The 72089-nt window shown below is 32.9% G+C and overlaps 6 protein-coding genes and 1 long non-coding RNA gene across 7 annotated transcripts; 4 read left to right on the top strand and 3 right to left on the bottom strand.

The window, feature by feature from the left end:
- Positions 1–6314: 6314 nt before the first annotated feature.
- On the bottom strand, positions 6315–25780 carry LOC124529676 (myophilin). The gene is made up of 4 exons (XM_047103522.1): positions 25535–25780; positions 11590–11726; positions 8177–8381; positions 6315–7413 (listed from the first exon to the last, which is right to left on the bottom strand). The coding sequence occupies exons 1-4, from the start codon at positions 25586–25588 to the stop codon at positions 7243–7245; spliced, it is 567 nt and encodes a 188-aa protein (XP_046959478.1). The 5' UTR covers positions 25589–25780; the 3' UTR covers positions 6315–7242.
- A 1918-nt stretch (positions 25781–27698) lies between these two features.
- On the top strand, positions 27699–28656 carry LOC124530093. The gene is made up of 2 exons (XM_047104090.1): positions 27699–28017; positions 28295–28656. Exons 1-2 carry the CDS (start codon positions 27793–27795, stop codon positions 28574–28576), a joined length of 507 nt encoding a protein of 168 aa, XP_046960046.1. The 5' UTR covers positions 27699–27792; the 3' UTR covers positions 28577–28656.
- Positions 28657–32396: 3740 nt separating this feature from the next.
- On the bottom strand, positions 32397–34742 carry LOC124529571. The gene is made up of 4 exons (XR_006966430.1): positions 34521–34742; positions 33717–33806; positions 33373–33465; positions 32397–32532 (listed from the first exon to the last, which is right to left on the bottom strand). It is a non-coding gene; the product is annotated as an uncharacterized LOC124529571 (long non-coding RNA).
- A 2024-nt stretch (positions 34743–36766) lies between these two features.
- Positions 36767–40078, bottom strand: LOC124530059. Its single transcript, XM_047104046.1, has 6 exons — positions 39935–40078; positions 39481–39709; positions 38647–38888; positions 37629–37675; positions 37487–37557; positions 36767–36921 (listed from the first exon to the last, which is right to left on the bottom strand). The coding sequence occupies exons 2-6, from the start codon at positions 39665–39667 to the stop codon at positions 36827–36829; spliced, it is 642 nt and encodes a 213-aa protein (XP_046960002.1). The 5' UTR covers positions 39668–39709; positions 39935–40078; the 3' UTR covers positions 36767–36826.
- A 16618-nt stretch (positions 40079–56696) lies between these two features.
- LOC124530017 (alpha-(1,3)-fucosyltransferase C-like) lies at positions 56697–60091 on the top strand. Its single transcript, XM_047103990.1, has 2 exons — positions 56697–57982; positions 59375–60091. The coding sequence occupies exons 1-2, from the start codon at positions 57003–57005 to the stop codon at positions 59640–59642; spliced, it is 1248 nt and encodes a 415-aa protein (XP_046959946.1). The 5' UTR covers positions 56697–57002; the 3' UTR covers positions 59643–60091.
- Positions 60092–60170: 79 nt separating this feature from the next.
- LOC124529765 (alpha-(1,3)-fucosyltransferase C-like) lies at positions 60171–62293 on the top strand. The gene is made up of 2 exons (XM_047103669.1): positions 60171–61355; positions 61734–62293. The coding sequence occupies exons 1-2, from the start codon at positions 60400–60402 to the stop codon at positions 61999–62001; spliced, it is 1224 nt and encodes a 407-aa protein (XP_046959625.1). The 5' UTR covers positions 60171–60399; the 3' UTR covers positions 62002–62293.
- A 2708-nt stretch (positions 62294–65001) lies between these two features.
- On the top strand, positions 65002–67893 carry LOC124530069 (alpha-(1,3)-fucosyltransferase C-like). Its single transcript, XM_047104057.1, has 2 exons — positions 65002–67004; positions 67356–67893. The coding sequence occupies exons 1-2, from the start codon at positions 66061–66063 to the stop codon at positions 67621–67623; spliced, it is 1212 nt and encodes a 403-aa protein (XP_046960013.1). The 5' UTR covers positions 65002–66060; the 3' UTR covers positions 67624–67893.
- The last annotated feature ends 4196 nt before the right edge of the window (positions 67894–72089 follow it).

A 72089-nucleotide genomic window follows, 5' to 3' on the forward strand; every position in this document is an offset into this window, starting at 1 on the left:
TATAGCTCTTAGTTAGGGGGTACATCAAAACAATTAGAAACTTAAAAATTTAAAAAAGAGCCTGCAATTGATTTCCTTAATGTCATAATTAGTATATAAATACTAATTATGATATTAAGGAAATCTAAATCTAAGGAAATAAAAATTTTAGGGTATAAACCCTAAAATCCACAAATCCACCAGAACCTTTGAAACAAATCATTATTTATTAAAACTACAGTATTTATGCGCAATATCTACAAGTACATTAGAAGTCGCAGATACCAGACGAAATGTTCCAGATTGTTTTCAAGGAATGTTATGGAATGATAGGAATGTTGTCTTCGTGGAATATCTTTTCATAAAAATCAATGGTAATGCCCTTTTTGTAAAAGATTTTTTTTTTTTCGCCAAATAAAGTTAACATTAATATTCGTCGAAATATAAATAAAACCTCTAAAAGAATATACAAAGTATAAAAGATATAAAGAAAGGTTTGAAATTATTTAAGTACAATAAATAATTAAATACTTCTTGAATTATTTTCATGCATTGGTCAGACAAAAAAAAATTAATTATTAAGAAAAATAGATTAATTATGACTCAAAATATACTATATTGAATCATAAACTAAATTATAACTGAATTTCATTATTAAATTTAAGTATAAATTACACATCAATATAGTAGGTATTTAGATCAGACTTACTTAATTCGTTTTCATTTGTTGATAATACCTTGTTAATTATTTCCATTACATTATTTTGAAGTTGCTTAAAGAATGATTTTGCTAAGAAAGCCTAACTATTAAATAAATTATGACAATCTTAAAAATTTCACAGATTTACGTTGTCGTCGTCTCGTCGGCTCTCTACAATTTACGATCGATCAATAAATTATTATAGTCATATTTATAGGGTGATTCTTCTTCTTGCTTCTAAAATATTAGAGAAATCAAAGTTGTTCTATTTATAGGACTGAGGTTATCTCATTATGTATACCTACTTATCTCCAACGAATTTAATGACGACGCCGGAGTTACACTTGATTGTTGGGTTTTATAACTCAAAATATATGAGTAATAAACTATTCCTACCGAAAAATGTTATGTACTTTAAGTAATAGACTCATAAATTTTATGTCTTGAGGAAGATTAATTTCAATTCTAAGATATATTCTTAACACACATAGGTATAGAGCTTTCACGATTTATAAAAGAAAGTAACTTTTCCAGAACCTATATTATATTAAATATTGTAACACATATTACAAACAATGGGTCAGTTTTTCTTCTCATATAATAACCAAATAATATTATGTCATAGCATCATATGTGACAGTAACATGATCATTTAAACATATTTCGGAGATTTCTTTATTCATACTACTGGTTAGTAAAAAAAACTTATGAAAAAAAATTCAAAATCGCGGGAAATTGAATTAAACCGCCATGATTCTTTTAGGCACACTGTAAAGAATTTTAATAATAATAACAATTTTTATTAACATAAGAATTAATAAAATTAAATGCTTAAATATATATATATGTGAACTAAAACTAGTTACTGTATAAATCTTGACCGGGGAATGGTGGCAAGAATGCTAGCAGCATTTCCCCGTTGAATCGCAATTCCGATCCTCTGGGCAAAAAACGAACCAGCCCTCCTGTCACCAGTGGAGGCAATGAGGCGAGGTGTTATTCTTTTGATGAAGCTTTTTGCACCACTACTCTAAGGGCCAAGCGTTTCGACAGCAAATGGAACAAAAAAGTAATTAGATATAATACACGAATATTTAGTTCTTTTTTCCTTCAGCTTTTTCCGCTGCGGCTCTTAACATTGTTTCTCGGATATGAGATGGGGCCAGGGGCCAAAGTGTCAACGCATATAGCGTCCCACACAAGGGCCCTACCTCGTTCCCAGGGAACCAATGTTAATCCATCAGGTCTCGTACCATCATCACGACTAATACCAATGTGGCAAGAACCCTTTTTATTATGTCAAGTAATTAAAAGTAAAATTATAATTACTGTAAAGTATTTATAATTAGTGCGATTTGTGATTTGTTAAAAAATGTTCGTTTGGTTTTATTATGGTCTTCTAAGCTTAACTGAGTAAACTACTTATACTTTACTTCAATATGTATGGTTTGGTGGTTTATTCATGTTAAGATAAGTGTAAATATGCTATGTTAGTCGTCTCCTCGTGGCGCACCCTGGGCAACGGGGCCGGCTTGAGCTTGCTCGCCGGCCGCGGCTAAGACTGACCCGGAGGAAGGCCGCGGGGTCGCAACTAGTACTTCTCCGAGGACGGCGGAGTGGACTATGTGAGCGGCCTCGTTGGCAAATAGCGGAGGTGTGTACATATGTATGTATGTAAATAATGTAAATATTTTGTACAAATTGTGTATATATGTATATATAGAGCGGAGGGCTCGTTACGAGCACTGAAGGAGTCGTAGTCCACCATCTGATGCGTGGTGGTCCACCGTTTTAGGTGTGGAGATACACCGATGGTCGGCGGCGGAACCTCGGGGGAGTCCGTCACTTAAATTTACGGGACGGAGGCAACGGAGGAAAGCGCGCGCTTTAAGATTTGACCGCCTTACGGTCGCCGCGGGGGTCCGCGGAAGTATGCTGCTTTAGCGTTCCCGTAGCCCCTCCATCACGCGGTACGGTGGAAACCCGAGGAGGTATTAGTGGGTAGGACAGGGCCTTCTGCCCTGGCACGGGGCCCTTATGGCCCCGGTCGAGTCCCGCATACCGTCCCGATCCCCCGGCCGGGCGGGAGGCGTAAATTTATTTCTTTTATTTATTCCTTTCCTCCTCGTAAAACAAAAAAAAAGAAGTGTAAGAATGTTAAGATAATTTTTGGTTTGTTGGTATTTTAAATTGTCTTTGTTTTTTTTTTCTTTAATCTAGTTTACTTCTGTACGCTAAATATATAATATTGATACATTGACTTATATACAAAGTGTTCAAAATGAAAATTGTCACAGTGTCGAAAAAGGGAAAGAAAACAGGAAGTGTTAGGAGTTATCTCCAGCTGAGATGGCCCAGTGGTTAGAACGTGTGCATCTTAACCGATGATTGCGGGTTCAAACCCAAGCAAGCCCCACTATATATATGTCCTTAATTTGTGTTTAGAATTCATCTCACGCTCGGCGATGAAGGAAAACATCGTGAAGAAACCTGCATGTGTCTAATTTCATCGAAATTCTGCCACATGTGCATTTCACCAACCCGCGTTGGAACAGCGTGGGGGAATATGTTCCAAACCCTCTTCTTAATGGAAGAGGAGGCCTTATCCCAGCAGTGGGTAATTTACGGGCTGTTACTTTATTTTTTTACTTTTTAGGAGTTAGCTCAATAGTTTTTATCTTTTTCAGTATGTCTTTGACAATATTATAGTGAGACGTTAGAGAGAGAGAGAGAGAGAGTTATGACGTTGAGAGAGTTATTCTACCGCCAACTAACAATACTCAGTATTGTTGTGTTCCGGTCTGACGGGTGAGTGAGCCAGTGTAACTACAAGCACAAGGGACATAACATCTTTGTTCCCAAGGTTGGCGGCACATTGACGATGTAAGGAATAGTTAATATTCCGTACAGCGTCATTGTCTATGGGCGATGGTGACCACTTACCATCATGTGGCCCTTATGTTCGTCCGCCAACCTATACCATAAAAAAGACTGATTGTTTTAATAATTGATAAGTAAACTAAACAATCAATATAATCATTTTAACATATAACAAAGGCGCTTACCGCTGCCTATCCCTATGTATGCTTAGATATTTCAAACTACGCAACGGAATTTGATGCAGGTTATTGTAATAGATACAGTGACCTTGAAGAAGAATTTAGATATGGAGAGTACGTCTATTAGTATTCATTTAAATCATTTTTTTACTTCAATTAAATTTCCCTATAATAAATCTTTATATACATTGCTTAAATTTATAGGGATATGGGTTATGAACATGATGTAGTAATGATGAGTCGAGATGGCCCGGTGGTTAGAACGCGTGCATCTTAACCGATGATTAAGGGTTCAAACCCAGGCAAGCACCTCTGTTTCATGTGCTCAATTTGTCTTTATAATTCATCTCGTGCTCTGCGGTGAAGGAAAACATCGTGAGGAAACCTGCATGTGACAAATTTCATAGAAATTCTGCCACATGTGTATTCCACCAACCCCATTGAAACAGCGTGGTGGAAAATGTTCCAAACCTTCTCCTCAAAGGGAGAGGAGGCCTTTAGCCCAGCAGTGGGAATTTACAGGCTGTTGTTGTTGTTGTTGTTGTAGTAATGATTATGTATAGCCGAAACCTGTCAAAGAACGAAAAAATATACACAAATCTTAAATTTACGTAATCGATGCCGTTTTTTAATAATTTTATTAACTATAATATGCACGATAAATTAAAAATATTGCTGAACTATTTAAACAATTTTCACTGCAACTAAGTTGCTTTAAAAAAAGGTTATTTGGAGGGCGTCATTTATTATTGAAGAAGCATATACCTACGCATTAGTATTAAAATTTCATTAGGCGCTCATAATTTTATTCATTACCCTTAATAAGATTTCAATTCATTACAACACAGATAATCCGATATAAGTGAAGTCAATGTTTCTTTTTTTAATTTAATAATGAATCAAATTACAAGGCTTATTAATATATACCAACCAATAACTTCAATAGTTACCTTACCTTCAATTAGTAAATTAGATTTATTCACTCCTTGTAATATTTTATTGTACTGCATTCATTGTATAGTCCGATTACGTCGGATTACACTTACCTAGAATCACCTACATCGGTTAAAAGGCTTAGATGGAAATAGCTGAATGTGTACGGATTCTTATTTATGCTGTGTTACTTATTATTTCAAATCATTGGTTTTACCTACTTTGTATTAGGCTTTGTGCAAGCCCATCTGGGTAGGTAACACCTATTCATGAGATATTCTACCTACTGCCAAACAGCAGTACTCAGTATTGTTGTGTCAGTTTGAAAGATGAGTGAGCCAGTGTAACTATAGGCATAAGGGATATGACATCTTAGTTCCCAAGCTTGATGGCGCATTCGCTATGAAAGGAATGGCTAATATTTATTACAGCGTCATTGTCTATGGGCGACGGTAACCACTTACTATCAGGTAAACAGTATCAAGCTCAATTGTTTGTCCGCCACCCAACATCATAAAAAAATCTAATGTTACTTTACATAATCTTCTTTCACTATTACAAACACGTAAGAATACTATATAAAAGTAAAAATTAAGGAAGTATTATATTATATTAGTTTTTGATATCGATGGTAACAAATCACAGAGCCGGGATGGCCCAGTGGTTAGAACGCGTGTATCTTAACCGATGATTGCGGATTCATGTGCTTAATTTGTCTTTATAATACATCTCGTGCTCAGCGGTGAAGGAAAACAACGTGAGGAAACCTGCATGTGACAAATTTCATAGAAATTCTGCCACTGATGGAATCTGTTCCAAACCTTCACCTCAAAGGGAGAGGAGGCCTTTAGCCCAGCAGTGGGAATTTACAGGCTGTTGTTGTTGTAAATCACAGAGCTAATATCTATATTATGTAGGTTATCTTAATTTGCCTTGACTCTAATATCATTACTATTTAGATTAGTAAAATAAAGGTAAGTAACCTTATGTATGTCGAATTTTTTTCTAAAGACTAGTTCACTTGGTGGTAGAGCTTTGTGCAAGCTTTGTGAGTAGGTACCACCCACTCATCAGATATTCTACCGCTAAACAACAGTACGCAGTATTTTTGTGTTCCGGTTTGAAGGGTGAGTGAGCCAGTGTAACTACAGGCACAAGGGACATAGCATCTTAGTTCCCAAGGTTGGTTGCGCATTGACGATGTAAGGAATATTAATATTTCTTACAGCGTCATTGTCTATGGGTGATGGTGACCCCTTATTATCAAATGGCCCATATGCTCGTCCGCCAACCTATTCCATAAAAAAAATTTCTCCTATGGATTAAAGTTCACCACCACCACGTAGGTTATTCATAGTTTATACGTTTGGTCATATAATATAATATATGTAGTACATTTTTATTCGGCAAATGTAGGCTTTCTCGCGATGTTCCTTTACCATGGAGCACGAGATCAATTAAAAACACAAATGAGCATAGACACTCAAACATAAGTTTTATTTGTATTTAAGTCGTTACTTGTTATAGATATTTAATATTTATTTTCAAAAGATAATTCATTTTTTTTTTAAATTATTAAGCCCTTCATCAAAACGATACCAGTAAAAAATGTAATGGATATAAAATAAAACACCAATATTTTATTAAGATTACTTATGTATTCTACGTACTTCCACAAAGTAACGAATTTCTTCATGAAACTTACACAAATTTACGTAAACTACGCATCATCAAATACAATAACTATAAGAATAGATGTTTTATATAAAATCGTTAATCACAATGTAATAAATATAATATGGAATGAATAGTTAATTTTTAATAAATTAAACAATCAAGGAACCCTTGATTTTTAAGTTAAAAGCTTATACTTTGTTAGTCACCTTCGAAGAAAAATATACCCTATGGGTTTGGAAGGCACAATATTTATCGAAATTTTATATATAACAATGAACTTTTTTTTTATTATACAGCGTTAAGATCCGTATTTAAGTCTCCATGTATTATTGGCACATAAATTAAATATACATAGCGATAATGAAATTTTTTATATAAAAAATAAGTAAATTAAATTATAACTAAGCTAAGTAAGAACAAAACGAACTTACATTTGTCAATATTTTAAAGAGTAAAAAAAATAAATTCCAAAAATATGGAATCAAATGGGAATGACGTCACACTAAATGCTAAGCAATTTGAACGTGTTCTTAAGATTCATTTTATATTATGGAGATTCAATAACTAACCTTGAACAGCTAGAAAATATGACTTTTCAGTATAATGAAGTATTTAAAAAAAGTTTTTTATGTTTATTTCTTTTTCTTCTCATATATTGTCTTGTAAGTACATAGCTTATTTCTATTAAATTTCCAAATACAATTTAAAAACTACCGGAATGCAATATAAAAATTTCATTGCCAATATTTGGCATAAATGTCTTATTGGGAGTGTACAATAAAGATCAATGATTTATTAAATTCTTAGATAAGGTGATCAAATATTTTTGTCTCTTTCTTACAGAAAGTATAACTTATTTGAAAGAATGGGACGACTTACGACCTCACAAGACATTTACATATGTCTTGTGTTGCCGAAGTTGATTCCGCTTTGATTAGCACCTTTGTTGGAGCCGTACTGAAGAGAAATTACTCCTTGTCCAGCCCTAAGTTGTTCTTCTGTGAAGTTTCGTACATTCTTTTCAGCTTCTTTCGGTCCTATTGAAGGCTTGCCATAATTGCCCGCCTGGAAAATAATATTGGTCATTTTTAATACAAAAAAAAAAACTTTATAATAGTCACAACTTGCAACGGACGATTAAAAACATATTATAGAGAAAGTTTTTATATTTTTAAGACAGTTTGCCTGCCGAAGGTTATTTTAGTTGTTTCTAATGAGAATTAATTTGTATGTTCCTTTTTATATATATAAAAATACAAATGACTAAACATGTTAAGTAATATAAAAAAATTGGAAACTAAAGTAGGTTAATATGTATAAATTAAACAGGTAGTTTTAGATATGTGAAACAATATTTTGATACAATAATATACTGAAGACGGTAATTAAGAAAACAAAAACAAATCCAAGCTTATTGTTAAATTTACGTACACTATCATAGTATTTGTTCGGGCTACAATTCATGGATTCACTATAACAACACTTTTACAAGAGCCAACTTATAATTGATTAAAAACTTGGTGGTAGGGCTTTGTGCAAGCCCGCCTGGGTGGGTACCACCCACTCATCAGATATTCTACCGCTAAACAACAGTACGCAGTATTGTTGTGTTCCGGTTTGAAGGGTAAGTGAGCCAGTGTAACTACAGGCACAAGGTACAGCAAGGTATAGCATCTTAGTTTCCAAGGTTGGTAGCGCATTGACGATGTAAGGAATAGTTAATATTTCTTACAGCGTCATTGTCTATGGGTGATGCTGACAACTTACCATTAGATGGCCCATATGCTCGTCCGGCAAGTTATTCCATAAAAATTTTTTTAAATCGTACCTTTCTTCCCAGGGACTGCAGACATATGACTACGGAGTTCAGGTTCTGTCTCTCCCATAAGTCAACTGTTTGGAATGTTTCCTGAGCAGGTACTCCGAATTGCTTTGCTGCCTCGAGGAAAGCGTTAATGTTCTCCATACATTTGAAAGCCATTTTGGATTCGTTAACTTTCTTTATCATGCCGGGTTGTAAATTGTTTGCGAGCCTGAAACAAATACGAACGATTATTATATAATTAAGAACATATTTACATGTATAAAAGCTAACAAAGTGAATACTATAGAAAAAGCTAATCTCAACAGCTGGTGTATCATCTCCCAGTGATTTATTTAATTGGTGTAAATTTATCTCAAGTTTTGGTTAAACATCGTATAAAGCCTATTCCAAAGAAAAATAAAGATAAGCAATCCTTACCTACATTTTTTTCTAGAACTTTGCTAATAATACGACTACATTTTACATTACTAATATTTGATGATGAATATAACTTTATTTATACATTACATCGAACTTCTTATCCGACTTTACTGCTTTCGAAAATCCGATAACATTTTTGTCGACGTTTAAAACTCCATTTATTCGCAAATCCATATGGAATTTCATAGATTAATCAAGCTCTCAACTAATGATACCGCGTCAATTTGCTATCAAATGCAATAAAGTTTTGCAATAAAATGTTATTTGGCTTTTTTCCTACGTAAAAATTACACGTACACACATTTCGTACTCGCAGTGGCGCTTTGTAAATAATGCTATAAACGTTATGAAGACGAGTTATTTCCCTCTCAATGGGTCTTGATATCAATTGACAAATATATTGGACGTAGTAATTGACATTGGATGCGCTTATATGATGATGATTCAAGATGACCTTCATATTTTTTCTTAAGACACTGTTGAAATTATTTATAACGATATGGTAAGACAGTTAATACCGTAGTTATTATAACGTACTAACAAACTAAATAACTTTGAAATTAAACAATTTTTTATTCATTATAGGTACAATATTAAAGTTCAATATGAATCCAAAAATATTTGTAACACAATATATCAAAACAATAGAATTTAAGTTTTTATTTAGACTTCTCTCGACAAATTATGAATAGGTACTGAGTTTGTAAACAAATTTAACCTACTTTTAATTGATGTTTATTGTAAGAGAAATAAATCTGAGCCTTTTAAATTATCAACTCATTCATTTATTACAAAATAATGTGACGAACATTACATTAGATAATCAATAAATACCATAGTAACAAATTCACGTGCATAGATGATGTATTAGTCATAGTATTTATTCTCTACATCTGTTTTGGTTGATGACAGTATCTACATGATTCAGACTATAGACGAGCGGCAATAACTAGTGAATCTTAAACCGAAAATTGTTGAAGGGAAACATGGGCTTGGATTTGTCGATCAGGTGAAATTCTGCCTCATGTGCATCAATCCATAATATAATATATATCAACCCTAGGATACTATGATGTTATGTTCCTTGTGCCTGTAAAACGTTGGTATACTCACCTGTAATCATACTGTAAAGTGGTAGTATTAGATATACTACTATTTATTATGAGTAGGAGGTATCTACCCAAAGGGGCTGCCTTAAAACTCTACCCCTGATAAATAAGAAGTAAAAAAAACAAGAAAATGAGTTCGGAACAAACGTTCGTACTCATTTTCTTGTCACCCTAAGAGGAGAAGAAAGAACTCTACTTGTATACTTAATTCCAATGGCAAAGAGTTACGATAACGACCTCACATTAACATATTACATGCGAAATGCTAATAGTTCTGCAAATATGCTGCACTAGAAACCTTTCTCGATTAATTAATTATAATTATTTATAACATAACACTATTCCACTTAGCTACTTACATATATACACTTTAATTTGACTCTCACAGAACTTTGCATGAATTTAAAACTCCTTTTTACGAATGCATAATTGGTACCTAACTGGGAAAAATGGGTTACTTATGAATTTTAAACAGAAGTGCACATCGGTAACTGGGAGAAGTGCAACCTCATTCTTAATTGTTAATATTCATTTAATACTAACAATTAAGAATTGTAGTATTCAACACAATAATTCGTCAATATAATTGAAGATTTTTTTTAAGAAATATCGTTATTTCGACAAGATAAATAGCTGTAATTGTTCCTGAATTAATCTAGTCGAGATCGAGAGATTTCGATTCACGACCTTAAATGGGAAACTCATTGATATCAAGCAGTCAACGTATTTGCCATGTAAATAGCACAGCTACATTATCCTTTCCTTATCTTGGACGTTGCTAAATAAACACATCAAATGTCGTCCAACAAAGCTATTCTGTAAAAATATATTTTCGCAGTCGATTTTATGACTCGACTATAATCGAGTCAGTGTGATACGATATTTCGAATAAATATCTTTTGAATGTTATAATTATTCTAATGTAGTATAAACAAAGGAACAGCCTGTAAATTTTAAAGGTTATTCTTCTGAATAATGTTACACTGCTTTCTGATATTCTACGTCAAATTAAGAATTTGTTTGTAAAGGAAAGCTCCACAGATTATAAAACAGTAAATGGAATCCAGTTGTCAAGTCAATAAAAGTTAGACAGAGAAAGCTACCTTACGGCAGTCTTGTTGTCTCTCACTCGAGAGGTCAATTTTGTGGGGCGATTGCTCAGTCGATTTTATATGTATTCAGATTGAGTGATGCTAATACGGACAGGATTTACGAGAGATCACGATCTTGCAAATTGTGCGAGATAACAAATTACCTACCGGTCGAGATATTCGAATACTATCGTAAACGGAATGCCGTTCTTGCGTTTAAATCTTACAACATTCATGTCAATCTTACTGGTAAAGTTATCCGTGAAAATATACTTAGCATAGTAAGTATACTTGTTTATGCAAATGCTCGTAAATATATGGTAAGTCTAAGCCCAATAGGAAAAGGCCTCATCTGCTATTAAAGATCTTTTAAGCTTAGCTTATATCATTAGAAAGGTGACTAAAGATACCGCAAAATGTAACTTTGCCTCTGGGCTCGATGTGAATATTGTCTTGATCGGTTTTGAACTGTCAATGAAATGTTCGTTAGGTCTCTCCCGAACTATCCCGGCTCCATTTTTATTAATAAATAATTGGTAACATTTATTTAAAAGTGGTCTGTTGATGGTTAAGCTTGATCTATGGATCTTGTCACATGGCAATCATACTTTTCAAACATGATACCGAAGTGCCGGTTGTGTAAATAAATCTGAAGATCATGTGTTTTTAACTTACTAACATGTAAACTAAAGGACTCGCATCCGGTTTTGCTTGTTTGGACATCGTAAAGTAAACAAATGGAACGTCGAGGTGACTTTTCATTTTCTTTTTGTATTGCTCTACTATGTTTACTTACTTGCAGAGTACTGTGCCGTCTTTGAGGACTTCGTAGAAGTTGTCCATGTCTCCTGAGGTGTTGTCAGGCTCGCCGATGATCTGCCGGATCCATTCTAAACATTCCTCCGCCAGTTCTTCACTGTATTTGCTGTTTATCTGTAATTTAAATTAAATAAATATTTATCATCTCGACCACGTCTCTATGTAAAGCTAGTAAATCTTCTTTAGTAGGTCTTAAGCGATTGTGATGGATTACAACCCTATCATATCGAGAAAAGCATTAAAATTCGAAAGCCGCGGGTAACAAACAGGTATAATATATAAATACAGAAGTTTTCATACAATGTTTTTACATTTCATATAATGTTTCGTCAACGACATATTGACGAAACATTATATGAAATGAACTCATTATTTTTTTTGTAATTAATAAATACTATGTGAAATATGACGACGATATGTATTTGTATTATATATATTTACAAAACATATTCTACTCTACGCTATTATATAAGCATAACATGTAGCAATTAAACCAAAGTAGGTAAGAACTTAATCTTCTCAGTAACATATATTATGGTATAGAGGATGAATGAACGTTATTACAACTTACAAGTATCAACTATTAATATACATCACAAAATGAACTTATGTATCTTGCAAAAGTAACATGACCAGATTAAACTACTAAGCCGTCACATGCCGTGCAGTTTTTATTATATTAACTAGCTATACCCGCGACTACGCACGCCTTTCAATATACCAGTGAGTTTAGTTTATGATGTAGTGTGAAAAACGGTCCAGCCGTTCCATAGATTAGCCAAGAACAAACAGGCTTACATATGCTAAGTGAGTTTCTTAACTTACATATAATTTTATAATATGTAAGTTAAGAAACTCACTTAGGTACAACTATGACATTTCTAATTAAGTATCAATGAGTTTGACTTCCACACTTGACTTGACCAGAGATGGCCCAGTGGTAAGAACGCGCGCATCTAAACCGATGATTGCGGGTTCAAACCCAGGCAAGCACCGATGATTCATGTGCTTAATTTGTCTTTATAATTCATCTCGTGCTCAGCGGTGAAGGAAAACATCGTGAGGAAACCTGCATGTATCAAATTTCATAGAAATTCTGCCACATGTGTATTCCACCAACCCGCATTGGAACAGCGTGGTGGAATATGTTCCAAACCTTCTCCTCAAAGGGAGAGCCTTTAGCCCAGCAGTGGGAATTTACAGGCTGTTGTTGTTTGTTGTGTTTGTTTGTTACTGAAAACTAAGCAGGGAATCAAACAAAACTATGACTCTATGTTTTATAATGAATTGATTGCGTTAACCGCTAATCGTTAATCTCTGTATGAGTTAGTATTAATGTGTATTTTATTACAATGACAACGCTTTGACGGTATCAGGTTTATATGTTAATGATATCCATGTACTCTGAGTTTCAGGTTTATTGAGCCTTCAACGAGCTATAGACTGAGGCTGTGCCTCTTGAAACACCTCATTAAAATAGACAAGTGTACTAAAATATTCATGTACGCTTATTCAGGCTTTGAGTGATAATTTGCTTTGCGAAAATGAACTCTTTGCGTTTGGTTTAAGAAAAAAGCATGTTTACTGATGTTATTATGGTTAAACATGTTCTTAGTCTCATGTAATCAAAGCATACAAAATATAAGGATTTAATTACAACAATTATGATAATTATATTAATATCAATAATTTTAAGTGAAGTTGTGCGTTTTCAATATTTGTATACTTATTTGTGCTACAATTAAACATACATTAATTAAACAGGAGTTTTTTATTAATATTTGCTTTGTCTAGTATCATCTTTTTACAATAAAAAAAGTTTTATGTCAGTTTCATTAAATTTCGTTAATACATATTTTGAAACGCCAGTGATGCTTGTTTAAGCCTACAAATTACAAAATACAGTCCCTTGTCACGTACATACGTCTGAACGCGAGAAACTAAACTAAATACCAAACAATTTTTCTTAGGGTTTTCAGTAATGTGAAAGATACAGGGAGGTTTCAGAGTATCATACATAAAAGTATTGTTACCGGCTGGGAGTTTTACTGGCATGTGACGCGTTAATCAATAGTCATAATAAGTGTGTCGACAAAAAAGTTTTTATGTAGAACCCTATTCTAGAAGCCCGTACAAAGCTGGGACGAGAAGACCTATATAAAAACAAATTATATATCTATATATAGATATGAGTAAAATGTTTTCATTTGCTTTCATTAAAATGATAACGTCATTAGAATCTAAGAAACCGCCGCAAATTTAACGATCCGTTATCATTACAGCTTGAATAATTATAATATTGTAAGTATTGAATAATTGTTTAGCCATGCTTGACATTAAGATACGTTCGATTGCAATTTGAGCCTTATGGTTGCTATATAAACATAATACGATAAACTACTGTAGGAAATTATGCAAGTTTTGCCAATGCTAAGCGCAAACTGAAGGTCACGCTGATAACGCAGGCCAATGAATATACGACTTGTAATAACAAAACTAATTTATATTTCAAAATAAATACTCATTTTATTTCCGTGAGTTACTTTGTATGTTTTCTGGAATTGTTATTTACTTGTACATTTTCAAAATTAAAACCAATGACTTCATTTAAAACACGTAATAAATTTTGACTGAAATTTGATAGCAATTTGTGTTTCTTAATGCTTCGTAGCTATTTATCGAAACTTTATAAAGAGTTTTTTCTTGGCTTTGTGCAAGCCCGTCCGGCTATGTATCACCCACTTATCAGTTATTCTACCGCCAAATAACAGTATTCAGTATTGTTGTGTTCCGGTTTGAAGGGTGAGTGAACCAGTGTAACTTCAGGTACAAGGGACATAACATCTTAGTTCCCAAGGTTGGTGGCACATTGACGATGTAAGGAATAGTTAAAATTTCTTACATCTTCATTGTCTATGGGTAATGATGACCATTTATCATCAGGTGGCCCAAATGCTCGTCCGCCAACCTATACCACAAAAAAAAAACAATAAACACAAAAACAATGATTTGACGCTGTTCAAAAATATTTTCTTATCATGTAGGTACATATGACGACGTTTATTCGATGCATTTGTATCTGACAGAATACGAGAGCTTAATGTATGTACGGGATTAAGTTCAGTAAAGCTGTTCTGATCTTTCGGACGCAATTACTGATTGTTGCATATTGATTAATGATTTGTAGCTGATAAGAATCGACTATTCCCAAACTAGATAAACTAATATTGATAGTTATGAATACGACAGCGACTCCGTTCGTTTGACTTGATTGTTATGGCGTTATAGTCCGATGGCCTCACTGGCTCTCAGTCTATTAGCCTGGGATCTGGTTCAAGACTGAAATATGACTGGAAAATAGATATATACAGGATTTACGAGTCGCGGGATATATTTGAGAATAATAATTTTGAGAAGCATAAGCGTATCTATTTAATTGACGAAGATTTTTTGTTAAGTACGTTATATAAAACAAAAAAAAACTATGTAAAGAAATTATCGAAGTATAACATTAGCTTGTTTTGGAACCTCAACAAAAACTCGTTGAAATTTTAATCTTTTATTTTCTGGTTTTTTATTTTATACGTGTAATCATTTAATTATTCATATTTAATTACTACGAGCAAAGCTTGCATTATCTATTTATGTCTGTTTAAATTTGTTTATAAGCAATTATCCGACACGATCCACGGTAGGTGGTGACGGTTGTCTATTGTATGTTGATGGTACTGTGCCAGAAACGGTCACGTAAATATTAATAACTAGATAAAAACCCGGCTTCATACAAACAAATAAATAAAACTTAACAAATAACTGTTGATCATTTACTTTGATTTATTTTGATTTTTTTTATTAAACATCTGTATTTTCTATAAAAGTGGTGAAATAATCATGCTTAACACATCTTTCTGAACGCACCCATAAACGTCAAACATGGCCGTTAAACTGTCATGTCAATAAATTTCATGGAATTATAACTTGGATTTCAATCTCCATCGTGTCTTCTTCATCGCACGTGACATTGGCGAAATAATTTGTGCCCTCTTGTCACAAATAGCCATTTTAAAAAAAAAGAAAAAATATAACTTGTATTTGTAATATCGAAATATCTCGATTATACGAATTTTGAGGATATGTTGTCGCCTAAAAATAATTATTTTTAACGATCCATACTTAAGGATAAACATTTGGAAGCGATATGCGTCACCCAAACTAATATTTCATACTTGACCCAGGACATAGGATTTCTCGTATAAATTAATCGTCTCGTCACATCTGGTGCAAATGTAGGTCAATGTTATCCGAGAATTTAAATAACGCTTCGGTAAAATAACATTATTGACACACTTACTGGTAAGGACTAAGTGCTTTTTGCCAAATATGAAAAAATAAACTTTTATGAAAAAACATTTATTTATTTATTTATTTTATGGAATAGGTTGGCGGACGAGCATATGGGCCACCTGATGGTAAGTGGTCACCATCACCCATAGACAATGACGCTGTAAAAAAATATCTTACATCGTCAATGTGCCAGCAACCTTGGGAACTAAGATGTTATGTACCTTGTGCCTATAGTTACACTGGCTCACTCGCCCTTCAAACCGGAACACAACAACACTGCGTACTGTTGTTTAGCGGTAGAATATTTGATGAGCGGGTGGTACCTACCCAGGCGGGCTTGCACAAAGCCCGACTACAATTTTTAATAACTAGGTACTGTAGGATATTTATATCCAACCATCATAATTTTATAAACCGACCATTTTACAGAGTACCTATATAATGAGAAATCAATGTTGACAAATGAGATGTTACTAGATTTCTAGAAGTGTAGCGAATGTCACATACTATATGCATAATGACGTCAGTATATCTGATAAAATATAAGCGATAGCGTTTATTATAGTCTCTTAACTGTATAGACGTGTATGCAGGTTTCCTCATGATGTTTTCCTTCTCTCCATCACCGCCGAGCACGAGATGAATTATAAAACCTTGGCAACTCAATGGCGCCTGCCTGTTTTCAAACTAGCAATCTCAGTTCTGAATAAGAATCACCAAGTTTGTCTTAAGAAGTAAAACATGAAGGGATTATTTTAAAATTTTAATATACAAGCAAGTTTAGACGATTTCAATAAAACAAATTATCATTTAGATTTATTCCAGAGGCATGTAGCGCTGGAACGTCGATTGGCGTAGCTTCGGTGCATATTTAGTACGTCATTTTCGATTTTCTCTAAAGAATATGAGTGTGAAGCAACGATTTTACTAATGAAGTCGTAACATAATTAAAAATACCATAATTTTGTGGAAAATTATTACATAATATTTTTTGAAGCTTAAGTAAGGTAACGATGTAAGAGACGCTGAAAAATATTGTACCTGCTATAAAAATCGTGAAATCGATTAATGCTGATAAATAATCGAATAAATACTACATAAACATCGAGATAACATATTTGTATGTATCGAATATGGGTCAAAACTGCAATAAACACTTCCTTTTTCGGAAAACCGGCTGAATCACGTTTGTTCCGTAACTCTCGGATGCTTAAGGTGAAAACAGGCTAACGCATTCCGAGTACTTTATATTACAATATAAATAAACAACCATTATTTATTTACGCAAATTGAGCAATTGCTGAATATCTTGAATTTGTTTTATTTTTGTTTTATTAAACATTTGCGAATATATGTACCTTACTTTAGCTGGTAATCCCGACTTTGTATAGATGTAATAAGAATTGTATATCGTCTTATTGTTGTTTCATTAATGACATAAAATTTCACAATAAATAATAACCAATCAGAACATAACAACTAGGTACTTATGTCCTTTTAGAAATATACGAATTGATTACGAATGGAAGACGAACCATGTCGAATAAACTAAGCTTTGATAATACTGTTTACCAAATTAGCAGGCACTTAATGATAATAAGTATCAATAATAATTTTTATATTAAAAAGTACTTCGAAGGTTTTATCTAACTGACCTAAATGAACCTTATTTAATTATTATTTGTTAGACATCCATTACAAACACAAATATAGATTATTATAATATTAATTAATTAAGATATAACAACATTTATCGCTAAAACAGGTTATGTTAGTTCCTTTTACGACCTTTTAATGCAGTTTTACGTAAAAGTAATTATAAAAAAAAATGGGAAATATTCTTAAACCAATCATGTTTTCCTGTTTCTAATGTCAAATTAATGATGAAAATCGAGATAAATATTTGTGCAATGACGATGTTTAAACGAGTTTTCATAGTAATATACATAAGTATCTATACTTATGTTTGTCGAGCTGATAATTGATGTTTTGTTCCTTTAAATTATTTTAAAATAGTCGAAAAATGTTAATCATCAAATAATTTCGTATAATTTACTTAACAAAAACCGTAATGTTTAAAATGTATACAAATATTGCGTACCCATATGAATTATATAGCACGGTTCATTAAAATTTTTTCAATGCTCGTCATCGTTTGCGTTATGAATTATGATTTTAAATTCCCCGGTTACTGGTTAGTGGGGACGGTGCCTTTTAAAAATAATTATATTTGACGAGTTAACATATAAAATTTAAACTTCGAGCATAAAAGTGGTGTTTGGGACCCCTGGTTGAAATGAAATGAAGTCACTTCCGCTATATATACCTAAATATGTATCAAATAATAGAACATGAAATAAATCAAAAACGTTTCATAATAAATAAATGTCAAAATATCGAATGTTATTAATATCCCGTGTAAAAAAAATGAAACAAAAAGTTACAATAATAATATGTGCCAAAGAGAGTAAAACTTCGTCTTTCCTGCCAGGACACTCCAAGTAAAAGACCTTCGTTCCAAAAATGATTCTCTGATATAAGTAGTAACAAGACAAATTAGGGCAATAGTAGGAAGAATGATACAAAATGACATTGAGCGTATTAGGAAATCATAATTATCAATAATAAAATTATTACAAAACGTGCGTTTTAAATAAAAACAGTACTCGGAATTTAATAACTCATTGATTAGTAAAATATTTATAAGTAATTCATTGTGTAATTGCTCAACCGTCAACCATGGTACCAAAAATCAACTCACGCGCACGATGACGCAACTGACCAAGGATTCAAACGTGACTCAGAATTTTTCAGACAAATCGCTGGCAAAAAATCAAGTGGTCTCAACGTAAATCCTCATTCGTTTCGTCTGTTCATTGGTCGTCTAATAAGAATATCAAACAGGTTCCTTCTATGGTATAATGTTGTAGGTCAATGTTATTCGTGTAATGAAATCAGAATAGTTAGAATTTGCAGCTATTTTTAGTTAATCCGTCATTTTAGGTCATATTATTCATTTCAGTTGTCCTGTTTCATGCGACATAATTCATCTCGTGCTCAGCGGTGAAGGAAAACATCGTGAGGAAATCTGCATGTGTCTAATTTCATCGAAATGATGTCACATGTGGATTCCAACAACCCCCATTGGAACAGCTTGATCGAATGTGTTCCAAAACATTCTCCTCAAAGGGAGAGTAGGCCTTAGCCCAGCTGTGGAAATTTATAGGCTTTTAATGTAAAATGTAATGCGACCGAAACTATTTTAAGTTATATAGAGACGCTTTGTTATTCACAACAAAAAGAATGATCAGAAATTTCTCAAACATAACTTTCATTTAAATTTGAATATAATATTTAAGTATGCCGAATACCTCTTTGACAACGACCGTATATTTTAACGCAACACGTTGATAGGACTGACCGATAAGAAGATCGTTAAATAGCTCCTTTCATTAATATTCCGTAGCCTTATCTAATTTGTGTTTGGAGACAGAGGAAGTAGTTTCTTGTTGGCTATGTCCCCTTTGAACATTTTTGTAACACTTGCCTAGCAAATTTATTCATTTATTTATTTATTTTATAAAACATATACATATACGTATAAATTTGAATCTAATTATTTGTTGATACGAAAATAATGATAATAAAATTCTATAAAGAAATGATGACCAAAAAGTTACAATACAGAAACGAGACAGTACATAGTACTGACACTAATTTAATCTAACTATTGATAATTATACGTACGTATTAAATCACATTATTGGCGCCCCAGCTGCTAACGAAGGTCATATGTAGGGATTACTAAAGCCATTGAGAGCGCTCTTTCATACTCAAGCTATACATGGTCAAGATGCAGGCCTTACTCGTTCAGTGACATAACGTCCGAAGACGCAAATAGCTATGACTCAACATTAACGGATTTCATCGGAACGTTGGCTGTATACGATTTCAAACAGATTTGAAGAGAACGAGCTAGAATCCTTACTCATATAATAAATCAGATAGTAAGTTTGTTACGAATTCTTGTCGTAACTACTCTACAGATAATCACGAAATGTTTCATGTACAGAACTAATAAAAAAGTTGTAGAGAACAAGTAAGCAAATAGTTTAATATTAATTAAATTTATATGACGTGTGGAAAATGGACGATGCAGTGGTCTTCGCCTACAATGGTTTAACATTGATCGAAAAGGAAGCAGGAATGGGGTCAATACGAGCGAGCATGAGGCCTCTCGTCCGACACATTCAATACAATGTTACTTAGATTCTTAATATGTAATAAAATAACACATAAACTTTAAGCATTAAATAAGATAGTAAATGAACAGGGATATATTATATTTCAAATATGGTTAACTCATTTTATTGTTCCGTAATATATGTTCATGGGTGGATCATCATTATGTTAATGGGAATGAAACATACGAGTGTATTACTCTAGCAGACCCGCCCACACGTCGCTGTGGCAACGTTATTCATTTAGTTATATTGGATGATAATGTTTAGGCAAAAGCCTCGAAACACGCCGAATATAATGCTACAAATTTTATGTTAAAATATTATAATAATGCACGTATAAGAATAGCTATATTTTTAATAGATATTAATTTTAATGAAAAGAGGACCTTGATGACTTTATCAAATATTTTAAGGATGACCGGCCTGAGAACTAAACACACTTTCGAATGCTTGTGTTTTAAGCATAATATCAATGAAAATCCCTTGATCTAACTAAATCTTTGGAGTTCTACCATTGGAACTATTTTGGTGGAAACCATCCGATTACGATGTTTATGATAAATAATGTTATATTCATTTTTTGATATCTATAATGTTATCCGGTACTATGAAAAAACAATTTCTAAAATTCGATATCACTTATTGACAGAACTTTTGGCAAGCACACTCATCATATTCATATCATATTACACAATCAAGCGATACATAGTGATGATGTGTTTCAGTATACAGGACGAGTGAGCCAGGGACTACACGCACGAGGGAAATCATTTCTCAATTCCCATAGCTGGTGGCGCTTTTAATAGTAAATTTTATAACACGTATTAACACCTACTGAAATTGTATAACACGTATATTTTAAAAGGTACACAAGAACCGAATTCAACAGGTACAAATAATAAGGTAATTATAGTAAAGAGGAACAGCTATCGTAATCTCGTCGTGTAATATCTCTCACGCTTAGTCTGACCAGTTTAATCGTCTCCTAAATGACAATAGTTTAATCAACGTTGCGAAAGAGAAATTTCGTAGTGTCAATCTCGAACATATGGTGGAGTTTTGAAAGTAACCTATATTTAAACCTTATAAATACGTCCAGCGTAAAGGCCATACCTTATAAGGTGCGGTTTGGTGTTGTAACTGAACCGTGCCTTTTATGATTCATCGTCTTGTTGAATTAGTATAGAATAAATTCTCTGACACTAATTGAACATCTGTTTCTGTATTATGTGTCTAAACGTTTAATATGTAAACATCACTTAATGACGACTAAGACATTTTTTCTCATGTGTGCCTTCGTGTAATACAATATATACTAATATTATAAATGCGAAAGTACATCTGTCTGTCTGTTGATCTTCAACAGCCAAACTATTCAACCGAATTTGATGAAATTCACTACGAACCAAGTTTGAACTCTAAGGAAAAACATAGTTCAACACCTGACAATCAACTCTGGACATAACATGCGGCCAACTCAAAAAGCGCAAGAAGCCGGGGGCGATAACTACTACATATATTTTTAAATTTAACAAGAATTTTTTTATGTTCAATGTTCACGCGTCGGCTAATCAAACAACATTTCGTTTTAATTAATTAACATTGTGATAATGTTATGAGTAATGCTTATGATGTAATAGCTTATTTTTAATATTTAAAAAATATGTTTGTGCTCTATTCGTTACTAAGATTTATTTGACAGTAATAGTATAAAGTAAGGTGTTCTGTCAGTGCGAACCGTGGCCTAAAATAATAAACTAGTTTTTTTTCTTTGTATCTTTGTCCTTCAATTTAACGTTTTATGTAGACCCTTGTAATTATTATGCCCTTGCGAAGCCGAGACGGGAGTTAAACTTTAACAAAATTATACATTAATAACTATACTAAAACTTATTATGTATGAATTTTAAAATTCATAAAAACCTCCATTTTTTATTAAAAGACCGTAACATAAGTATATGAAGTTTTCAAAATTAGAATTAAATTACCGCCTAAATATAACGTTAATTTACCGTACTTTTTTAAAATTTCATATAGCAAAGGAATGATTTTTTTTCCTACAAGTTTATAAAGAAAGTATTACATATACGTACTAAGAAGTTTGCATATTATGCAAAACTGATAATTCAATTACATTTAATCTTTTTATTTTATTATTATAACTGAGATATTGTTTCTTTTTTAATAACTTGACTAAGTAAGCTTCGTTCCTGCTGCACAGTTACGATCATCGATGCATAACGAGTATTATTTGGTAAATAAAAACCGGTCGGAATTGTTGAACGCTTCTCCTTGACCCAGAACGGCAGCAACAGGAAGAGATGCGTTGACTTTAAAAACACCTTTTACCAATTATAATTATAATATTAAACTACGAAGTCTTTCGAAAAAAAATTAAATACGAAAACTAATAAGTGGTTACTAACACAGTTCGCTTAAATATAAATATAATATTTATGTTGAGACGAGAGTGAGGCCGATGACCGTATTCGGTAATGCTTAAGTCTGCGCAATTTACATGTAACGCAAAATTTTTGTGAACGCTAAATTAATACAATTTTCATATTATAATGGATATTTTAACTTGATAATTAGAAGGACCGTTATTTTATAACTTGTCTTATTTCATTTTTTTAAATATGGACGGTACATGTACGAGTAGATTATCTTGATCGTATTTAGACAAAACCGATTAATTTCGGTTACATTTAAACAATCCAGTTTAACCGAATGCTTTTAATTGTAAATTAATAACTCGTTCATAATTTTTAAAAGTCAGCCAGTCTAGATTTATAAAATAACGGTATTTACAAACTTAACATTAATTGCATTCACAGATTATAAAACAAAATGTCAGTTTGAGCTAGCGGTACATTATCATATACAAATTCCCGGTATTGCTAGTGTGATGAATGCCTAATTAAGTTTCAATAATCTTTATTTTACTGTGTATATACATTTTATAAAGTTATTTAGAATTCATGGACCCGATGATAACGAGTTACGACGTGCGTTATCAACTTACAATTTAAAAAATAACGATATTAACCCAATAATATATATTACGTCATTGTTAGAAGACGTTGAGCTGACTGATAACATGAATATTTCTCAGTTAGTTCCTGCTAAATCAATATTTAATATTTTATGTAATAAATGTTTGGAAGTCTACCTTTTGACATATCTTGGGTTTGATGCTTTAGACTCATTGTCAAAAATTTATTGAAAACGTATTTAAACTAACATTTCCAGAACATATTTCTTGTTCTCTCATTTTTTAATTTATTTATTGATATCAGATACTTACTGGTTAGCTCTGGAATCAATCCAAAGCTTACCAATAAGTATCAAACTGACAAGAAGTTTGGTCTTGGTGGTAGGTCTGGGTAGGAACCATTCCATTGATCAGATTATTTTGCATAACTGTAATAATTAGTATCAATGTGTTCTGGGTTCAAAGGTCAGAGAGCCAGTAATTACAGGCACAAGGGACATAACATCCAAGTTCCCAGTTCCAGGCGCATTAGCAATGGAAGGAACAGGTAATATTTCTTACATGACTATGAGCGGTGGTTACCAATTACTATCAGATGGCACATTTGCAAAAAATTGACAATCAGAAGAAGAAAAGGTTTTGAAGGTTTGATTATTAGCTACGATTTCAATTTCACAATTCCACCTTGCATCAGACGAGGCAGGCTTGAACACGAATGTAAATATGCGAGCTTCTTTAAAATGCAAAACCTCAGCATCGCAGTTACGTTACAATGGAATTTTCTTGGCAAGAACAAAAGTTTTACGCATGCATCAACATTAAATACAAAAAACCTTTTTAAGTAAGTACAGAAGCTAGAGACGGCGTAAAACTCTTCACTGTATGAGGAGAGAAAAAGTTCTTAATAATTTTAATGTAAATAATTATAAACATCATGCTCAACGCTAAATAATCTTTATTAATATTATAAATCTGAAAGTAGCTCAGTCTCTCTGTCTGTCGTTCTTTCACGACCAAACCGCTGAATCGAATTTGATGAAATTCGATATGAAATAAATATGAACTCCAAGCACACAGGCTACCTCGGTTTGCCTAATTCATGACAACCAACACCCTAAAACACAATTATTTGCCTAATACATGACAAGCTACACCCTAAAACACGACCAAAACTGCTCGGATATTACTAGTTTTACATATATTTAAGTGTATACATTGGTACATTTAAAATATTCTCTAGTTTTCGAGTTTATTTAACGATGCTCTAGGTTGGATACACTTATGGCAGAAATCCATCTGACACATTATGCAGTTTCCTCACGATGTTTTCCTTTAACTCCAATCACGGCGCGCATTACAAACACAAATTACTTTTTGTCATGGATAAAATTTTAACCCAACGCAACATACAAGCCTATTTCACTTGTCGAATGAATTATACTAATTACACTTTAAATTGTTACTCACGTTTGCATCTTACATCATAATTTATTATAGTTTGTTTGTTGTAAAAACAAATTGACTATTATAAACGACATATAGGTATTTGTTTTTAATTTCGCATTATTAGCAGTAATAATTATTCGACTAACGTGTTTATACAATTTCTATTAACGTTAATATAAAAAGTCGTAAAGGAACACACCCATTAAAATAAAAACCGGTAATTTTTATAATTAATTATAAATATTTGTCAGTTTTCGTAATTATAGTAATCAGTTTTTTAATAATCAATGTGATTGTTTGAATTCCCTAACAAGGAAGTATTGCAACGCTTTTATGAAAATAACGTTGACATAGTTCCATGTCGTGATTATAAACGTTAGAATTTAATTCATGTAAAATTCCATGATATGTCATCGATCCAAAGCCACGTTTATACCAGGTACCTGTGTGGTACCTGTTGAGGTTATACCTAGGTACTCGAATTTTTTATATTGAGCAAACCTCAAACCAGTTTTTCGGACATTTAGGATACCTCATGTTCTATGTGCGTGTAACGAACTTATGTTAGTGTGGGTAGAAAGATTGATTCGAATTTTAAATTATCCGGCTATACTTTAAAACATTTAGGTGTTTAGAGTTAAGCATTCAACGTTGATATTTTAATAGATTCCAATTAGAACTTAAGTCACTACAAGATAGTAATACGAATCTTTCTCTAGCAATATAGCTCTGAATATAGGTCACGGCCGGGTCCTTGTAACTGATCTGGACCACCCAGCATCCCAATCAATATGTTTGACACAATTCGCAAAACTATGCCGCGTTAAGCAAACTTAGGATATAAATTTCCACCAAGAGTCTCATCTAAAAATCGACGTAAAATTTCAACTCACCTTTCTCTGAGCTTCAGCTGCAAATCCAGACTTCGCGGCCCTGTTGTTGGCCATTTTATAACTTAACTATTTTGTACAATAAATTATTAAATATAAATCACAGACACGGGTTGTCGCCGTGAAGTCACCGCGTACAGAAGGTATATAGTCGTAATGTAAACAGGCGCGCGGTCGAGTGACCTGTTCGATGTGTGAGTGTGTGCTGATGAATGACATCATGCAGCGCGGCCGGCCGGTGCACGACTCGGGGAAGTGATGCGCGTTCGTGTTATCGAATATCGATATTAAACATTCTTATTATTTATCTGTATCATGCTATAATGTTCTAAGGCAAATAATTACGAACATAAAACACAATAACTAAGTTTATTAATTTATTAATCGATAGTTTTAAATATTTCTTTTCTAGTTACCTACTCTTTACTATTTTCAGTATCAATTAAAGTTTAATATTATCCATGACTAAACTAAGTTAATGATGTATGGTGAAAGCTCAACAAAAATATAATAAATTGAACACAAGTAAATCTATAGGAAATTGACATAATAATGTAATGGTAATAGAATAAATCACTGTCATTAATAATTATGTATGAAAAATACACATAAACATATTTACACATTGTTTTAGTTGTATAGGATTGTTATCGAAATGTATGTAAGTAAAGGAAAAGAGCGCACTTGTGCTTATGAGTTGTTTCCTATATTATCTTCTTAGCAGTTGGACAGTTATCGTTAAAAATATTTGGTTCGATTTTAATTTCGACGAAGATTTTTAACGATAACTTAAACAAAAACCATTAGAAAGTTATGAGCATATTATAAATCAAAATACAAAAGAGTTTTGTCGATAAATAAACATTGTTAACGCTCTTCACTATAAGTTCAAAATGTAAAATGAAAACCAAGTATGGAATACAATGAGAGCGAAAGAGATACATTTAGTCGTTACCTCTCTCTCTCTGACGTCTCGACGAAATGGCGGCGAGTCTAAAACCATGAGATTGTTGATTGAAGTTAAATGTAGAAACTTTTAATTCTAATAAGTGATTGAATTGCATTTCATTTATTTCGTCTTTTTGCTCTGAAATACTTATTAGTGAATAATAAAATATTATTTCATATTTGCATCTAACAAAAAAATACGAAAATGGTTTCGAATGTAGAAATAATAACTTTAAAAAGTAGTAACATATACAAAATATAAACACATGCAAAGACTAACATTGCCTAACAAATTATTTCAATGCATTGACATAAACAAATTTTAATTTGGTACAAGCGCCATCTATTGAAGTGATTACACATTACCTTGTAAAGTAGAACCTTTGAAAAGTTTTACTCCTATGTTCATTCATATTTGAAGGTTCCGAGATATTTTAAGAGATGGCAAAGAATCAATTCACATAAAAACTATAAACTAGAATAATATATTTTAAGCCAAAGAGGTTTTATATGTTTTTAATGGATAGCATTAACAATCTCAGTAAAAGTTGAAAATAAACTTTTGAGAGTGGATATCTGTTATATTTATATCTCTTACTACCTTGCTGATTGTATACATACTTATTACATACATTATTATTACATTATATACTATACCTTAATACTTTTTTCTTTACTAGGTATATTTACCCCTCAGATAGACCCTGAAAGCATGTGAATGCATGAAGGTCTGAATATTCAATTAACAAAAATCCTAATTTGGTTCTCAACAACCAAAACCTTGTTTATTTATGGTATACGTATTATGTAAAATTAGATTGGATGTAGAAGTTTTATATGTATAGGTACTTAGTTCTATACAAGGCTAAAATTGTCAAAAACATTTCCAAATGGCGAAATTTTCTCAATTAGCACGAGATGATCTTCCTATGAATCTATATCGATCCTTCAGCCTTCTCGATATATAGGTAATATTAGGTACGCATATTACATAAGTATGTAATATGCGTACCATATTACATAAGTATGTAATATATGCGTACCGGGCAAGTGCCCGATCAGACTTCGTACTAGTAAAACTCATGCTCATATAAAAACTTTTTTTAAAATGAACATGACATTAGTAGATATTTTTTCATAATTCACTCACTCATTTATCACTATTACAAGCCGACAGTCATGGAGCGCTAAATTTATTATTTTAAATATATAAAATTCCTACATAAAATTAAAGCGTTTGTCATCAAAACTACTATGTAAAAAAATTACATAATCAATATTAAAAATATAAAAAAAAAACGTGAAAGTAAAACATGGACTACCACAATCGAAGAAATCGTAGAGGAAGAGGGCGAGCTCGTGCACCTATGCCGTTCCCTGTGCATCGGCCAAAACAATCATTTCTCACCAGTTTCTCTAACTTCTTTATAATGACAAGTCTATTAGTGATCGTGTACTTGATGCTTGACTATCATTGCAACATATGTAGCAAGAAATGTGACATCTATAACTTAACAAGAGGAATCCATGATATCACGGTAAGAAATATATTTTATTTGGATAATTTTCCGGAACTCCTTTAATTTTACTTTTAATTAATTTTGTTAAATTGTATCATAAATAATCCAGAGATTTAGTGTTATGCCATAGGTATACTATATTACCAAAAAGAGGTCATGCTTTGAATTATATTGACCTTACATAAAACAGAATCACAAACTCTTTGAATTTGTTTTATAATCTATGAAATTATTTAAGCTATTAATACCAAAAGCGTTTTAGATTAAAAGAGGATTATTAAATTTAATTTTTCAGGATAACATTACCCACATCAAAAATTCTTATGCCGATTTGGAAAAAACATTACAAAAAATTTCATTCGAACTGCCAAAAATTGAAGGGCAAATTGAAGTTTTAGAAGTTTTAGCAAACACAATGGAAAGAGGTGATTACGCTTGGAATCCTAAAACGCATTTACCTTTACCTAATGTAGATGTATTTCTTAATACACCTGAAAAAACGTCTGTAAAAGGTTCAGAATCTGGTAACTCAACAAAAAAAGGTCCAACACGAAGAAAAAATAAACAGGAGGATTGACTAGAAAAGGTCTATATTGAATTACGAATTGCAAGTTTTGGTATATTTTAATTATTTGTGCAAATAGATATTATTTATGACCAAAATGAGTTTTAATCTAAATGTTAAAACATTGTATAATTATGATTACGCTTGTTTTCAACGAAACAATCAAAACCTATTTCTTGAATCTAATTTATGGAAAATAGCCGCATATATTTAGTAGCTTTCAATACTAAGGAACGTTTCATTTGTACCCAATTCGTAATGGCAAAAATTTTACATAAGAATTTTACCAGACGATGCAGCACATTTTGGAGAAGGTGGTGTAATGTACTAACTATACCAATATTATACACAAACAATGTAACTTTGTCTGTCTGTCTAACCAAACCATTAAATCGAATTTGATTATATTTGATATGAAGGAAGCTTGTATCTCAAGGCTAATACAACAAAGGCTACTTTTTATTTCCAACGCTTGACGACCAAACACCAAAACCTAAAACGCGAGAGAGAAACCGTAGCCGACAAATAATTTATATCAAAATAATAGTTGCTGTTTTTTCGAAAGTACGTACAAAAGTCGCTGGTTACTTTGAAATGAAGGGCTGGTTCGTGTTCCGCGGGCTTGGAGAAGTTTTGCCTAAACTACATTAAAGTAACGTAGCCACAGCAATACGTGTCAGCTATAACATTCAAGAAGTATCTGTGTTTTTCAATAAGCTCCTTCATTAACTTTAAATGTAGACTTTTTATGTTGTAGGTAGGAAGGTTGGTGGACTATGGAAAGTGGTCACCACCGACCATTCATAATGGCAAGAATCATTAACAATTCCTTACATCGCCAATGCGCTACCAACCTTGGGAACAAAGACGTTATGTCCATTATGGCTGTAGTTACACTAGCTCGCTTACCCTTCAAATCTACACACAACCATACTGAATACTATTGTTAGGTGGTAAAATATCTGTCAAAGAATTGTGCCAAAACTGACGGACTTGCAAACGTGAATTAAAAAGTGAAAAAAAAAATTATTACAAATATTTTTGACATAACAGGAGTAGTTCATAAAATTTGAAAGGAAATGTGTCATAGGTGTGAAGTTAATCAAATTTCGTGAAAAAAGTTCCACAAGTTTAGGGTAATTTAAATACGATAAGAACGTCATATGTATTCGATGTATATTCTATCAATCTTTTCCCATTATCTGATTTCTTCTTGTGATTATTAGGCAGAGTAACGGAAAGAGTAAAATTAGATAATTTATTACGTTGTTATTCAGGGTATTATTTATTAATATATTTTAAACTGTTAAATAAATAATAAATCGAATTTTTCATTCGTCACATTTATAACTACTTATTTCTATTTCATGCAATTTTTGTTTTATTAATCTAAACTGTTGCTGATTTCTTAGGAGACTTTTATTTAAGCTTGGTTTTCTTTTGCAAATGATTTCGTTGTTTTTATTGAAGATTTCTTCCGTCTCATTCATTACTGTTAAATCAAATAGCTCACTTTGTAATTTGTCATATGCAAATCCTATGTCGTTTATTGTTTCCTAAAACATATAGGAAGTTAAAGGTGTTTAATAAACATAATAATCTATTGAAAACATTATTTCATTATCATCACCTCTGCGTTCCTCTTACAATGGAATACATGGTCATTTAACGGATCTAACTGATAACATATTTTTATTCTGTGTTGTTTATAATGTTTATATCTTTTATATTAATTGTTCATTAAGTCATTTAAATTGAAAGCTTACCTTGAGACGATGTAAATTATTTTTCATGTTAGAAATTTCGTTGTGTATTGCATATCGCTTCCAAAAGTGTGCGGCTAGAACCCCTGTTAAAGTGACAATTGTAAAAAATAAAGCCGTCTCTAACGGCGAACTTTCAAGAGACTTTTGACGAACGACAGGCATTTTCGTTTTTAGATTCTATTTCATATTATTGTTTTAATTTTACTCTCATCCATTTATACCATTTTTAATTGTTAGCTATTTCAAAATTTACTATATTTCAATTCTTCTGCATTTCTATATTCTTCTGCTTCTATATTGTTAACGTGATTAGGCAAATTATCAAAGATATCTTCTTATTCAACGCATTTCTGCTATGTTAAGTGATATTGACAATGTGACATTCGAATAAGAAAACTAGAAAGAGATCGTTTGAGAACCATTAAGGATCTATATAATATGTCACATGGATAACAACGGTTATATAGATTAAACATCTAAAGCTCATTACACAATGAAAAAAATAAGAGATAAGGTAATGAGTAATGGGCTTTACAGTTGGACTATTTGTGTTTATCAATGACCAATATCATGTCAAAGAGAATTACTATTTAAATAAAACGAGTTTTTCTTTTTTAGATACATATTTATTTTTGATATTGAGCGTTTTTCGTACTTGAATTTTTCCACTTCGCAACATTTTCAAGAGTCGAAAAAGTCGGTGTATATAAGCGACGTTATAGGGATTTCCTGAAAAAATATATCGCAATATTTCTCTATTTATAATTTCAATTCCGAAATGCCTACATTTTGGCATTCGTATCGTATTAAGTTTTCGTGGAAAAAGCAAAATATGTCTAAAAATATAACAGTGAGTTTATGTCGATATTTAAATTTATTTAGTGTTTAAATAAAGTGTAAAAATTGAGTTGTACTTTACTGACATATTCTGTAATTAAAATGATGGAGTAACTCCTAAGTTTTTACTACTTTGCAAACATTTTTTTTTTTACATTTACATTTTTTTTTTACATTTAACTCAAGACCGCAACGTGACTGAGCTCTACTATGAGCCGACTTAAATAAAGAATATTTTGTTGTGTTTTTATGGAGCATTTAAACATATTTCATCTATAACCTACTCCAATCACAAGAGGAAAAACACGTACATAATCAACCACCGACATTGATATTGGGAATTAATTGACGTCATATCATTGGTCGAATTCGTAAATTATCTACGGTATACATTATTGATTCGTGAACAAATTACGGTCTGAATGTAGGCGAACTAGGCCAGTAGACTATGTCCAGCAGTTTGGCTTAAAAACATCCCATAGTTCCCGGTTCACACCTTCCGCATCCAGTCACCGGACTCCTTTCGGTCATCTGTCAACCTTTGGTTAGTTTTCTATTCTTCGTTTGCCATTCCGCGGGTATAGGTTTTGTTTGCTACCACCGCCACCAGTCCTCCGCCCTATATGACCAGTCCACTATTAGTCCAGTCTACATATCATTCAAGCTATGTTGCCTTAGGTAACTTCATATCTGATCTTGTCCTTAAAAATATATTCCAAAAATAGCTCGCTCGTGATATGGAATCACACTGAGCGTGACCTTATATTTTTGGACTAGTCCAGCCTGTTCCGCAGCTGGTGTAAGACGTATTAGTAAAAACTTTCTACGTCTATATCGCATTTTCTTACGATCGGTTCAGTGTCTTCATTATAATAAGGTTACATACAGAAGGATGTCGTTTACAACCTTTATAACGTGACATAAAGTCTAAATTTAGCTATCTCGTAAAAACAATTTATCTATCTATTTTGACTATACCTCAGACAAGATAAATGTATTTATTTGGTACCCATTCCCAAACTCCTTACATTTGTGGTTAGGGTGAAGCAAATACTTAAAAGCGATGAAAATGCCAAAGACTGTTCAAAGTCATAAGAAATATATTCCCGTCTGTTTGCTATTAATATTTATAGGTATAAAATTCACAAAAGAACTTCCATTAGCGTACATTATCATGTACGCGTGCACCATGTGTCAATCTAAGCGCCTTTTGTTATACATGTGCCTAACCTTTTTCGAGATGTTTCTTTGGAGGGAGAGGACATGGCGAAAGCAACTGATTTTCGTTTCAACTTGAACGGGCTCCGATCGATTCGAGAGTAATCCGGGGCTTGTAGAAATTGACAGGTCTCGTACCTCCTTTGTCTGCGAAATGACTGCGATTATGATTCAGTAAATGTTTTGAAATATGTAAATTATTTGGTAATCGTGCCTTGACTTTACATAGCGATTTACGGATAAAAGAGGTAATTTAGCTGTTAAATGAAAAATTAGGTCACGATCACATCGTTTTAAGCCTTATTTTTTTTAGTAATAATTGTCTGATTTGTGACGATTTTGATGTTTATATTTATATCGGTGATGGTGGTTGGACAACCTTAAGGACCATCAAAGTTTTCTCGTATATTTATATATTTAAAAAAAGAACGATTGTTTTTGTCTTGTTAAGTTTTTTTGGGACTGTAGTTCCCATACCGACATAAGAGTTACAAAGGTTATCTTGTTAAACATTATGAATGTTCTAGAACATTTCACATTTGTGGAACCAGCTTTCGTCAGCGGTTTTTCCGAACCGATACGACATGGGAACCTCCAAGAAAAGAGCGTACATCTTTCTAAAAAGGCCGGCAACGCACCTGCAAGCCCCCTCGTGTTGCAGATGTCCATGGGCGGTGGTAGTCACCATCAGGTGAGCCTCCTGCTCGTTTGCCACCTATGCCATAAAAAAAAACCACCGCACCACCTGGATGTCCGAAAATCCACAACAGCGCTATTTTTAAGACATTTTTTACCTCGCACAACAACTCTGTGAAACCAGCTTTCGCCGGCGGTTTTTACGAACCGGTACGACTCGAGAAAAGAGATCATATGTCCATGGGCGGTGGTTATCACTTTCCATCAGGTGAGCCTCCTGCTCGCTTGCCTCCTGCAACATTAAAAAAACTTGTATGATTACGGCACGATGATAATATATAAAATACTGACTGTTAGCGTTTGTTCGTCATGAATCGAGCTACGTAAGCTACAAAGGTCTTCCGCAGCAGCCAGACATGCTACTTCAGCACGCGTTACTTCCTCCTATTGATATTAGTACATTTTAAAAAGGGTAAGGAGAAAATGTAATACAAAAGCTTGCCAAAAAGCTGTCTATTAATGGATCGAATCTTATTCCAAAACGTTGCTTCAATGTGTGCTCGATATACGTAAGTACATGTGTCAGGATATTTTGCTATACAACCGATCTTATTTACTTTGGTTGCCTTCACCGCTGAGCATAAAACAAATGACTGTAAATCTTATATTAGAACAATTAAAACTCCGTGGATTACCTAGATTAGAATCTGTGATCTATGTTGAAGATCCACTAGTTTTTTCCACATAGGTACCTCGGCTGGTTTATCGCAGACATGACATGCACACTTTTACATGCGTAACAAAAAAATATATGTTTTATAATTGTATATTTCACTCGCACTTATCCACAGTCGGACGATTTCACAAAATAAATATTGAAATTTAATACGGATTAAAAACCCTGCTTAAATTCAATATACAATGCGGGCTCGAAATATAAAGGCCTACTTTTTATAAATAGTGTATATAATAAGTTCGATGTATATATTTTCACTTTTATTAATTACAAATCGTATGTATTGCATTACTCATTTCGTTCAAAGTAGTGAAACAATTTACAAGTAATTTATTTTTTAGTCTGACATATCAACTCTAACGAAATCGTCGATTTAAGTTTGATGATGAGCTTTAGAAGAGTTCGTTTTCCTTACGCTTACGGTTAGTAAGATTACTTCATTGATATTATCATACTATCCGTTATTTGCAGCCTTCTGTAGAAGTTAAGTAGCAAGAAAAAGTCGTCTGCGTAGATAATTTTGCTATATTTAAGTAAAACGAATCGTTTTTACAGTAAACGGGAATTAATATGATAACCTTGGAACGGTTGGTAGCGCTATGGCCAAGAAATGGCCAAAATTTATTAAGGTACCAATGTATACGGGTAGCAGTGACTGCATACCATCAGGTAGCCTATTTTTACCTACCTATGCTGTAAAAAATCATTTACCAAGCTACAACTACCAAGAATAAGTTATCGTCATAAAAAGAATAAAAATTACCGTCATTATTTGCAGAATTTTCTTCATTTCATACAATTCATTGGTTTTATATTCATTTGTTTTGTTATAAGTAGGAAGGAGGAAAAAAAAAGCGATAACGACGGCAAAAGTTACAACAGAAACACAATTGCATTGAAGATATTTTAGGCCATTTTGAATTAATGACGTTCGGTCGTGATCTTTGCCGCTTGGATTGGCTTTGCAACAAGGCGAGTTTACGTACACACCTAAAAAGTTCCAAGATGCAGTCTTCATAACTTACATAAATTGTTAAATTACTTTCACGAAAATACTGATGATTATATACTGTGTAAACTGTGTTAGTAATGATTTGGACGGGGATGTACATTTTTAGGTGAAGTTGATAGGTATATGTGGGATATATGTTATGTTATATACAACTGTTAGAGATTCAAATAAATATGTAAATAATAGTGCAATCAAGAGCTTACCCGAATATAAATCGTACGGTTTTAGTCTTACGTATATTGTAAAAAGTGTTTTGTAAATAACATGTGAATAACTTTAATTACTTTTAATATATTTAATTGTAATATATTTGATGGTAGGTAGACAACAGTACGCAGTATTGTTGTGTTCCAGTTTGAAGGGTGAGTGAGCCAGTGTAACTACAGGCACAAGGGACATAGCATCTTAGTTCCCAAGGTTGGTGGCGCATTGACGATGTAAGGAATAGGTAATATTTCTTACAGCGTCATTGTCTATAGGTGATAGTGACCACTTAGCCTCAGGTGGCCCACATGCTCGTCCGCCAACCTATTCCATAAAATAAATAAATAAATAACATTGGAAAATATTGTTTTGTATTCTCGATGGTTATATAAATGAATATTTCAGACTTACCGTTAAAAATGCGTCGTTTCGCCATTTTTAAATTAACATCTTATATTTAATCATAAAGTGTATATTGTATAAAATTTACCATTATAATTATTATACTATTGTATGTTTTATAAGTTAAATCATCCTGCTAATTTTGTGATTCTATGCCGACAATATTTATATTGTCTTTAGAAAGTTAAAATATTTTTGAAGTATAAGATTTATGACATCTTTCTTAGGCAGAATCTTTTGTGCTAGTTATACAGATAATTATAACTTAAATTGTGACAGATTGCAGAAACCGTTAAACCTGAAGTAAGGCAGCAAGTTATAGTTTAAGAAAACAAAAATTTTAAATTTCTAGTAACATAAAAATTGTATTAATTTAGCTTAGATTTATTTTAAGGTCTTTTGCTGTACCGTTGTCTTCTTCTACATTCTCGTTGTGTATTATCTACTGGTAAGTATTATTCTTGTTGGTTTCAGTAGGCTTTATAAAAGTGCATCTGGGTAAGCGTTAAAAGCATTTTTAATTTAATTTATTGAGCTATATAAGCACGATGACGTCAAAAGGCTAAAAATATATTAATTCAATAAAACATTTAATATCAACCTCATTTTAGTGGACTTCGGATAAAATGATATAATAGAAAAAAATATTTTTACAAAGCGGAGTACATTTCAACATATTTATGGACATCCATTTTGTCGGCTATTGTGTGGGGAACTGCATTGAAATGATGTGGAAAGCTGAAAAATATTTACTTTGGACCGGCGAACGGCCATTGACTAGATTGCAGAACTATTATGAGAAATAGCCCTGAAAACTACACCCAGAAAATGACGTTTACAGAATTCTCTCAGGGACCTTTACTTTGGTGACTAAGTGCCCACTTTTCTTAATGCCTCGTTTTGTTTCGAATTTCCAATTGTAACTATTATTTTTTATTAAGAAATAACATACTGAGTTAAAAAAGGTTTTATATGAACTACGAAGCTGTCTGACGTTGACAGAATAAATAAACAGAAAATATATAGGATCTACATTAAAAGAATAAACGTTTTTGTTTTTTAGATATGTAAAGAGAATAGTGAATGGGCCACATTATGGTGAGTTTAAGCGACCACTTTAAGATTTCTGGTTAGCAATCCTTTCCAAAGTTGTACCTGTTGTCATACTAGGTTATGTATAATTTATCGGAACACTGTACCTAAGTATTGTTATATGCCAGTAGAATATGAAAATTTTTACAATCGCTTTCTAAAAAGATTTCGATCATGTATCACTCTTTTTATGAAGTTGAAAACTGAATATATAAATATTATAATAAAATATAAAATAAAATTTCATATCCATTTTTAAACTTAGTATAATTTGCATACAACAATTTTAAAGCATCGAACATACAACACGTCACAACTTGAGGTCAAAACACATCATAACTTTTTTATTAAAGATTTTATCAACGAGATTGTGTATCACCATCGTTGTTGCTACAAATCGAACAGCTGGAACCTCGTTTAGTTTTTGAACACAACTGGGACGACGATATATTATCTGTGAACAAGATATTTAATGACTAGTCTAGAAACTAGGAAACTAATTAGACCCAGCAGTGTTATTCTCTACGTAGTGAACGTATCTCACTAGTGAATTGTTAACAACCGACTAAGGATGATACGCTATTTTGTTTGCGTGTAGCCTTTATACATACATACGTTTTAGTTATCATAGATAATAGAATTATATAGTCTGACATTTTGCGATCGTGTGCTGCTTTGACATCTGAATTTGTTCTAATGGAATTCTATTTTATATAATTTACCGAAGACAGTAAAAATACTTAATATTATTATTATTCTGAAATATGTTTTCTGAGTAAAAGGTGTGTACTTTGTGGCCTGTAAAAATTTTTAAGCACCTTTTTAGAATGTTGTAAATAATCATAAATGTTTTTAATCTCTTATGTAATGATTTTTTGTCATCAATTTAAAATGAGATAGTCGTTTTAACCGTCGGTCGGTCATCTTTTATAAATATTAAATTAATATTTCAAATTCGAAAAATCTATGTACATAAATTAAAAACTACATTACTAATATCAAAATGTATGTGTACTTACGTTTACTTAAAAGTATTGAGTGTATTGACTTGTACTTCGGAGGTGATGACGTCAAATTTGGTATCGGTACTCTGGAAGATTTTGATATGAATATATCTTATTGATATTCATGAGAAACGTACAATAAGACAAGATGACGTACCGTGAAGGGACATCGCTGTTATTACTAAGCCGTCTCTTGCAGCCAGACTGAAAAAAATAATTAGATTTCATTGCTCTTTCCATTTCATACCATTGGATGCATATACATCTTTTATCATCGTGTTTGAATATTGCTGATCCTGCTATTCAAATAAAATGTTTATTAATTACACAAAGACTAGAAAAAATAAAGACTTTTTGTTTTGAGTAAAATGTCCACCTGGTGTTAAGAGTTCACCACCGCTTATTCATATAGAAATATTAATAATTCCTTACATCGCTAATGTGTCACCTACTGTGGGTACTATGATGCTACGTCCCTTGTGCCTGAAGTCACATGGCTCAAAATGGAATACAACAATACTGACAACAACTATTTGGCGCTAGAATATCTGTGGATGGTAGGTACCATGGGTAGGTACCCAGACGAGCTTGCACAGAGCACTTTCCTCACGTATGTATAGCAAAAAATAACACTTGAATGCAACATGTTGGTGCATGTCTTAGAAAATCTTTTAATACATGCATTATCCTAACAATAGTAACAACCAGTGAACGAGAAAAGCGTAAGGATTATGATATTGCTGATCTTAATTTCAATAAGCCAACTTTAGTTTAGTTCAGTGTACGTGTTCTAATATTTTAAAATTTCACCATTATATACAGTAACTCAAAATAAGCGAAACTCTCACACATAAAAATGGTTGTGTTTTTTATTATGGTATAGGTTGGCGGACGAGCATATGGGTCACCGAATGGTAAGTGGTCACCATCACCCATAGACAATGACGCTGTAAGAAATGTTAACTATTCTTTACATTGTCAATGTGCCACCAACCTTGGGAACTAAGAGACAAGTACATATAAGTTACACTGGCTCATTCACAACAAACCAAACACAAAAATAGTGAGTACTGTTATTTGGCGGAAGAATAACTGATGAGTGGGTGGTACCTATACAGACGGGCTAGCACAGAGCCCTACCACCAAGTATGGCTTATTTTCATCCATAGACTTACCTTGGAGCATGAAGAGAAACCAATTTCCCTTAAAACTCGTTCGTCGTAACTTGGCATAGTTTGAAGTCTTGGATTTGTATTGACAGCTGTTGATGTCTGAACATAGCTCTCGCTAGGAAATAATATATCGTCCTTTTGTTTATCCTTCTCTGAATATTTACTAAAAAAATTGTCTTTTAAAAATGTTTCATCGTCTTTTTGTTCCATTTTTCTGATGTCATATTGAGCGTTGGCTACATCTTCTGTAACAACGTGATCTGTTTCTTTAAATACATTAAGGTAGCTTTCATGATTTACATGCAGTAAACATTTTTAACGAGTGTTTAAAAAGGAGTGTAATGTTTCTAATAAAGTTAAAAAAAAGGTTTTGTATATTTTTATAGTATAAGAAGGTGTAAGGACAAAAGGTCCATCAACATGATACACCACATATTAAGTTATCGCCACAATTCAAACACATTAGCATAGTTAGAAATAGTAAGCATTCCTGACATCGCCAATGCACTTCCTTAGCTTAAGCTTGGGTGCCATAGTGCTTTCTTAAAGGCGCTTCTTCAGTTCCTTTTGACTGATGCACTAATTTGCATATAATTCAAAACGGAACAAATAAAATAACAATACAAAGTTTTGTCATTTGGCGGTGGAAGATCCCATAGTCGTAGTATGTACCTAATCGTACGGTATCGTTATAATCCTTAAATTATCCCGAGTGCCATTGGCTTTAATAAATGAATTCATTTATTAATACAGGACAGTCGTAAATTTAATTTAAATTCACTACGTTTTTCAACTAAGCTGTTAAGAATATTGTTATAAATTTAAATATAAATTAACCTGCGATAATACTTTGTATAGGCGGACGTTCTTGGACCACTTTGAGTATGTACGCAAGCATTGCGATTATTAAACAAAGTCCAAAGGATATTACAAAAAGTGATTTTTTTACAAAGTCTTCGAAACACTCGACCAAATCGTCCATACAACATTCTAAGCTGTCAGCAAGCGCTCTGTTTGAACACATTTGAGAAAATTTCGGTACCACTAAAACATGTAATACATATACCTGAAAGCAGAAGGAAATATTTGAGGTATATCAAGCGCTCATTCAAGCGATAAAATAAAAATACTCAGTCTAGACAAAACCATTAAGATTCAAAGAGAGATTGTAAAGCGCTTCGTAATCTTGCAAAATGTTACCAAAGCGTTAGTATACTCTGTGACATTTTATTTTAACGGTTAAATAACGTGATCGTTTTTAAATATTCAAAAAGAAAAATGTGTTACGAACCAAGCGATTATTTTTACATTTTTGAAATATTGCGAATATTTTCTATACCCAAAAACAGGGCGCATAGTACGTTGAAATTTTTAATTTCACACTTTATTTCGAAACATATGTAGGTGTTAATGATTTTTCCTTTGACATATTATGCTCAATTTTGACATTAATCTTTTTAAAATCTTCTTATTTATAGATCTAATTTAGTATAAAAGTCTAATAAACTGAAATGTTTTTTTTAATGTAGAAAATTAATAAATATAGAGTAAATATTAAATTATATATAAATATGTGTAGATTTATCTTGGGATTCTTGAGTTAAATTTTCTTTTTGCGAAAACATTAATCAAACTTGTTTGCCAATATATAATAAAACATAAATATTTATTTTTTGTATGAACTAAATGTTTATTATTTGGAATTACAAATAAAAACCAATATACAAAAGGCATATTGTAGATAAGTTTAGCTTCTAAAGTTGTTTTGCCTAATGGTACTTGGTAAATGATGACACACAACTGGCCATAGACATTGGCGCCGTAAGAGATTTTAATTATTTCTTCTACCAACTTTGTGAACTAAGTTATTATGTCCCTTGTGTCTCTAATGGCTCAATCACATATAAATCGGATCAGAATATATGATGAGTGGGTCATACCTACTCAGACGTTCTTGTAAGAACCCTACCACCAAGTAAAATTTATTCATAAATGTCATTCCTACGAAAAAGTATTTATATAAAACATACAAAGAAAAACCGCACAAAAGGATAACTTATCTATAATTATATACATATTTAAACTAATAATGTAGCAAAAAATTGATTTATTAAAAAATATTTTCTTCAAATAGTTAAAAGATACGATAAAGAATTCACCAAGAAAAATGATTTATTTAAAGAACTGAGCTATACATTTTGTAGTTATTAATGAAAATCAAATAAATTTCAAACGATGAAAAAATATTTGAAGTGTAAGCATCTGGTTTTTCCATATGGCTTATCTATGCTAGTTTCGTTGCAATATATTCTGCTACCGTCACGTCATCATAAAGGTCTTCTCTACATAGGCGGTTAATTACTTGCCAAGTTTGAAGTTACATTAGAATCCTGAGAACAATGTTTTCACAAAATAAATATCAAATACAACACTACTGTATTACTTGTCATGAAATATTAAATAAATGGAGAGGAAACTAATGTTACGACGAATTCAATGTTGACTGGATGTTGAACGTTGGAGGGACATTTAATACTGATTATTAAAGGACGAACCTGACTATACATAACGTAGAATTTCAGAATAGAAGCTTGAAATACTTTTAAAAAGGATGTTTTTCCATTTGACCGTATCCAACGCAGAGCAGGTCGACGAACAAGCCCTATTCAATGTGCTTGATCTAGCTTTGCGTATTAATCAAATGTCATTCTGCATCTTCTGCAGCATTTTTCACGGGGAATATTCAGAGGATTTTTTTAGATTAATCCCGACTTCTGAACTCAACCTTCGGATATCTCGTAGCCCAAGAACGATCACAGTGGCGTGCAATTGGAAAGGCCTATGTCAAGCAGTGGAAGAACATGAGCTGTTGATGATGTAACATTTCGTCAAAATTTCCAAGGTGCCCGTGCCTATATGTCCAAAACTTCATAACAGCGAAATTTTTCAGACATTTTCAAACAACAACCACTTTGTCGAACCAGTTTTCGGCATTCAAGAAAATATCGTACTTATTTCGTAACGGCCGGCAATGAACATACAAGCTCCCCAAAGATTGGATGTCCATGGGCAGTGGTGTGTGGCAGCCGAGATGGCCCAGTGGTTAGAACGCGTGCATCTTAACCGATATTCAAACCCAGGCAAGCAGCACTGAATATTCATGTGCTTAATTTATCTTTATAATTTATCTTGTGCTCGGCGGTGAAGGAAAACGTCATAAGGAAACCTGCATGTGTCTAATTTCAAAGAAATTCTGCCACATGTGTAATCCACCAAACCGCATCGGAACAGCGTGGTGGAATATGTTCCAAACCTTCTCCTCGAAGGAAGAGGAGGCCTTAGCCTAGCAGTGACAAATTTAAAGGCTGTTGTTGTTGTATGGGCGGTGGTAGTCACTTTTCATCAGGTGAGCCTCGTTTTTCACAATAAAAAGGAGATTCAATTATATGTGACACTTATGAAACTAATTTATACGTCACGTGTGTAGCAAGCCACGACGTAGCAATGCTCGCCGTCTATTTTCCGTAATCCATAATAAACTCGCAATATTTGCGGCTCGCGTCAGCAGGCATCCTTCGTGATGGATCGACGATCCTTCGCTTTGATTTATTTCACTATTATGAACGAGACCGACCCTATCTATTATGTTTTTGGCTTCACCCGTTTCTTTATGATTTTTATTTATGGGTCAAGTTTTATTTCAGTTTCCGAACTTTTATTATTACATTTTATAAATTACTTAAAAATAGACTATTGATTTAGATTTAGTACGATTTTAGTACATACTACACAATTAAAATACTTATCATTAAAATTATGATCGTCTTAAAATGCATCGCTAAGATTTAATAAAAATATCAATTATTTAAATTATGAAAAAAAATTACATAAAAACAAATATATATTTTTAGAACCAGAAGTAGGAAGTAGGTTAATCTCTAAAACAATTATATTACACCGTAATTATATTCGCGATCTCAACGTGTCAACCACAAATCTCCTGCCTTTTTTTTTTAAAGGTAAGTTGTGTGTCTTGACGCAGATGTTGTTTGTTTATAATTTATATATATATATATATATATATATATATATATATATATATATATATATATATATATATACATCCTACAACATTTTTGGCGTCATGCACGTGGTGCATCATTACGACGTCCCCAAGTTCCCCTTAGTTTAATTAACATGTCTTAATGAATACTGCTTAGTTTATTGATTTCCAGGTCCTTGGGATACGTTGTTTTCCGATATGAAAAAAATTCGTGATATTCATCTTTCAGTCATGCCCAAACATTTTTGAACCCCTCACCATGATGATACATTTCAGGCATCCTAGATATATCGATCATAATTTACCTATGGCATCGATTATTTAGCGTCCTCAGAAGATGGACTGTATTTGGAAGTGCGACGTTGCCAGCTTTAGGTTTGTTGTCTCTTTCTTTTCCTATCGCTGTTCTGTACAAACAGTTCAACGTTTATTTTGTTCCAATATTCGTAAGTCTTATACATATACGGATGCCCGATATGTTATAATGTGTAAATACGAATCTTATACTTCCTATCCTAGATTACGCCGACGACTGTTGTACAGTATACACATCTCACGGAGGATCAGCGAAAAACTTGGTCGATTTGAAAATTTCTAAATTGGATTCATATTTGGTTTGCGTAAATATGATCGGGTCTCTCATTTTCGCTCTTAGCACAAATGGCTCTGCCCATAAAACTTCATCGGAATAATTATGTCCTCTCTATCATATTATTTTGTTGTTGTATTTGTTATCTCCTGTGTTTTATTTTTCCTATATGTCATAAAAATCTACCTACCAAATTTCATATTTACAATAATAAAATGATAGTATTTATAATAAAATGAATTTACTGGGAACAGTGCTTTCATTTTATAGCTGGTAGCTTGCAGCCACATAGTACCATCACAAATAATACTGTATGTCTCAAGATCGCTGTATGTCTCACTATCGCTCGGCTATTGTACAAGGTTCAATTTTGGGTCCCTTTCTATTTCTGGTATATATAAATGATCTTCCATTCTATGTTAAAGGTATTTATGATATAGTGTTGTTTGCTGACGATACTTCACAGATTTTAAAGGTTGACAAAAAAACTGACTATGACGACGTGAACGGTGCATTATCACAGATACACAATTGGTTTACAGTAAATAATTTAGTTTTGAATGCTCAAAAAACAAAATGTTTAGTTTTTACTCTACCCAATGTTAGAAAGCCTAATTATAAGATATCTTGAAACGATGACTTTTTCTCAGGAATAGAATTGGATTCCAAACTTCAGTGGATTTCTCATTCATCATCCCTAACAGGAAGACTCAGCTCCGCAACATACGCGATTAGAAAAGTTAGACAACTAACTGATGTTGATACCGCTCGTCTAGTATATTTTGGTTATTTTCACAGGAATATGTCATATGGCATATTACTTTGGGGTAACGCTGCAGATATTGAATCTATCTTTATTTTAAAAAAGAGAGCAATCCGGTTTATTTATAATCATGAAGCTAGGGACTCTCTTCGGGATCTTTTTAACAAAGTAGGAGTACTGACTGTTCCGTCACAGTATATTTACAACAATATTATGTATATTCACAGTAACATTGATCACTTTGATAAAATCAGTGATCATCGTTGTATGTGCACTAGAACTAAGGATAAGCTGATAACGCCAAGTTTCCGACTCCGCAATCCGATTCTATAATAAAATTCCGCAGACATTTTTAACTTTGCCGTTTCGTAAATTCAAATCGATATTATTCGAAACAAGATTTTATAGATGATAAAAAAGCGTGGAGGTAATACCTGTTGACTTCCTAGCAGGGTATATTAATTTATATAATTGTATTCATTAACATGACTTTGTATTTTTTAAATGTTGAAAAAGAGTAACTACTGAGTTTCTTCTCGGTAGAATCTACTTTCCGAACCGGTGGTAGCTTCACTTAATTGTAAAATGACGATTCAAAAGTTTTTGTTAAAGCCTACTTGAATAAAGTTTATTTTGATTTTTGATTATGTTTTTTTGATTGGGCGTCCGTATACAGCTATTGGGCGTCCGTATACAGCTATTTTGCGTCCGTATAAAGCTATTTTGCGTCCGTATACAGCTATTGGGCGTCCGTATACAGCTATTGGGCGTCCGTATACAGCTATTGGGCGTCCGTATAAAGCTATTGGGCGTCCGTATATAGCTGTTGGGCGTCCGTATACAGCTATTGGGCGTCCGTATACAGCTGTTGGGCGTCCGTATACAGCTATTGGGCGTCCGTATACAGCTATTTTGCGTCCGTATACAGCTATTAGACGTCCGTATACAGCTATTGGGCGTCCGTATACAGTTATCAGTTAAGCGGATATAGATTCCCTATACAAACTTCTACTTTCCTTTTTTATCTCGTTAGGGTATGATTTTGGAGACAAAATTATCCTATGTTCTTCTCTACAATGTCTCCATACTAAATTTCATCTAAATCGGTTTAGCAGTTTAAGCGTGAAAAGATAACAGACAGACAGAGATACTTTATGTTATTATTATGAATAATTAATATAAATATTAATTATTGTAAAATATTTAAAAAAATTCTTCCACGAAGTCCTCGGGAATTCATAATATATTCATTATTAATATATTTATTAAACATTAAATAAGTTCCAATGACAGTTTATTTCTACACACTGATGTAAAACAAACAATAATCAAGCACCGAATATGTATTACGCAAGTCGTAAGGGAAATGAGCGAGACGGCAACGTCGCAATTTTGGACGCCAAATAAGCGAATCCGTAGTCAGGAATTCCCCCAGATATACTGTGTGCGATATACGCGCTGCGGCAGCGCCTCACCTGCGCAGTGATTTCTTCCGGAACTTTTCAATATTTTATTTCAAATATTTTAAGCGATTTTTAGCTTCCGTCGATTTTTGTACTACGGCTAGCTAAGATGAATAGGACCTCAGTGCCACCGGCTAAAAAAGTGGCGTCCGGTATACGGACGCCAAAAGCAGGTGGACGTCAGTTTAAATGCATTTTCGCCTTCAGTGGACGGCCAATTGTTTGCGGGATAAATATATATATATATATACATCCTACAACCTTTTTGGCGTCATGTACGTGGTGCATCATTACGACGTCCCCAAGTTCCCCTTACTTTACTTAACATGTCTTAATGAATACTGCTTAGTTTTTTGATTTCCAGGTCCTAGGGATACGTTGTTTTCCGATAAAAAATAATTCCACGATATTCGTCTTTCAGTCGTGCCCAAACACTTTTGAACCCCTAACCATGATGATACATTTAAGGCATCCTAGATATATTGATCATAATTTACCTATGGCATCGATTATTTAGCGTCCTCACAGGATGGACTGTATTTGGAAATGCGACGTTGCCAGCTTTAGGTTTGTTGTCTCTTTCTTTTCCTATCGCTGTTCTGTACAAACAGTTCAACGTTTATTTTGTTCCAATATTCGTAAGGCTTATACATATACGGATGTCCGATATATTATAATGTGTAAATACGAATCTTTTGCTTACTACCCATGATTACGCCGACGACTGTTATCCAGATTTCACGGAGGATCAGCGAAAAACTTGAGCGATTTCAAATTTTTTATATTAGATTCATATTAGGTTTGCGCAAATATGATCGTGTCTCTCATTTTCACTCTTAGCACAAGTGGCTCTGCCCATAAAACTTCATCGGAATAATTATGACTTCTCTATCATATTACTTTGTTGTTGCATTTGTTATCTCCTGTGTTTTATTTTTCCTGTATGTCATAAAATCTACCTACCAAATTTCATATTTACGATAATAAAATGATAGTATTTATAATAAAATGAAATTACTGGGAACAGTGCTTTCATTTTATACTTGGTAGCATACAGCCACATAGTACCACCTAAAATAGTACTGTATGCTTCAAGATCACGATCGCTCGGCTATTGTACAAGGTTCAATTTTGGGTCCCTTTCTATTTCTGGTATATATAAATGATCTTCCTTTTTATGTTAAAGGTATTTGTGATATAGTGTTGTTTGCTGACGATACTTCACTGATTTTTAGGGTTGACAAAAAAAGCTGACTATGACGATGTGAACGGTGCATTATCACAGATATACAATTGTTTAACAGTAAATAATTTAGTTTTGATTGCTCAAAAAACAAAATGTGTAGTTTTTACCCTACTCAATGTTAGAAAGCATAATTATAAGATATCTTTAAACGGTGACCGTCTTGATATAGCCGATACTACGGTGTTCTCAGGAATAGAAATGGATTCCAAACTTCAGTGGAGTCCTCGTTTATCATCCCCAACAGGAAGACTCAGCTCTGCAACATACGCGTTTAGAAAAGTTGGACAACTAACTGAGGTTGATACCGCTCGTCTATTATATTTTGTTTTTTTTCACAGTATTTGTCATATGGCATATTACTTTGAGGTAACGCTGCAGTTATTGAATCTGTCTTTATTTTACAAAAGAGAGCAATCCGGTTTATTTATAATCTTGGAGCTAGATACTCTCTTCGGGATGTTTTTAAAAAAGTAGGAATACTCACTGTTGCGTCTCAGTATATTTACAACAATATTATGTATATTCACAGTAACATTGATCACTTTGATAAAATCAGTGATCATCATTGTTTGTGCACTAGAAGTAAGGATAAGCTTATAACACCAAGTTTCCGACTCTGCAAAGTCAATAAATCCTTCTTGGGGCAAGGTATCCAATTCTATAATAAAATTCGGCAGAAATTTTTAACTTTGCCATTTCGTAAATTCAAATTGTTTGTAAAAATACATTGGTAAAAAAAGCATATTATTCGAAACAAGATTTTATAGATGATAAAAAAGCGTGGAGGTATCTGTTGACTTCCAAGCTGAATATATTAATTTAAATATATAAATAATCGTCGTTATAATTTGCAACAGTCTTAAGAATGATCGTTTTAAATACTTATTTATCATACTTGCCTAATTTATATAAAGCGCAGTGAAATTTTAGCTTTTTAGCATTAGGGACAAACCTTTATGGTTTTTTATAGTGCTAATCAACACATTGTACTGTAATATTGTTTTTTTTCTGATAAATAAATTAAAAAAATAAATAAAAAATAATTGTATTTAATTAACATGACTTTGTATTTTTAAGTGTTGAAAAAGAGTAAGTATTGAGATTTTTGCCGGTTCTTCTCGGTAGAATCTACTTTCCGAACCGGTGGTAGCTTCACTTAATTGTAAAATGACGATTCAAAAGTGCTTGTTAAACCTACTTGAATAAATTTTATTTTGATTTCAGTTTTTTTTTGATTGAGCGTCCGTATGCAGCTATTAGGCGTCCGTATAAAGCTATTGGGCGTCCGTATACAGCTATTAGGCGTCCGTATACAGCTATTGGGCGTCCGTATACAGCTATTGGGCGTCCGTATACGGCTATTGGGCGTCCGTATACAGCTATTGGGCGTCCGTATACAGCTATTGGGCGTCCGTATACAGCTATTGGGCGTCCGTATACGGCTATTGGGCGTCCGTATACGGCTATTGGGCGTCCGTATACGGCTATTGGGCGTCCGTATACGGCTATTGGGCGTCCGTATACGGCTATTGGGCGTCCGTATACAGCTATTGGGCGTCCGTATACAGCTATTGGGCGTCCATATATGGCTATTTGGCGCCTGTACAAAGTTATTAAGCTTTACGCCGGTTTGTTTACCCCGAATAATAAAAACAACCAATCACAGATAACAGAAGATTTAACAGTACAGATACCAATCACGATTGATATAGATGTTGTACAAACTTTCACCCCCTTTTATCCCCTTAGAGGATGATTTCGTGGATGGAAACTATCCTATCTTCATACCAAATTTAATTTAAATTAGTTTATCGGATATAGATTCCCTGTACTAACTTCTACATTCCTTTTTTATCTCGTTAGGGTATAATTTTGGAAACAAAATTATCCTATGTTCTTCTCTACATACCAAATTTCATCTAAATCGGTTCAGCAGCTTAAGCGTGTAAAGATAACAGACAGACAGACATACTTTATATTATTATTATGAATAATTGATATACATATTAATTAATGTAATATATTTAAAAAAAAAACTTCCACGAAGTCCCCGGGAATTCATATATTCATTATTTATAAACATTAAATGACTGATGTAAAACAAACAATAATCAAGCACCGAATAGGTATTACGTAAGTAATGAGCGAGATGGCAACGTCGCAATTTTGGACGCCAAATAAGCGAATCCGTAGTCAGGAATTCCCCTCGATATACAGTGTGCGATATACGCGCTGCGGCAGCGCCTCATCTGCGCGGTGATTTCTTCGAGAACTTTTCAATATTTTATTGCAACTATTTAGAGCGATTTTTAGCTTCCGTCGATTTTTGTACTACGCCTAGCTAGGATGTATAGGACCTCAGTGCCACCGGCTAAAAAAGTGGCGTCCGGTATACGGACGCCAAAAGCAGGTGGACGCCAGTTTAAATGCATTTTCGCCTTCAGTGGACGGCCAATTGTTTGCGGGATAAATATATATATATATATATATATATATATATATTATATATATATATATATATATATATATATATATATATATATATATATATATATATATATTAACAAATAAATATAACAAGAAAAGTCACTAGGAAATGCTGATTCTTAAATACCCCGTGATATTTTCATTTCAGTATTTCTTCTGTCTATTATGTCCCATACGAATCTATCAGAGAATAACTTTTCAGTTTACAATTGTGAAGAGCGGTGAATTTATTTAGCTGATTAGTTGCACATTGAAGTTACGACAGCAGCTGACAGCGGCTGATTGATTGCACCAGTTGAGCGTGGTTTTGCAGGAACCCAGCGATCGATGCTCAATTTTTTGCATATGTTGAGGGTTATTTGAAAAACTGGAGCAACTAATTACTCTGTTTCACTCCTGTTACAAAGATTTATTGTTTTTAACTAATTATTCATTTCAATAGAGTTGTGTATGTTTTTTTTTCAAAATGGCTTTTTTAGAATTTTCAAGAAGATTAAACTAAAATATGGACACAAAATAAGTTATTATGAAGCAAAGAGAAAAGCAGAGAGAGTGTTTTCGACGAACAATAATATTCGACTTAAATAAACCATTTTTGGATATTTCACTTTTAGCACTTAGTTCACTTGTTGATGGGATAAGACAAGCGTATCGCAAAAGCCAAGACGCGTTATCTATTATAATTAGACATGCATATAAATTACAACGATCATAACTATTTGGTATATAAATGTGTTAACATTTTTTTATGGAATGTTTCAGTTGAACCAAAATTCCAATTTCATTCGCTAACAATCTTCGTCGTTAATTTTATGATTTGATACAGGATTTAAAAGGATTTTGAGAGTTTGTTGGATTCGAATTCGAAAAATATAAAGTAACAAAACTAACGAAGAGGTCTCGTAACACGTTGAAACAATATATCAAAGCACTGATCCATAAAAGGCACCAGTGCTCAACCATTCTATTTTATATCAGTTATTCAGATTCATGTTTCAGTTATTTATCTGTCATTACAACCACACGCAACAGGAAAATGTTTATGAAAATTCTTGACTTATTTTCATGCGAAGTCGTGACAGGTAAAGTGTAATACGTATTATAATAACAGTAGGTCCAAGGTAAAGTGATATTCTATGGTTTTTATGTTGGATAAATAATATATTTTTATTCAGTATTCTATTTCGGAAGTTATATGTTGTTTTGACTAAATATATGATATAATATGTTATTTTATTACTGTTAACTGTCGACTGATTCCAGTGCATTTGAGTATGATTAACAGGAGTTAAAAGTAAGCTTATCTTTATTGTATATTACGCAGGGGGATTAGTTTCGGAGATCGGGCGAATCAGGGCTCTAGGTACTCCAGGAATCCCCCCTAGGTGTTGAAGGCCCGCATACGACACGGGCCGACCGCCAAGGCGTCACGGCAGCATACGAAAGCAATCCCGTGGCATCCGCCGAAAGACGAAGAGGGTACCGCTGGTTTTTTACTGGGTAAACCCAGCGTTCTTAGACGCGCTCGGCGTCCAGGGTTCCGGGGAGTTCCACAAGCCCCCCTAAAAAGTGTTCTATCACGTGGGGGAAGCGCGTAATGCGTTTTTCCAGCGAGAAAAAAAAACAAAAAAAACTTGGATTAGTTTGGTCAAATACGTGTACTTGATCTGACGTTTCAAAACGTTGACGTTACAAAACAATTTGTGGAACCGTAGATATGATGTCAGCTATTAAATACCGATAGTAAATAAAAGCTTGCGTGTAAAAACAGTTTTTCTTTGAATTTTTTTTAAATTCAAAATCTCAATTCTGTTATTTTTCTAACAATACATCTCTCATATATTATAATAGTTAAATATAAAAAAATGGGTGTTCCTACAGCCTATTATTTTACATTTATATTTTCCAATACAACAACGAAAACCTAAATAAGACCGCTAGCCAATAAACAGATACGTTAAACAACGTCTATTTTCTATAAATATTTACCCAAACATATATTTTGTTTGAATCTAATCAAGATCGGCTTTACTGGAATCGAAAGAGAAAATATCACTGGATGCGATCTCTTATCCGCGACAAAGAGAAATTGAATATTTAAACTATTAATTTATTTCAAGAACATATTCTTTTGTGTTATTTTGTGTACAATTTTATGAATTTAATAGCAATTGTATTTTCTATCCAATTGCTATAAAATTCAATATTATATACAAAATGGTACACAATTTAATGCCTTAAATTTTGGTTATATTTTTTTTCGTTATTATTTAATTTTATTGATAAAATTGCATTAGATTTCCTTTTACGTTATTGATCTTATTTCAATGTATATTTTTAATGTAATATGTAATTTTGTATATTAGACACCATAAGTGATATTCCATTATTTGTAACTCTAATATAAATAAATGAGAAATATTATGTATGAATTATTTTTATTTATCCCAGGAGATTAAATACTTATCAATTTCTTTTGAGAGATAACAATAACATACCTAAATAGGTAATAATTTGGTTTGTTTTGATATTAACTAAAACTTTGACATATAGGTAAAAAAACAATAATTGCGTCTGTGAAGGAGCGTTGATTTTCTCAGTTACATGTTTTATTAACTTCCCGCAACAATATTTAGTACTGTATGATTATTGATACTATAATGATCTTATTATCAAAGAGATAACATTTGCATTTATTCCCTTCAAGAATTGAATTGTTTGCTACTACTATTTAAAAAACTGTTCTCCACTTTTCCCAGGCGACGTTCATGTACTGTTGCTTTTACCAAACAATAATCATGTACATGAAGCCTTAGGATCTAAGGCTTCGCGTAAAGCAAGATTCACTGAAGGCTTAGGTGAAACTTGTTCTTTATTTACCTAGTCAGATTTTTATATATATTTATTTGCATATTTATTATGTTTAAATACGTAACGTTGTATTAATATGTTTACATGTAAATGTAATCTACATTGGATTAAAGTAAGGAAATTAAAGAGATTTCCGGAGATTACCAAACAAACAAAATTTTCTGCTTTACATCTTTATAATAATAAAAACATAGATAATGCCTTAGCTCTCAATTCTGTATCTCAGAACAAAAACCCTGTATCTCAGATTACCCACTTTACTTGTTCTTTGTAAAAATTGATTGATTGATATAAACATAATAGAAAAAGAATGAATAGGCTAAAAAAGTATTGAAATATTATGCACAGTTTACAAGCTTAGTTTTGTGTGCGTGTATGTAACACTTAGCATGTGTTTGCGTGTGTAAGTTATCGTACTTTTTATGAACGGAGTTTTCCATTTTTAAATGCATTATCATATATTTTTTAATTTTATAAAATATTTTAGATTTAAATAGATAATTACAGTACTATTAACGACCGACGTGGTCGGGTAGTGTTTACACTGGTTTTTATGTTGATGAGGTCCTGGGTTCCATTCCCGATCGAGTCGATGTAGAAAAAGTTAATTAGTTTTCTATATTGTCTTGGGTCTTTGTGTTTGAGGTACCGTTGTTATTTCGGATTTTCCATAACACAAGTACTTTTTAGCTACTTACATTGGGACCAGAGTAAGCTATGTGGTGTTGTCCGATGTGATATTGATTCCCAAGTGATATTATAAAGATAAAGTTTTTAACCAAATCCCAGAATATTAAGTGCTATCAAAGTATTTGCATAATTTATGAGCACTTATGTAACGTCTTAGTACTTGCTTTACCTTGTATTTATTCAAAACGCCGGGACAGCGGTCTTTACTGTTAATCCGCTTGTCCGATCCTCTTTGTGGTCATAGAAAATTCTACTTAAGTCGAAAGATTTTTTTTTATATACATAATAGTATTATGTAACTTATTAATTGTAACTTTTTGCTCTTGATTTGACTATGCATAGGTCATATAAATTTATACTAATGTAATAACTTTGCTTATCTAATACACTCATCAGTTATTCTATTGCAAACAACAGTACTCAGTATTGTTGTGTTCCGGTTTGAAGGGTGAGTGAGCCAGTGTAACTACAGGCCTTAGTGGCTAAGGCCTCCTCTCTTTAATGGGAGAGGAGGCAACAGCCCAGCAGGGGGTAATTTACAGGCTATTACTTTACTTACTTTAAACTGAAGGCGATAACCGGTTATACAGTAATATCTTTTTTTTTTTTTTTTTTTTTTATGGCATAGGTGGCAAACGAGCAGGAGGCTCACCTGATGGAAAGTGACTACCACCGCCCATGGACATCTGCAACACCCGGGGGCTTGCAGGTGCGTTGCCGGCCTTTGAGAAAGGAGTAGGCTCTTTTCTTGAAGGTTCCCATGTCGTATCGGTTCGGAAAAACCGCCGGCGAAAGCTGGTTCCACAAAGTGGTTGTGCGAGGCAGAAAATGTCTAAGAAATCGCGCTGTTGTGGATTTTCGGACATCAAGATGGTGCGGGTGAAACTTAGAATTTTGACGAGATGTCCGAAGGTGAAATTCAGCAGCCGGGATTAATCCGAACAATTCCTCGGAACATTCCCCGTGAAAAATTCGGTAGAAGATGCAGAGTGATCCGACATCTCTACGCAAAGCCAAAGGATCAAGGAGATCGGAAAGGGCTTGATCGTCGATAACTCGAGCCGCTCTACGTTGGATGCGGTCAAATGGAAGGAGCTGGTACTGGGGAGCACCCGCCCAGAGGTGAGAGCAGTACTCCATGTGAGGCCGAATTTGCGCCTTGTAAAGTTTTAGGCGATGGGCCGACGTGAAATATTGTCTCGCCTTGCTGAGCACGCCCAGCTTTTTTGAAGCCAATTTGGCTTTGCCTTCCAATTGACCGCGGAACTGAACGAGGCTCGAAATATCAACGCCAAGTATTCCGATACTACCTGTAGCGGCTATCGGAATGTTCTCAAATCGTGGAGATACGACAAATGGTGTTTTTTTAGCGGTTAACGCGCAAACTTGCGTCTTTTTGGGGTTGAAATGGACTAGATTTAGCCGGCCCCAATTCGAGACTTCGTTTAATGAAGACTCGATTTCAGACACAAGTTTGTTCCGGTTCTCTTCGACGTTTTCCCGAGAAATATTAGCGCGGCCGGTGTATAAGGTGTCAACGGTACTGTCGTCAGCATAGCAATGAATGTTCCCGATTTGCAACAAATCATTGATATGCAGAAGAAACAGAGTGGGTGATAGAACGCAGCCTTGTGGAACACCAGCATTGACGAATTTTAAGTCAGAGCATGCACCGTCGACAACGACCTTGATGCTCCGATCTGCCAAAAAGCTGGTAATCCAATTGCATAATTTCCCGGGAAGCCCATAGGAAGGAAGCTTCGAAAGAAGCGCTTTGTGCCATACGCGATCGAAGGCCTTCGCTATGTCCAAGCTGGCTGCTAATGCCTCCCCCTTGCTCTCAACTGCTTCAGCCCACCTATGAGTAAGGTAAACTAGAAGATCACCGGCTGAGCGACCCCGACGGAAACCGTACTGGCGGTCACTAATCAGCTGATTCTCCTCTAGGTACCGCAGGAGCTGGCAGTTAATAAGGGACTCCATTATCTTGGAGAGCAAGGAGGTGATGGCTATAGGCCTATAATTGGACGGGTCTGAGCGGTTGCCTTTTTTAGGGATCGGATGCACCAAAGCTGTCTTCCAGGAATTCGGGACGACGCCTAATGTGTAGGATTGCCGGAAAAGACGCGTTAAGACCGGTGCCAACTCGGGAGCACATGTCCGTAGCACGATTGGAGGGATACCATCGGGTCCGCTCGACTTATGAATGTCCAAGGAAAGAAGTGCTTTACGAACTGCACTTTGCCGGAATTTAACTTCCGGCATCGTGGTATCACACCGCGGAATTGTTGGTGGAGATTTTCCTTGGTCATCCAGAGTCGAGTTCGACGCGAAGAGAGAGCCTAAATTAAATCTAATTTAATAATCTAATTTAATAATAATAAAAAATCTAATTTAATAAACTGTCCAAAAACATGTTACAATATTTTGCATTCAGATGTGTATGTTTATCAGTACTAATATTACAAAATAATAGTGATATAATGTTCTAGTATCGCTACTTAATCTATGACGCGCAACCTGATATTGCTGTCATTTAAAAAATCAATAAATGTGTTTGTACTACAACTAGAAGATGCCAAAATAATAATAAATAATATGTTATATAGGCCTATAAGTACAATTTTAAAACCTAGAAAGCTATTGTAGTCCAGAACCGAGAATGAATATAGCTTGGGATAGATTATTTTTAACAGCAAAGCATCTGTTAGCCCCCGGTGTTGCAGGTGTCCATGGATGGTGGAAATCACTTTGCATCAGGTGAGCTCGTTTGCCCCTTATAACATAAAAAAAATTACACGACGTCGTAAAGTTTTAGTAATCAACGCATCAGAATTGGTCTCAAGGCTGGTGAAAAACGAAAGCACTTATGATAATCAAAGAACATTATCTTAATTTACTATAGAGTAACCTGTTAGTTGGTCTTAATCTGAAAGCATGGTTACTTAGGAGCTGTTTATTTTCGCTAACTACCTGAAATGAAAACAAAACAATTATATGTATATAAAGCCTCTATATAAGTATGATATAAGTTTAACTAAATAAACAAGCATCTAACTTTTGATTTAATTGTTTTCATATTTATATTTTTTGATTAACATTTATGTTTTAGTATTTCTTTTAAAAATACTGTTAAGTGAATGGAGACAATAATACTGTTACATAGAGTCTAGACAGAGTACCTCCCAAATGACGTATGAGATCCGCTCCGACGCCTAAATGTCCGTTGATGAAATATGATCAACGTATTGTCGTTTGCTTTGTATTAAAAAAAAAATAATACTTTTGGTGAAACTATGAGACAAAATCATTATAATAAAATTTGTGGACAGATGAACATAACATGTTTTATTATAGTGTTTGTATTAGGCGTTGAAGTTATTTATAAAAGTTTTTAATAATAAAATTGAACCCTGCGGTATGCCTGATGACATCATTAATTTATTGAGTTACGATTGTCTATCGTCACAATGAAATCAGTGATGTTTGTACTGGTAGACAGCGTGTATCGATACATTTTCTTCAACAGTATTCTTAATGTTCTATGATATTAATAAAGATAATAATAGACGCACACGAAGCATAGTTTGATTTTTTAAATTAAATATATGTTTATTATCAATCTTGTAAAAACATTCAAGGACATGTCTTATTCTTGCAATTCTTTTGAGTTGATTATTTACTAATTATATAATCGAAATAAATCATGGCGAAGACTTATTTAAATCCAGTTACGACTAAAGACGATTATAAGTATTTAATGGGCATGATTTCGTATGATTATCTTATCTATTTCGGTTCATTCTGAGGTTGTAAAATACGATAAGATAAGTTGGAAATTTAGGCAGTCTGTTAACCTCTACACTATATGACGTATGTGACGCATATGTACATTAATATTAAGACCTCTTTCGAGAGATAACAAGACGGTCTCTAGCGTGATACAAAAAAATGTGGACTTTATCAAGTTGTTACAAATTCAGTCAAAACAGTTCAGCAACTGTAATTATATATATGCATTAGATCGAGCAATTTATAATTTTGTACTTGAAAAGATAGTATATTTTTTAAATCGCACGTTTGATTAAATATGTCGATACTTGAGCTAGTAATTGTTGATATCAATAGTGATAATACAGACCGTGTAGCGAAGTGCACGTGTGTTTTGATTGTGACTTTAAGTGAAAATGAGGTGTAACATAACAATTAAAACATTTTTTTTTATATCAACATTTGCGATGTTGATATTTTTATATTTATCATTAAAAGAGGTTAAAAGCACTCATTTCAGTTTATTCAACAGTAAGATACAGAATGTAGAAGAAACAGTGGAAAAATTGATCGAGAAATTAGAAGAATCAAAAGTAATAGAAAATTTCACAACAAATGGCATACATAAAATGAAATACATCTTGCAATGGACATCGCCTAGAAATGTTCCTTTTGTGTATATGGGAAAGGGGCAGCAAGGTTTTATAGAAAGGAATTGTAGTTACACTAACTGTTTCGTTACAAGTGATCGAAATTATCTCGGCGATTACACGAAATTCGATGTGATTGCATTCGCAGGACCTGAAATAGTACACGCATCTAAATATACGTTACCAAACAAGAGATCCCCGCATCAGAAATTTGCATTTGCAAGTATAGAATCACCTGATTATTATCCAGTTTGTTCTGACAAACTAGATAATTTCTTTAACTGGACTTGGACTTTCAAACTTGATTCAGATGCTAGATGGGGATATGTGGTTGTTCGAGATTCAAATAATACCATTATAGGACCAAATACTGAAATGCATTGGTTAAAGCTGGAACAAGTGGATCCCGTCAGCAACGAATTCAAAGAAAAGTTAAAAACTAAAACAAAAGCAGCGGCTTGGTTTGTCTCCAACTGCCATTCAAGGAGCGGCAGAGAAAATTATGCCCACGAATTGAATGATCAATTAAAAAAGTATAAACTAAGTGTCGATATTTATGGTCGTTGTGGATCTTTGAAGTGCCCTCCTGAAAAACACGGTGAATGTGTCAAAATGATTCAAACTGATTATTATTTTTATTTATCATTTGAGAATTCTCTTGCTGAGGATTACGTTACTGAAAAACTATTGACAAGCTTAGAAAACAATGCTGTGCCAATTGTTTTTGGTGCTGCTAACTATACAAGGTAATTTATTATTAAATTTATTATAGAGAAAGATTATGTTAAATGGATTATTTTACATATTCAATTATTACTAATTAATTTTCCCTATCACTGTTATTATTATCATTTGTACTTATAGATAATAATCATTCAATCAGACTAATACAAATAAGCTAAAAGTTAGCTTATGTTAAAGTAATCAATGTTCATATTTAATCCTAAACTGTTTAAATATTGTGCGATAATGGTTCATTTACATAATTCAAGATGATTTGAAATCAAACTAATTTCTTTTGATATATTTTTTCAACTCTAAACATTAATATTTCAGTTTCTCACAAATTAATTCGTTTGTAGTTGAGAAAAATATGGTAATGAAATTGTTTGATTTATTGCCTTTTTTTTGTGTCGTAGTAACTAACTGGAGTATTCTTATTTATTATCTCTTATTTTAAATATCTATTTACACATAATTGACCATCACGTTACTTAAACATGTCAACTAGTTAGTGACCATACGACGCAATAGTTTGTTTACATTTTAACTTTTTTCTAAAAACGATTTGGCCTTTTAAAGCTTGGCATCAAACGATTCATACCTGTATATAATTGGTAATTCTTGACATTTAGCAATAAGTAAATGTTTATAAATAATTATAGTAATAATAAATATTAGACAACATTACATACATTACTCCGATCCCAATGTAAGTAGCTAAAGCACTTGTGTTATGGAAAATTAAAAATAACGACGGTACCAGAAGTACCTGGACCCAAAACCACATAGAAAAATAATGAACTTTTTCTACATTGACTCGGCCATGTACACATACTATTACTACAACCATGGATATTTGTCAATTGATACTGAGTCATTTTGAAATTATAGCATCTTCAGTTTGTGATATTCGAGTTTCTTGTGTTATTATATTAATACACTAAAACATTAAAGCTGCTAATTTCAATTCATTAGTAATTCTTCCATCAAACACAAATTAGGAAATACCATTTTGTATTTGTAATTTCAAGCACATGAGTCATTATCTTATCTTAGATTCAAAGAGACTTTGTACGGCTCGGGCACAGGTAGAGATACGAGCCTTCCTAATGTATAAATATCTAATATTATTTTTCCTGTGATGATAAAATCAGAGTAAATCACTGTGCAAAGTACAAAATGAATGAAATATACTTTATTGAACACAACAAACATTTAGATATATATTAAACACAGAAAAAAAGTAAAATAAAATTAGTAAAATACAAAAACAAAAAAGAAAATATTGATAAATTGTGTCTAGTGAGTCTAATTATCTATCTCTTTCAGACAACCCAAATAACAACAACAAAGTAATAAGGGACCTAGTTTGTGCATTCATAATGTTACATAGATCATTATTTTGTCTGTTATAGGTTCATGCCTGATGGAATATATCTGAATGCAAGACAATTAAGCGCTGAAAAGATGGCTGAGAAAATGAACGAGCTAATACTTAATCCCGATCTCTACGCAGAATATTTTAGATGGAAGAATCACTACTCGTATCATCGTCGATCAAAAACCGTAGAAACTGATGACTACTGTAGATTTTGTTCCATGCTGAATGATGAAGATTTGGTCAAAAGAATATCAACGTATCCTAATTTTAGGAAGTGGTGGGATCCACCAAATCGTTGTTGATTTAAGTATGTTTTTATGTACATTTGTGACATTTTATAGTCTGAATTTAATTGTTGTTAATTGTTGTATCAGCAAGATAAACGAACTGACTGATGTATTAATAATAAATAAAATGTGACACAAAATAATAAAAAGTAACGAGCAATTAATGTGAGTTTAAGAATTAATAAAAAAAGTATAAATATATATTTTATTGGTTAAGTTTTTTTATACAACATATTGTATTAAAATGTTTAAATCCGCGAATCTATATAGTAAAAATTACGACATACATGTTTTGCCCAATCGTAGTGGAATTTTGACAGGGTAATAAATCTCCGCATTGAAAATCACTTGCATTATAATCTCAATACATTTTGTTTATCGCTTAACTTTATTTATACCAAAAAGAGTGTTTTCTGTTGTAATGTGTTAAAAGGTGTTAGAATAAGAAATAAAATGTATTTTTTTTAATTAATTTTGTTCTAACTTTTTTAACCCATGCATTATATAAATAATGTTACGTACATACATACATATTGTATATGATCAGTGTTGGACGAAAAAATAAGTTATGATGTACTTTTAAAAATCGATTCGTTATCAATCTTTATATTATTAGTTGATTTTTAAATGTGTCAGTCGTGACAGAGGCAATTGAACAGTTGGTTTGTTTACCTGTTTAGCATAGTTCCTACGAGATGTTTCAAATATGCTCGACAAACATAGCGAGTGTAAACGTAGACGCGTTTAGTGGTCACCGAGGAATCGAAGAGAAATGAAAAACAATATTTTCACAAAAGTTGTTACCTACTGTTTCGTAACTGCAATTTTATTATTTCTATATAAATTATTTATTGATCTAAAATATACAAATGACACACCAAGAGTCGAAATCGTAATAGAAAATAGAGAAAAAGTTGAAATTGTTACTGAAAGTGATACCAAATCGAAGCTAAAGTATATTTTACAATGGACCTCACCAAAAAATGTTCCATTCGTGTACATGGGTCAAGGACGACAAGGATTCATAGACAGGAACTGTTCTTTCACCAACTGTTTCGTAACACCCAATGAATCATATCTAGGTGATTATACAAAATTTGATGTGATTGCATTTGCCGGGCCGGAAGTACGGTTTATGACGCGACAAGGTTTTTTTGATCGCTTACCCAAAAGAAGATCACCACATCAGAAATATGTTTTCGCTAGTATCGAATCCGCAGAAAATTATCCAGTCTGTACTGATACATTCGATGGCTTTTTTAATTGGACGTGGACTTATAAATTAGATTCCGACGCGAAATGGGGATACATTGTGATACGTGATTCCACGCATAAAATAGTGGGACCTAAGAAAAATATGCATTGGATGAAATTAGAAGATATGGATCCTGTTAGTGAAAATTTAAGAAAAATATTGAGTCAAAAAACTAGGGCCGCTGCTTGGTTTATATCTAATTGTTATTCAAGAAGTGGACGAGAAATATTTGTTCAGAGATTACAAAAGCGACTCGAGAAATACGCCCTAGATGTTGATATTTATGGTGAATGCGGCTCTATGACGTGTCCTCGTGATAGAGACGATGAATGCAATAAACTAATTGAGAGAGATTATTATTTTTATCTTTCTTTCGAAAATTCGTTTGCTGAAGATTATGTGACGGAAAAATTATTGCACCCATTAAAGAATAACGCAGTGCCAATCGTATACGGCGGAGCGAATTACACGAGGTATATTTATTTTCAACACTTAAGATTTGATTTAATTTATTTGTAATTATACACTTAACTTTTCAATTTATTACTTGAATATAAACTTTATTTTCTATCATAATGGTGTTAAATTACTTATTATAATTACTCTAAATTTGATAATGTTAGGTATTATAAATGTAAATATCTTATGACTGATGATTCGGTCGCGACTTTGCTTGTCTTGTTTCAAATAAGCCTTTGTCCTGTCTTGGAGCTCGGATTTGCTTCCTACCAGATTTCATCAAATTCAGTTCAGTTCGTAAAAGAGCGACATGCAGACAAAGATACTTTTACATTTATAATATTTATATAGATAACCGCAATTCGGCCTAAATCACTAAAATACAATTGCAGATTTATGCCTGATGGAATATATCTGAATGCAAGAGAGTTGGGTCCAGAAAAACTAGCTCTTAAAATGAACGAAATAATAAAAGATCCGGAAATGTATGCTGGTTTCTTTAAATGGAAAAATCATTATTCCTATTACGGCAGACACGAGAGCATCGAAACGAATGACTACTGTAGATTCTGCTCGATGCTCAACGAAGAAGACTTGGTTAATACGACATCGGTTTACGAGAAATTTCGAAGCTGGTGGGACCCACCGCATCGTTGCTGAAGAATCGCGCTGCCATAGACGCTTTAATGTAATATGTATGTAAATTTATTTGGTGACAATTAGGTGAATGTAATAAGTGCGTTTAATTTAATTTTTTTAAGGAGAATATTGGTGAATTATAATTTCACTTCAGGATATTATACACTGCATATAATCATAATAACTACCAAAGCCGGATATTATTTTCATTTTACAGAAATAATAGTGATGAGTATTTGTCATTGTAAAGTTTTTTTTTTTTGTTTTATATAAAAGGTTGGCGGACGAACATATGGGCCACCTGATGGTAAGTGGTCACCATCAACCATAGACAATGACGCTGTATTAATAGTACATATTAACTATTCCTTATATCGTCAATGCGCCACCAACCTTGGGAACTAAGATTCTATGTCCCTTGTGCCTGTAGTAACACTGGCTCACTCAACCTTCAAACCGAACCAGTTAAAGTTTTTTAATAATCTTACATGAAGGTTTTGATGATTCGCTGATCATATCTGTGTCCCGTTTTTTGCATAGTAAGGTATATTATCACTTTGCAATGAAAACTGACAAACAAAAACCGAAGATTCATCTTTAGAACCGACTTGAATTCGTACCATTTATCTCTCATAGTATGAATATACCGATTGTATATATCTTAGAAGAAAGTCTTGTATGACAATATATTTTGGCATTTGAGAAAAATATATTTAATATTTTTTATTTAAGCCGAGAAGGAAAATGATATATTATGTTTGTATATAATTTTATTATTCAATACTTCTGTTGACGTAATTTCAATCTCATGTTACCGGATGAGAAAATCGTATGTCGCACAACGGTTTGCATTTGCGATGTATTGTCAAAGATTTATTACTGCAGCGCTATTCTGTAAGAACAAACTCGTAACTCACCGCAAAACATCACTGTGAATATCATAATTTTATATGCAATATTGACGATAATTTTTTAGGCCACACGTATCAAAATGGCGTAACATCTTTAGTCGAAAGTCATATAATGAGTCATATCATCATGAGCTGAGAAGTGAATTCTTACAGAATCACACTGCTAGTTTTAATAGGATATATAATATGTTTAATCTATACAGAGTTGTGTGAAGTTTGTATTACATTTTTACTGTATAGTTTTTATATATTGTAAGTTTAATGAAAGCAGTTTTAATAATGGTTTTTATTCGACGTATTTAAATTAGCAGAACGTCATTAATACGATAAGAAAATACTCTCTACGTATTGTTTCATGTTTAATATTTTTATAATAATTATTCATGATCTTTGGGAGTAAGATACTTCTAAAGATCAGGAGTATTGATGTAAATTAATTCAGGATTTTAAGGCAGGTGTACATGAAATGTCGCATAAATAAATATAATTTATTTATAGAATTTTACCATAAAAATATATTTGGTCTAACTACAGATTATAATTACTTACTGTACCTATTTCAATTACTTTATGTTTTAAAATATTTCAAAGACGAAGAGATATAAATAAATACAAATAAATATAAAATCAAAAACAATTTTATTTCCTTGTATTTATTCTTCCTTTAATTTATCTTGAAATAGTTAGTTATTCACCAACCGCTTTCGATTGGATTCGTAGTAAAATTTATATTTATATAAGATACGCTTAATTTTTAAGTGATAATTATTCTTATCTATAAAAAGAGAACGCGAATTATTTGAGTTTGTTTGTGACTATGTTTATATAGAAAATAAACTGTGATGATACATCATCTTTTATTCAAATTCTTTCTTCATTTGAAGTGTACCTACATACCCAAAATTATGAATGTAGAGGACGCATTTTGTATATTTGTTATAAAGACAATTTTAAATCCCACCTTTGATTTGATTATATTTATTAGGTTGGGGAATGTGCAAAAAGACCTGATGACTAGTGGTCACCATCGTACACAGATATTGGCTCCGTTAGAAATATTAATCAACTCTTATTTCATCAAAATGTGACCTAAGGTTGGAACTAAGATGTTATGTTTCCTGTATCTGTAGTTACACAAGCTGGGATGAACTTGAGTAAGGGTAATTACCCTTCAAAGAACACAAAAACATCAACAACTGCTTGGCAGCAGGCTTAAAGATACCTGAATTCCAGATGATCATAGGTTATTTATTGTGCTTATATATATATATATATATATATATATATATATATTTATATCATTTATAATATAAGTCGTGCATCTTAAAAACTTATATTCATTTATAGCTTAGACATTTCATTGCTATAATATAAATACTTTGAGTTACTATAATAAAAATCTTTGAGTTGGTAAAAATTAAGAAATGAAATTGTGGATATGATAGTGCAAATTAATAAAGACATTAATACCGATACTAAAAAATAAAGACAGCAGATCAATTTCTCAGTTAGGCCTAACGAACAGTGAGTTATTAATGAAGTCACACATACATACATATGTACAAATATTTTTTGATTACTTAACATAACCCAAGTGCTAATGCTCCAACAGATTATTTTCCTTCGCACGTTGCAGGTACAGAGAAATTCTCATACAAATCATAGTTAATAAAGATGACTGTATAGACAATATCATGATACTCTGTAAATTGTGTTCTTTGAATATAAAATACACTACAAGAATTATTGTTTGGATTTGCTTGAAACGCACTAGAATAAAATTATTAGTATAAATAATTTTAACACAATACTAAGGCACTGTATTTATAATAGCTGTACAAGAAATCGTCGCTGCTCTTTTGTCAATAAAAATAGAGAACATGGAATGGTTGAACAAACTGTAGAAGCAGATAATCTTACTTCAAAGAAGGTGAATCTGTTTATGCACAGATTGACAGAACAGCGGGGTATGATAAAATGAAACCAGCTATTATATACAGCTAACAACCCGTATGCACTTACACAATGAATAGCAGCAGTAATTATGGATAATCACCCTAGTTCCAATAGAGTACATTTTAAAATATTATGCGGACCTCACCTTATAGAAATATCGTCACCAGAGCCTGTGTGCTCTTCACAGCTGTAAATACAAATGGTTTGCTTTTGTTAACAGCGAAGTATTAAATTGATTTCTTGTTTCTGAGTCTGTTATAACAGTTTGATTTTTTGCCATTTAACCAAATCGTGATAAGCGTGTTAAAAATCAAATATTACAAACTACATTAACTTGATTAAAAATTTTAATTATGTTGACTAAAACAAATCGTTTTTTTGTTAAATCGTTAAGTTAAAGAGTTTGAGTCTCGAAGAAATTATTGACTCGAGGATTAAAAGTGCCAGTGAGTGAGGGTTTTTCCTGCGCGCCCTTAGGAAGGGACAAATGCGGGTCTCGAGGTTACCCTACCTACCCGGGCTGTTCCTCCCCGGTAGCCTCAGCTACCGCATCATCTAATTTTGACCCGATGGGTCAGGGTCCTTGGACCCAGTGGTTAATATTGCCAGTGTTAAATTCAGTGTAAATGGAATAGAGGGCGCATTGTTGCACCAACTTAATATTCCTACTGTGATTTTTTCTAATTTCATTGACCATTCCAAATGTGACTGAAATATATAATGGTACAACAACGTTATTTATCTCTGTACATCATTTTAAAACTATATGTTTAGTCAAACCGCATTTTGATTAGATATATTCTGAATTTAAACAATATCTTGTTTAGTTAAACATTATATGCATATTGTTATATTTATGACAGTCCAATTTCGACAATACATTACAAGTACGTGATAAGGGAATCTAAATTAAAAATTTAAATTTTAATTAAATTAACAAATTTTAACCTTATAATATTATTGCAGACGATAATTTACAGACTGTATTCTTATATGCATATTTGTTTTTAAAGTGTTCTTGCATTACCATTCGAAAGAAAATACATTGATACATGTTGTATTATGTTTATTTCTGTGTTAGTATATATTGTTCTGTTGCACTTACATGGCATATGTAATTAGGTATATTGTGTATTAAATACAATTGCTTCAGTTATGTTTTGTAAAGAAACCATAAAGTGATGTGCTAGTTTGACGATGACTCGAAGTGAAAATGAGGTGTAATTTGTTGGTAAAACCTTTTTTTTACTTATCAACGATACTGATGTTAATCTTTCTATATATTTCATTTTACAATAACAAACAGATAGAACAAGAATCAGATGATAAATTGATATCCGAATTAGAAAAGAAATACGCGGAAATTTCTGCTGAAGACAGCATACCTGAAATGAAATACATATTGCAATGGACTTCACCTAATAACATACCTTTCAAATATTTGGGGAAAGGTCAAAAAGTATTCATAGACAGGCACTGCATTTATAATAACTGTTTTGTGACGAGTGACAGGTATTTACTCGGTGATTATACAAAGTTCGATGTAATTGCATTTGCTGGACCAGAAATAGTGCACGTTTCTAGAGAATCGTTACCGGATAAGAGATCACCGCATCAGAAATTTGTGTTTGCTAGTTTAGAATCGCCAGATTATTATCCAGTTTGTTCAGATAACTTGGATAATTTCTTTAACTGGACGTGGACTTACAAAGTTAACTCAGACGAAAGATGGGGCTATATGGTCGTGAGAAATGCAAGCAATGCAGTTGTAGGACCAAATGCGGAAATGCATTGGATACAATGGTCAGAAATGGATTCTGTATGCGACGATTTCAAAGCAAAGTTGAAAACGAAAACGAAAGCAGCGGCTTGGTTTGTTTCCAACTGTAATTCCAGAAGTGGGAGGGAACATTTTGTGAATAGATTAAACAAAGAATTAAAAAAGTATGACCTAAACGTTGATATTTATGGTCGCTGTGGACCACTAAAGTGTCCTCGGGATAAACACAAAGAATGTGTCAAAATGCTTGAAAAAGATTATTATTTTTATTTATCATTTGAGAATTCGTTTGCCGAGGATTACGTGACTGAAAAACTATTAACAAGCTTAAATAATAATGTTGTGCCAATTGTCTTCGGTGCTGCTAACTATACGAGGTAATTTTGTACCTTTATTATTCAATGATAAGCTATATTCACTGGCACAAAAAATATACCCACAATAACAGCATGTAAATTTCCCACTGCTGGGCTAAGGCCTCCTCGCCCTTTGAGGAGAAGGTATTTTGGAACATTTGGTGGAATATACATGTGGCAGAATTTCTACGATATTAGACACATGCAGGTTTCCTCACGATGTCTTTCTTCACCGCCGAGCACGAGATGAATTATAAACTGAATATTAATGTTCCAAACCTTCTCCTCAAAGGAAGAGGAGGCCTTAGCCCAGCGGTGTGAAGTGAAAATTATTTGACAGTTATTATATGTATTCATTTATTTTTTTTACAGATTCATGCCAGATGGTATGTACCTGAATGCAAGAGAATTGGGCCCAGTAAAGTTGGCCGAGAAAATGAACGAGCTTATATTAAATCCAGATCTCTATGCGGACTACTTCAGATGGAAGAATCACTATTCATATCATCATAAATCTGAAAGTAAAGAAACTGATGAATATTGTAGATTTTGTTCGATGCTAAATAACAAAGAATTGGTCCAAGAAATTACAACTTATCCTAACTTTAGGCAATGGTGGGACCCTCCTAATCGTTGTTGATTGAATTCGTTGTACAGCTTGTTTATATGTATATATTGTAGTTAATACTGCTAAATAAGTATCCGATATTTTTTTGTCCGTGTCTCAATACTTCCGCGCGCTAATTGCCACGATCTGGCTGTTGATGACGTAAATTAAATAAATGAATGATTTCACTTTTACATGTATGACAGCTAAATAAATATAATTATTGACTTATATTATATAAAATTTAAAGTGTTTAATATTCTATTTTTTAAGAATTATTTAAATAAATTGAATAAAATAAGATTATTAAATAATAATAATATTACACCATTATTACTTTTTAGTGCATATTTATTTGTTTTAAAATTGTACCTATTTTGTTTGAAGTCGGTTTGCCTTTTTGTTAAAATTTTTATTTATTTTTTTATTTTAAGTGAAGCTGATGTAAACAAACTATTTTTTCTTAATATGGATAGATTAAGCGTGCCCATTGTATGACTCAGAAACTACTTCGAGGACAATTTCAAAAGAAACTTGGGAATAAAGCAAAGATAGACTTTCGAATTCGACTTTCTTTTTAATAGATAGTTTGATTCAAGGGGATGGTTTGTATATATTGTGTGTACATGAACAACATAGTAAAGAAACACTGATAATTTTAGATGTTTGCAATGTAATGTCGTAAATAAACAAATTCTGTAGTATATTTAGTCTCAGTATTGCACCCGTGCAAATTCGGGGCGGGTAGCTAGTTGATTATTATATTCGACTATGATAATTACATGAACATTACCACGTTACGGAAGGTAACTCAAATATCCATATAATCTATAAATAAAAGATTTGGCAGAGTATCGCTAACATGCTCCTCAGAATTGTTCTGTTCCCTTCCATTCCGTTACTTTGTCATGGATCCTATACTCAGAATATTACCAAACTTTTAACAAACTACCCTTGAAGTATATCCTTTATAATGAAAGAAGAATCATCAAAATTGGTTGGCGCAATTTTGAGTTATTCACCTATTTATCACGCACATACACACACATATACATAATGCAAATTTAAGACTTATATCGTTTTCATATGTAAAAAGGAACCACACCGGAAGCACTAGCTTTCAAACCAAAAGAAATCTCATAATCGGTCCACCCAGTTAAAAATTATGAGGTAACAATTTTAAATAAACAAAAAATACAGACGAATTGATAACCTACTTCTTTTTGAAGTCGGTTAAAACAGAATTATACACAGGAATATTCTGGGATATGTACTAAACAAAACAAAATAATTATGTGACGTATGTATACTTTCCTAGTACGTGATTTGTTTTAATTTTGCTATGCTGTGCATTTCACCTGCATTTCTGGATAAGTCCTGACTATTGAATCAGTTTCCGAGATTTCTTGACGTTTACCAGATCTGATACTTTCCATAAACTTCATGAACCAAAACATTTTTTTAAAGAAGACTGATTGTTCTTCGGATACGAGTAAGCGTTCAAAATTTAAAATATTCAGTTAAAAATTATATCAAGCTATATAAATCTTTTAAAAAAATCGAATAGTCTCCAGAATACCTATGTTTATTAATTTTAAATACATACATTGCTGGTATACCAACCCTGAACAGACGAAATGGTCTAGTTGTTAGGGGTTTCAGTGGGTAAGAATGCCACTTAATTGAAATGCCCTCCGGGGCCAGTGTATCTTACGAAGTTAGTGTATTCAAGACTGCAAATTCAAACCCGGGCAAGCACCACTGGTATTTTCGTTTGTTGGATGTGTTGATACTTACAAAAGATGACGTGTATGTGTGTAGCGTATATGTCGTAGTGTATAATAAATAGTGACCAACAGTTGATCCCTAAGTTCTCACGCACTAGTAAAGTATATATAAATATGATTTTTTGGCGAGCATCAAAGGTCCTTTGTGAGATGGGCCAGATGTTAAGTGATCACCATCGCCTACATACTTTGGTGCTGGAAGTAATATTAACCATTCCTTACATACACTGCGCACAACTTTGGGAACTGCGATGTTATGTCTCTTGTGCCTGTAATTACCTAGCATTGTAATGCCTATTGTGTAAATATCTTGAGACGGGCTTTTACACAGCCTTATCACCAATTAATGTAGTATATATCTGCTAATAATCTAAGGTCAAAAGTTGGAAAAGCGTAGTGGAATAATCTTCAAAACTTAAACGAAGACAAGGTACAATGTGCAGTATCCATAACAATAGTATGAAACTTAAACAAAACTTCCCTGATGATATGATTCTCGCTTCTTTAAATAAAAAAATAAATAAATAGTTATAGTTTCTTGCAGTTTTTCGTTAACTTATTCTAACATTACATTTGATTTTTATGACGCAATTTTTACTTTTGATGTTTAGATTTTTGTTTATGATAATAAATTAAAATTTAGATTCAAAGATTACATCAAAATTTGATTTTGTCGTTAGAAGATGCTTTTAGGATATTAACATAGTTTACGTTAGATACAAGGAATAAATCTAATGAACTAACTTTCGAATGTTAACTAAAAGCACTCAATGATGACATCAAATTATCTTTTATAGATAAGAAAGTAGGTATGCCTAGGTAATAAACTGAAAATCATAAATGATAACTTCGGTTCAAGTTATTTGTCGCGCAATATTAATCTTTATTTAAACGAATTTCACGATCATTCTCTGTTAATAAAATTGGTATTATTTTATAAAAATTAATTTACAGAGATCAAGTCACATTACTAATAGCTAATTGAATAAAGCCGGATAGATTTAATATTGATAAGATTGTAACATTTATATCTTAACATATTAAATTTACGTTTCTTATGATCGATCGTTACTTACGATCTCTTATGTTTGGGTAATGCAAAATTCGTCTGTTATATATACATGGAAACCATATGTGCTGTTAACTTTTTTCACAGCTTATTATTTCTACATAGAGTTGTGCTGACTCCATCATCATCATAAACAACAGCATGTAAATTACCCACTGCTGGGCTAAGGCTATTTTACCACATTCCACCACGCTGCTTTAATGCGTTCTGTATTGCATTGGTGGATACATATGTGGCAGAATTTGGTTTCAATTAGTCACATGCAGGTTTCCTCACGATGTTTTTCTCCACCGCCGAGCACAAAATGAATTACAAACACAAATTTACTTTTAAATAGCCTACATATTTTATTGTAAAGTATTTGTCGTTTTATTTACATATAATTTTTACATTATTAGAAATTATATTAAACGTTGCGGAATTCTAATTATAAATATAAATATGGAGATGTGATTGTTGGTTAGGCTTTCTTAAATGATTGATTTTGACAAAAAAAGTCCACGACGTCTGATAAAATGTATATAAGTATTAAATACGTGGAATACCTTTTGAGATAAGAATATTGTGTTATCTAAATATCGTATTTAATTATATTACACGAGGATATCGATTGGTGTGTTATCGTTTGAAAAGATAAGGAAAGCCCTCGACTTCGATGACGTGTATGTATATTTTTTTTATGGTATAGTTTGGCGGACGAGCATATGGGCCTGATGGTAAGTGGTCACCATCACCCATAGACAATGACGCTGTAAGAAATATTAACTATTCCTTACATCGTCAATTTGCCACCAACCTTGGGAGCTAAGATATTATGTCCCTTGTGCCTGTAGTTACACTGGTTCACTCGCCCTTCAAACCGGAACATAACAATACTGAGTACTGTTATTTGACGGTAGAATAACTGATGAGTGGGTGGTACCTATCCAAAGAGGCTTGCACAAGGCTCTCTCACCAAGTAATATGTGTATGGAAATCGTTTTACTTTTTATACATTCAAATAACATAAAATCAACGCGTAGGACAAGTTTATAGTAACTAATGTTTCCCGTATCTAAGCAGTTCGTTGTAAGGGGTTTATATTTTTTGTTTAGTCAAAAAAGAAACGAAAACATAAATAATTACAAAAAATGCCATTCCATTCACTACACGAATTGCGCGTCACACTCCGCGATCGTTGACTTGCCCGTGATTTAAGTGCCGAGACGTATTATATTACTTGTGGATTGCCCGCAGATTTGTCAATAGCGACAAATCCAGCGTATAGGCAAGAGTGTGAATGTGAGGCTTTATATATTGAGATAGCAATCACTGGCTTAAAACTTGTAGGAAAAATGCTGTTCCGAAGAATAAGGTTACAAACAAGCTCTAAAAGATCGCGACAAATTTATAACACAGTTGTAGAACACTAGGAGCTCTCTAAGAGTTTATGAGATGAGATGAGTTATATGTATGGGTTTGAACTGTGTTGCAGTTGATGTGCTATAGGTCCACATACTAGGGTAATATAGGTTAAGTTTGTATGGTCTTCTTCTTCTTCTTCTTCTTCTCCTTCTTAGTCGTTTCCTCATTATTGAGGGTCGTGACCACCATGCGTGTGGCTCTCTTGTACACATCTCACCACCTCCCTTTAGTCATTCCTA

Source organism: Vanessa cardui, chromosome 5 (assembly GCF_905220365.1).
Source record: "Vanessa cardui chromosome 5, ilVanCard2.1, whole genome shotgun sequence".
NCBI classification, from domain to species: Eukaryota; Metazoa; Arthropoda; class Insecta; order Lepidoptera; family Nymphalidae; genus Vanessa; species Vanessa cardui.

What these genes read in the sequence shown, in the direction of transcription:
- LOC124530059 (XM_047104046.1), bottom strand. Translation starts at nt 39,667, where the DNA reads ATGTGTTCAAACAGAGCGCTTGCTGACAGCTTAGAATGTTGTATGGAC. An exon ending in TATACAAAGTATTATCGCAG is followed by an intron (nt 38,889 to 39,480) that starts GTTAATTTATAT and finishes ACGTTGTTACAG; the next exon opens with AAGATGTAGCCAACGCTCAA. An exon ending in CTCAATACTTTTAAGTAAAC is followed by an intron (nt 36,922 to 37,486) that starts GTAAGTACACAT and finishes TCTTGTTCACAG; the next exon opens with ATAATATATCGTCGTCCCAG.
- LOC124530069 (XM_047104057.1), top strand. Translation starts at nt 66,061, where the DNA reads ATGAGGTGTAATTTGTTGGTAAAACCTTTTTTTTACTTATCAACGATA. An exon ending in GGTGCTGCTAACTATACGAG is followed by an intron (nt 67,005 to 67,355) that starts GTAATTTTGTAC and finishes TTTTTTTTACAG; the next exon opens with ATTCATGCCAGATGGTATGT.
- LOC124529676 (XM_047103522.1), bottom strand. Translation starts at nt 25,588, where the DNA reads ATGGCCAACAACAGGGCCGCGAAGTCTGGATTTGCAGCTGAAGCTCAG. An exon ending in CAGCTGAAGCTCAGAGAAAG is followed by an intron (nt 11,727 to 25,534) that starts GTGAGTTGAAAT and finishes TTTAAATTACAG; the next exon opens with ATAAACAGCAAATACAGTGA. An exon ending in GACGGCACAGTACTCTGCAA is followed by an intron (nt 8,382 to 11,589) that starts GTAAGTAAACAT and finishes TATTTGTTTCAG; the next exon opens with GCTCGCAAACAATTTACAAC.
- LOC124529765 (XM_047103669.1), top strand. Translation starts at nt 60,400, where the DNA reads ATGAAAAACAATATTTTCACAAAAGTTGTTACCTACTGTTTCGTAACT. An exon ending in GGCGGAGCGAATTACACGAG is followed by an intron (nt 61,356 to 61,733) that starts GTATATTTATTT and finishes ATACAATTGCAG; the next exon opens with ATTTATGCCTGATGGAATAT.
- LOC124530017 (XM_047103990.1), top strand. Translation starts at nt 57,003, where the DNA reads ATGAGGTGTAACATAACAATTAAAACATTTTTTTTTATATCAACATTT. An exon ending in GGTGCTGCTAACTATACAAG is followed by an intron (nt 57,983 to 59,374) that starts GTAATTTATTAT and finishes TGTCTGTTATAG; the next exon opens with GTTCATGCCTGATGGAATAT.
- LOC124530093 (XM_047104090.1), top strand. Translation starts at nt 27,793, where the DNA reads ATGGACTACCACAATCGAAGAAATCGTAGAGGAAGAGGGCGAGCTCGT. An exon ending in GAGGAATCCATGATATCACG is followed by an intron (nt 28,018 to 28,294) that starts GTAAGAAATATA and finishes TTAATTTTTCAG; the next exon opens with GATAACATTACCCACATCAA.